The sequence below is a fragment of the Eucalyptus grandis genome, chromosome 11 (genome assembly GCF_016545825.1).
Source record: "Eucalyptus grandis isolate ANBG69807.140 chromosome 11, ASM1654582v1, whole genome shotgun sequence".
NCBI classification, from domain to species: Eukaryota; Viridiplantae; Streptophyta; class Magnoliopsida; order Myrtales; family Myrtaceae; genus Eucalyptus; species Eucalyptus grandis.
Genome location: NC_052622.1, coordinates 3,700,082 through 3,766,299, shown reverse-complemented (window position 1 = coordinate 3,766,299; position 66,218 = coordinate 3,700,082). Strand labels below are relative to the sequence as shown.

The 66,218-nt window shown below is 39.2% G+C and overlaps 6 protein-coding genes and 1 pseudogene across 23 annotated transcripts in view; 5 read left to right on the top strand and 2 right to left on the bottom strand.

Moving 5' to 3' along the window:
- Positions 1 to 21,712: 21,712 nt before the first annotated feature.
- On the bottom strand, positions 21,713 to 32,846 carry LOC104424493 (O-fucosyltransferase 35). Of its 15 annotated transcripts, none has more exons than XR_005547353.1 (8): positions 24,715 to 25,045; positions 24,443 to 24,530; positions 24,315 to 24,386; positions 24,037 to 24,184; positions 23,601 to 23,680; positions 23,135 to 23,235; positions 22,489 to 22,965; positions 21,713 to 22,346 (listed from the first exon to the last, which is right to left on the bottom strand). XR_005547353.1 is itself a non-coding variant. In XM_039304233.1 (5 exons), exons 4-5 carry the CDS (start codon positions 22,950 to 22,952, stop codon positions 22,142 to 22,144), a joined length of 669 nt encoding a protein of 222 aa, XP_039160167.1. In that variant the 5' UTR covers positions 22,953 to 22,965; positions 23,135 to 23,235; positions 23,601 to 23,680; positions 32,566 to 32,846; the 3' UTR covers positions 21,713 to 22,141. The 15 variants fall into 15 exon arrangements, 3 of the variants coding, with proteins under 3 accessions (XP_039160167.1, XP_018720621.2, XP_039160168.1); XR_005547360.1 differs by having other exon boundaries at positions 24,322 to 24,386; XR_005547356.1 differs by having other exon boundaries at positions 24,443 to 24,527.
- LOC104424494 (rust resistance kinase Lr10) lies at positions 25,389 to 29,943 on the top strand. The gene is made up of 5 exons (XM_010036936.2): positions 25,389 to 25,743; positions 25,834 to 26,107; positions 26,786 to 27,705; positions 28,495 to 28,545; positions 28,617 to 29,943. Exons 3-5 carry the CDS (start codon positions 27,624 to 27,626, stop codon positions 29,768 to 29,770), a joined length of 1,287 nt encoding a protein of 428 aa, XP_010035238.2. The 5' UTR covers positions 25,389 to 25,743; positions 25,834 to 26,107; positions 26,786 to 27,623; the 3' UTR covers positions 29,771 to 29,943.
- A 10,279-nt stretch (positions 32,847 to 43,125) lies between the features above and the next one.
- LOC120289487 lies at positions 43,126 to 43,977 on the top strand. Its single transcript, XM_039304435.1, has one exon. It carries the CDS (start codon positions 43,159 to 43,161, stop codon positions 43,945 to 43,947), a length of 789 nt encoding a protein of 262 aa, XP_039160369.1. The 5' UTR covers positions 43,126 to 43,158; the 3' UTR covers positions 43,948 to 43,977.
- A 756-nt stretch (positions 43,978 to 44,733) lies between these two features.
- LOC104428571 (rust resistance kinase Lr10) lies at positions 44,734 to 45,990 on the top strand. The gene has a single exon (XM_039304434.1). The coding sequence runs from the start codon at positions 44,764 to 44,766 to the stop codon at positions 45,829 to 45,831; it is 1,068 nt and encodes a 355-aa protein (XP_039160368.1). The 5' UTR covers positions 44,734 to 44,763; the 3' UTR covers positions 45,832 to 45,990.
- A 6,042-nt stretch (positions 45,991 to 52,032) lies between these two features.
- On the top strand, positions 52,033 to 55,212 carry LOC104429829 (N-terminal acetyltransferase A complex auxiliary subunit NAA15-like). Of its 2 annotated transcripts, XM_039304557.1 has the most exons (10): positions 52,033 to 52,114; positions 52,270 to 52,369; positions 52,463 to 52,589; positions 53,038 to 53,175; positions 53,396 to 53,452; positions 53,708 to 53,805; positions 53,901 to 53,959; positions 54,042 to 54,153; positions 54,265 to 54,365; positions 54,674 to 55,212. In XM_039304557.1, exons 4-10 carry the CDS (start codon positions 53,143 to 53,145, stop codon positions 54,871 to 54,873), a joined length of 660 nt encoding a protein of 219 aa, XP_039160491.1. In that variant the 5' UTR covers positions 52,033 to 52,114; positions 52,270 to 52,369; positions 52,463 to 52,589; positions 53,038 to 53,142; the 3' UTR covers positions 54,874 to 55,212. The 2 variants fall into 2 exon arrangements, with proteins under 2 accessions (XP_039160491.1, XP_039160492.1); XM_039304558.1 differs by lacking the exon at positions 54,265 to 54,365 and having other exon boundaries at positions 54,674 to 54,866.
- A 1,212-nt stretch (positions 55,213 to 56,424) lies between these two features.
- Positions 56,425 to 60,090, bottom strand: LOC104429832 (annotated as a pseudogene).
- A 1,011-nt stretch (positions 60,091 to 61,101) lies between these two features.
- Positions 61,102 to 66,218, top strand: part of LOC104429827 (probable disease resistance protein At4g27220) — a 7,856-nt gene continuing 2,739 nt past the window's right edge. For 2 of the 3 annotated variants that reach the window (XM_039304399.1, XM_039304401.1), the window contains exons 1-4: positions 61,102 to 62,161; positions 64,547 to 64,701; positions 64,798 to 65,144; positions 65,929 to 66,150. In XM_039304399.1, coding sequence (XP_039160333.1) covers positions 65,123 to 65,144; positions 65,929 to 66,150 — 244 coding nt within the window. In that variant the 5' untranslated portion in view covers positions 61,102 to 62,161; positions 64,547 to 64,701; positions 64,798 to 65,122. The remainder of the gene's footprint in view (positions 62,162 to 64,546; positions 64,702 to 64,797; positions 65,145 to 65,928; positions 66,151 to 66,218) is intronic. The other variant, XM_039304400.1, reaches the window with a different exon arrangement.

The following is a 66,218-nucleotide window of genomic DNA, read 5'->3' as shown; positions in this document are numbered from 1 at the left end:
ACCGGCCTATGATTTTCTTCCCAATTTCGACTATGGAAATTAGTTTTAGAGAAGACATTTATGTATACATTTTACAAAGTAGACAAATTTTATTAAAAACGGAAATGGAGATCTTGAATTAAACAAGTCTATGTAGTTTATATTTGAAAGACCTCAAATTCTGTTTAAAATTAACATGAAATTACCGACAAGTGACAAGATTTTAAACTACAATTTCCTCTTAAAAATTATCACTTGATTACGGAGATTCAATTGGCGGGTTTGTAGAACTTCGGAGTACCTTAATGAAACTTCATCAACCTCGTTCATATACTCGACATCAGCCCCGGAGAGAAAGGGGAGGCGCCCGCCTCCCCAATTTCTTTTCTCATATGTAGTATATAGATATAAAAAAATAAATGTCTATCAAAATTAATCCCATCTTGAGTTTCATGCTCAAACCCTTTTCTGAAAAAACTTTGTCAGAGTGCATATCAGTTTGCTTTTGGTAAATTACAATATGTTGTATTCAATGGAAAATATTTAAAATTTCAAAGATGTAATTTAATGACGTAGTCTCATCTTAACTTATATGTATTAACAATTCTATTTTATTATCTTTTTCCTGGTTTATTTTAATATAAGAAACTGTGATTTTTCGACTAACACTATTTATCGGTTTCGTATTCAAAATATGTACATTAGGTATATCTTTTCATTTTAGAAACATATTAAATAGGAAAGAAGCCGACCTCAATTAATTGAATGTTTTTGTAGGAAAGTTCCAGCTTAACAACATACGTTAAAATTTTACATATTTAAAACCAAGAAGAAGTATTCACTTTTCCCGATTCTTGTTTGGGTTCCTATAAAGAATCAATAACAAAATCTACAAAATTTCGAATTGAACTTGTTTTTATCTTAAATCTCTATATAGGAAAAAAATATAAATTGAAGCCCAAACTTATTATACTTTCCAAATTTGCTAACATATAATGTAATCTTTTTTATTAATTGCAACTAGAAATACTGATGCGGCGGTTCAATTATTGCCCATCATCTTATATGGCACAATTGTGTATGGCATGAAAGAACTACCACAAAATGACATCGTTTTGATTTTACTGAATTCTGTGATCTATTTATTTCTTTCATTTACATTTTCTTCTCTTTATTTTCTCTGCGCTACTGATCTTCTTCTTCCGTATGTGTTCTTCTCCATTGCGTCTGCTTTTGAGGTAAAGAGACCTTACATTTTGCCGTATCGAAATGTCTGGTCTGCCAGAGAACCCTTATCAGTTATCACTAAGAAGGCCCCTCGACAACATCTCTACTTCAAATTGGTGGCCCGAACCGCAAGGAACACCAAACCTAAATCAGGTCAAACTCCGAACAGCAACAAAATCAATGCAAACGACGAAACAGATGATTATTCTCGAATTTGATATCTTCAAGCTAAGAGCTTAATGAAGTAATTGCCCTCCGAACCGCCCAATCAATTGCAATACTGAGTTTTAGTGAATGATGACGCGATATGGTCTGGTTCTAGAACACACAAAGCACGGCATCGCAGGCACGAATAGGCATAAAAACACAAAAATTGGTGGACAGTTACGAAATTAACATAACAAGAGTTTGAGAAGCTACCTCGCTTGACTGAAAGCCAAAAGTGGTAGAGCATAGAATTAATGGAAAAATCAGATGAATACCTAAAGAAGAAGATGAACAGAAGTGGGGAATTGAAAAAGAAAAGAAATAGAAAAAGAAAATCAGAAAATTTACTCAAAACAATGCCATCTCCTTAACTTCTTCCATTTTGTAGCCGGATCACATCACGTATGATGATTGGAGATGATTGTACTGTGTATTACATTAAAATTTAAGATTATATTGACAATTTTAAAGGGTTTTTAACTTGAGTAGTATTTATAAAATAGTTTAGAATTGGTTTGTAATTTTTCATTAATATAATATAAATTCAATCAAAATTTTAAAGTACAAAAAAAAATAGACTACATACCCCGCCCAAAAGTCACTCGCCCCCGATCTAAACCTTGGCTATGTTGACCGCCATTGCTCCCATCAATAAAGCAGCGAAAATGTCGCATCCATTGCATCCACCAATCACACACCCCCCAAAAAAAAGAAAAAGAAAAAAGAAAAGAATATGATCCTTTCCCGGTGAGCCCCGTCCAACTTTTGTTTTTGTTGACTTTCAAGTCTCCTATTCTCTCCAAAGATATTAAGTCGATGATAAAGTTTTTTACTCTAACAATTCTTGAGAAATTTCTTCGATAATAATGACATAGAGCGCATAATTCTTTCGATATCTTAATATTTCTTTTTTCTTCAAATTGAATGTGTGTGATGATTATAAGATGGCTTTTGTGTCATCTTGAAGAAAAAACAAAAAACTTTTAACATCATAAATATCTCTGAAAATACAGAAATCTTACTTATCTAAGAAAGATTCTTGGAAAATATGAAATGATGTTGTGCACAGCAAATCATATGAGTTGCATGTTATTTTGCTGGAAAGAAATAATGATTATAACATTCTCGACTTGATTAATTTTGTTTTATCGGTTTTTAATACCCTTGTTGATCCTCCACCACATACGAAGCCCCGACTTTCCATTACTCACAGGCTGAGAGGGACATGATTTTTCCTCTTCATTCCACACCTTTGTACGTTGTGCCGTTGGTCTTTCTAGTTTTTATTTTTTTCGATCTTCTTCCTCAAAACTATAAATCCATTTTACTATGATCGTGGGGGAGGTAAAGAAGATGGGGAAGAAGAAGAGAGGAGGAAAGAAGGAAACTACAAAGAAAGATGGTGCATCAGAAGGAAGTGGTGGGGTGAGAGAGAGAGAGAGAGAGAAAGAGAAAGAGAGAGAGAGAGATTCCATTTCTTTGTTGATGGGATGTGGACAAAACGATCAAGTGGAGAGAGTGGAAGAAACGTGGAGATAAAAGAGGAAGAAAGATCAACGTGAAAGGATATCTTTTGAATTAAATGGGTAAAAAAGGGATAGCCACCAGCAGTGCACAAGAAAACGCCAACACCAAATAATGGATGGATCGTCCTCAACAATTTCTTGACTTTCCATCCATTTGTTCCATTGATTGACTTGGGCATCTCTATTAGACCAGGCAACTCCCAAGCCTCCAATCAAACAAGGGATCGTCCCATCTTTTCTCAATTTTTCTCAATCTTTTCATATAGTGCCTCCCCCACACACACCAAACAATTCTTTACCTATTTCTCTTCGCCCAAAGACCAAAGGAGACATGATCAATACTTTCAGCTCCATGAATATCTATCAAGTGTTGCTACTCCCCCTTGCTCTATTGCAAGTGATGACATGCAGTGTCGAGAGTAGTTAGTCGGCGGTGCATTGCATCATCCCATAGTGATATTCGTAATATAAGTTAACCATTTCGGTTAAAGAGTGATCCGAAAGGATGTGGTAACTTTTATTATGAGTTGATTTGTGAAGATAATTGCATTGTTCTATACATCCTTAATGGCCGATTTTATGTGCAGTCTATCAATTATGTCGCTCACCAAATTAGTTTGGTCGACGATAGGTTACAAAAGGATAACTACTCGTCTCTCCCTCATGCTTCATGGTCAATATATGGCTTCAGCAAACATTCCTATTTTAACAACCCATACACCATGTACAACAACAATATATTGGTCATTGTGAATTGCTCAAATTTGATTAGCTCTCCATTCTATATTGCTAGCAGTCCACGCATTAAGGGGATTGTAGTGCACATCATCACATTGGAACTTGTATGCTTTGGTCAATCCAAAAGCAATGTATATCAGGGATTTTTGCACCATCCACAGTTGAACATGGTACCACATTATTTTGAGGGTGAAGATTAATAGTAGCTCCTACAACTACAAGCGTATTCATAACATCATGGCCGATGGATTTATTCTTTGTGTTTATCAAACTATATGGAAGTCGGGTTTCTTTTGCTCGTTTGATTTCTACAGCATCTACGAAGGTCAGGTTTGCCAATCCCACTTCTTCGACTACAACGGTGGTAAGCATTAGTTGGCAATGAAGTTTTACGGCGATAGTGCATGATTTTGTACGTTCTTTCAATTGCTACTTTCTCTTGCAATCTAGAAAATGAATGGAATTTTTAAAAGCCAACAAAATTAAGCAAAATACACAAGTTAGTGCGCGTCAACATTTTTGTATTTGAAAGGTTTCTTGATCTTCGGGTTACATGTTAAAATCAAATTATAGGAGTTACAAATTCCAAAAAGTAAATAAATAAATACACAAAGTGACTATAAAAGTTACCCCCCACAAAAAAAGATCCAATTTCAGTTGCACAAATATATGAGCCAAGGTTATAATTTCTTTCTATGGAAGGCTTAGAACTCCCAATGTAAGGGGAAAAGAAAAGGAGCAGCCACATAACTAGCTTTTTTTTTTTGGTATAGAGTTCAGATTTTTCTTATAATCTTAATTAGTTACTAAACTAATAATTCAAGAGACACTCATTAGCAAATTCCTTAATGTATTGATGTATAGATAGGAGGAACTTTTTAATTAACTATGGAAATCACCGTTTCTCTATAGTTTGTTGACTGCTAACAAAGCAAAAGGAGTTTCTTGTATAATCTGTTACTTCCATTTATTTACAAATGCACGTATCCCCCTTCTCATATTTTTTTTTGGAAACGACTCAATTTATACGACTCTGTTTCCTTTCCTCCGATTCCTTTTCACATTAGTCGTTCCTCCTGCAGGTGTCCTGGATGATTTTTCCTTTATGACGACTATAGAGTTTGTAGTATTGCTAGGTGAGCCGCAATGATTTGTTCTTATAGTAATTAGAAAAAAAGTTAGTTATTCTAACTTATCAAAATTTTCCTCAGTTCAATTTTGTGTAGTGAAATTCATAATCGGGATGCCATTTGTCGTGATATTTCTAATCTACAAGTATAGAGCAAGGCACTTAGCAATGGACAAGAATATCGAAGAATTCTTGCAAGCTTATAACAACTTTTTGCCTATAAGAACTTTTTGCCTGTAAGGTACTCTTACTCAAACATTAAGAAGATCGCCAGTAATTTTAAGCACAAACTGGGTGAAGGGAGATATGGTTCCATGTACAAAGGAACAGTTAGAAGCGGCAAATGGCCATCAAGATTTTAATGCAATCCAAGGCCGATGGCCAAGATTTTGTCAGTGAAGTGACAACTATTGGAAGAATTCACTGTGTTAATGTAGTGCAACTCATTGGTTTTTGCTTTGAAGGCTCAAAACAAGCTCTAGTGTATGATCTCATGTCAAGTGGATCTTTGGATAAGCACATTTTCACTGAAAAAGGTGACAAGTTTCTCAATTATAAGAAAACATATGAGATCACTCTTTGGGTGGCGAGGGAGAGTGAATACTTACATCGTGGGTGCGACATGCAAATACTACATTTTGATATCAAGCCTCATAATATTCTTTTAGGCTAGAATTTCACTCCTAAAGTTTCTGACTTTGGACTTGTGAGACTTTATCCGACTAATTGTAGCATGGTCTTGGTGATTGCTACAAGAGGAACCTTAGGATATATGACACATCAGTTGTTCTATAAAAACAATGGCAGTGTATCTTATAAATCAGATGTCTATAACTTTGGAAGGTTGCTCATGGAAATAGTAGGTAGAAGGAAGAATATAAATACAAATGTAGAATGCTCAAGCCAAATTTATTTTCCCTTGTGGATGTATGGCCAAGTCAATGAAGGAGCAAGTGTTGAAATGGAAGAAGTTGTAGAAGAGGAAAGGAAAGTGATGGAAAAATATGATAGTAGTTGCACTTTGGTGTATACAACTAAACCCCGACCGTCGGCCTCCAATGAGCAAAGTCCTAGAAATGCTTGAAGGAGATATTGATAAACTTCAGATGCCTCCAAAACTGCTTATTTAGCAATCGGATGAGCCAGTCAACAATGACAAAGCAGAGATGGAACTAGAAACATTCTTAACTTCATCAAGTGCCTAGATAATTTCAGCTAGTTTTCCTTTCGGAGAGGGCGATAATGGTTAGAGGATCATGCATGGTTTGACTAGAAAAGCTTTGTGTATTTGCTATAGGGAAAATTGTCCAGAAATTCATAAATCTATTGCAGTTTTGCCAATTCAATCATAAATTTTTCAATCTTGCTGATTGAGTTCTAAACTTTTGTCGGTTGCCAATTAAGTCCATCCGGCCAATTTTGGCCGGAAAATGCTGACGTGGACATCGGCGGTGCCACGTAAGATTGCAGCGGCGACGCGGACAATTTTTAATAATATTTTAATATATTTTAAATTTTCTGATTTTTCCTTTTTTATTTTTCTTCTTTTTGGCTTTTTCCTTGGCCATTTCCGGTGGCCGGCCACCGGCCACAGCCCGCCGGCTAGCCTCGCCCGCCACAAGCAAGGCTTGGCTGGGCGACACTCGCTTGGGCGGGCGAGCCACAGCGACGTCGCCCGGCTAGACCTCGTCTCGTGGTGGGCGAGGCCAGCCCTAGCCTCGGCGAGGGCCGGCCTCACCAGATCTGGAGAGGGAGCCCTTGCCTAGGTTAGCGTTGGCCTCACCCGGACCTGATCTAGCGAGGCTGGCCCTCGCCCCTGGTCGGCCGGGCGTCGGCCTGTGGCCAACCGTCGCCCGCTCGGCCAGGGGCGAGGCCGATGTTCACTTGGGCAAGGAGACCCCCGGCGAGGGCTCTCCCTCGCTAGATCTAGTGAGGCCGGCCCTCGCCGGAGCTAGGGCGGCCTCGCCCGGCCGAGCCTCGCCTATGGCGGGCGAGGCCAGCGGAGGGCGTGGCTGGTGGCCGGTGGCCGGCCACCAAAAAGGCAAGGAAAAAGCCAAAAAGGAAAAAAAAAAAAAAAAAAAAGAAGAAGGAAAAAATAGAAAAAAAAAATTACAAATTTTTAAAAATATTAAAATATTATTAAAACTTATCCACGTCAACGCCGGTAGTCCTACGTGGCACCGCCGACGTCCACATTAGCATTTTTATCTCAAAATTGGCCGATGGACTCAATTGGCAAACTGACAAAAGGTTTAGGACTCAATCGGCAAGATTGAAAGGTTTATAACTCAATTGGCAAAACTGCAATAGGTTTAGGACTTTTGGGCAATTTTCCCATTTGCTATATGTCCCAATAATCTAGTATAATGTTGGGAGAGACTTGGGCTAGTTTAGCTCGACTATGATTGCTTTCGAGATTGTGCTCCTCTACCCCTAGTGTCGTTGTGTTATTGTATTTCATATAGTTTTGCTCTCTTGCCTCCTCCTTTAATAGGATAAACAAATTGGTAAGAGCACAAGGATAAAAACGGTGGGGGAAGGGATGGAGATCAAGAACTTTCCTCCCTCATCCCGTGATTTAATAGCAATGCCAATTAAAAAGCTATAATAACCTGCGATCTTGAGTAATCACTCAACATCAATAACTCCCAATTTCGACTTATATATATTCATTTTTCAAAGAAAATATCTATGCATTCGTTTTACAAATTAGAGACCCTACTTGTATATGTGAGAGAACTTTTATTAAAATGGAAAAGAAGAATGTATTAAACGGCATAATTCAATGAAGTTTATATTTGAAGAAACTCATATTCCATTTTAGCATCAACATGAAATTACTGACAAGTAACAAGGTCTGAAAATTGCAATTTTCCCTTTGATTATTGCGGTGATTTTAATTGACGGGTTGTAGAATTTCAGAACACTTTAATGAAACTTCACAACTTGCTAGAAATCAGCCCCGGGTAACTTTATTCAAGAACAATACTTATATAGATTCCTATAAATAATCAAGAACAAAATCTACAAAATTTCAAGTTGAACTTCTATTTTCTGAAACTTATGAATTACTAATATACACTCTATGTAGGGCAACTTCATTCAAAATCCTCCAGTAAAAAACAAATGCTTGCCTCCATATTTCGTGAAAAGTATCATGCTCCCTCAACCTAAATCTTGGCTCCATCGTCAAGAAGAGTCAGAGGTCAAATCGAGAAGACTACGATCCGTTCCTAGTGAACCCTATCCTTTTTTGTCTTTGGTGATTTCTTTTTGGTCAAATTTCTTGGTGATTTGAAAACTCTTCTAATTATGCCAAACTTTTGAACATGTTATAAGATTCTTCCCCAAAGTTAATGACAAAACTATAAAGTCCACATCTTTTATGCCACCGAGCTGTGGAGAATTTTCTTCTACACTAACTGAATAGAGTTGATAATTCTTTCAATTTCTAGACATCTCTTTTCTTTCTTTTCCTTCAAATTGAATTTTTGCAATCCTTAATTATCAGAATCCATCACTCGTAATTTACATGGATTCAAAATGAATCAAGGTCTACACTAATTCTTACGGCAGCTTTCGTGTCATCATAGAAAAAAAAATCCATTAACATCATATATATGCAATGAAATGAAGTTGTAAGACGGCTAAATATATGAATTGTCAATTGTGATGTTTTCTTGCCATAAAGAAATGGTGATGATGATGGGTTTTACTCGCTACTCCTGTAATGTTCTTCTTTTTTTTTTTTTTTTTTTTTTTTTTGAACTAAACTCCTATAATGTTCTTCACTTGATTGATTTTGTTTTATTGGTCGACATGGACTTTTCAATAGATAACCTCAAGTCTTCATATTCAATATCTCTCATTTGCCAATATTGCATGTGCATCCTATCATTGTTGATTCTTCCCCACATATCAAGCCCCAAATTTCAATTGCCCATTGGTTGAGAGGGACATGATTTTCCCCGAAATTCCACCCCTCTACTTTGTGTCATTGGTCTTTCTTGTTGAGCTACTAGAGGATGGGTGCACAAAAAATCCAGCTTCATTGTGCAGTGAGGTTCACAAGATAAGGTAGGGTGTGAAAATAGTTATATGAATTACAGTATTAAATTCCTCTATAGAAATAATGACCATGCCGATTCTGGCGACTTCCTCTATTTGACGTTGATTGTAAAAGTGTAGTTGCTCCCCCCCTTCTCTCTCTCTCTCTCTCCCCTCAAACATATCTTCTAAAATATCTCAAATGAGTGGGTATTAATAAGCTGTGATAGCTACAAATGCGTCGGTTGTCGATGGATCTTGCGCCATATTGTAAAGCTCTAAAAGCTTGCGCAAGCAGCAAACCTAACACTTATTTCTAAGAACATTCAAATCCTATAGTAAAGCCCTAAAATCATATTTAATTTTGAGCCCGATTTTATCTAAGATTTCCACACATTTTAAGAGAAAACTACTTTAAAAAATACCAAATTTTAAGCTTTTTCCTAGTTTTTACAAAAAATAAAAAATTCAATTTATTTAATTTTTTATTAATTTTTAGAAAAACTTAAAGTACTTCTAAAAAAAGATAATTTGTTAAAAAAATTCTTTTAATCTGAAAAAGCGGATCCGGGCAGGGCCTTTGGGCCCCACCAATGTGGGCAGCGACTGGTCTCAGGAAACTGGGCTCATGGGCTCAATGGAATTTCAAATGAAGCACTCCCTAGCCCCCACCAAATCAAACCAAGCCAAGCCAAGCCCAAGCTTACCTAAGGCCGCCACGACCCCAAATTCGAAATCATTCTAAGCACAAATTTCTAAAGAAAAACAAATCAAGTCCTAAGCCCAACTTCTTGTACGACCGAATCAAGCCCAAGGCCCCCTAAACTATCTAAGCCCACTCCAATTAGAATACCATATTCGCAAAGTCCAAACTCAACCCAGCTTTCATTCTTTCTTCCCAAAGAACCACCCACCCCGCCACCCCCTCCGGTCTTTTCTTTCGCCCGGAGGCTAAAAACACTCACGGACTCGCACGCGGACCATGGACAATTTATGCATCGCCACTAAATCCCATTACCCTTACCGACAGACACCGTCGCCGACCACCTATATGTCATTATCGCCGGCCATTAATCATCTTCGCCGATTGCTGGCTTGCCTGCTCGGGGATGGCCAAAGACAAGCGGCCTTGAGCCGGCTGGCGACTAACCCCGAAAGTAGTTGATCGCCAGAGAACTTGTCGCTGGCCATCACCGGATAAACACTACCGAGGTAACAAGCATGGGAGTATACGAGAGAAACAACCACAGCAGCCATGATCAACCAGATAAGGCTTCACACGAGACAAACTCAGTGACTACCGATCAAAACAACGATACATGAGCTCCGGATATGGCAAAAACAGTGGCTGTTTTTACGGGATCGTCTGAAGGGCATTTTATCAAAACATATGAGGTGCATCGGCTGAGGGGAGGACACCAGTTCATTCGGGGCTCGAGGTTGCGTCCAGAATCAAAAGCAAGCAGCAACTGACATTCCCAGAAAATTAGAGACGACTCGCTCGAGACCTTACTATACACACGCACAATCGGAGAAGACAAGTCTAGGTCTTCAGGTCGACCGAGACAGAGCAGAACAAAAGGGGGTCCGAGTTTGGCCAACCTCGTTTGCGGAAGAGGGCGTTTCACGGTCGCCAGTCGAGTGGCTGAAAAACAGAGATGAATGAGAGGGGGAAACCAGGTCCCGGGGTAGCGAGGAATGACGGACACGAATCGGTCGTTGGGCGAGGATCTCGTGAGAATATTTCACCGGAAGTAAGAATCGTCGTTCGCCTCCTTTCTCATGGCTCAATGCCCGCCGTTTCTTGTCTCTCTCCGTGTGTATTCTCCTCAGTCCATCTAAAAATCCGAACACTGGAGGCTCGGGGATTGAAGGCCGGACTAGGCTCTTCCCTTCTCTCTCCCTCACTCTCTCTCTCTCTCTCAAAAATTTCTTATGATGTATTTATTACAATCGCTACGATATTTTTTTTTTTTGTTTATAATTACTATTTTTGCTATTTTTATATTTTTATATTTCTCCATAAAAATTGCACATTTTGATAGTCAAAAAGTAAAGTTGTCAACACCATTGTGAGTTTGATGAATAGCCTATCGAACATGTATTAGAAGACCTTTGAAAGTCATTTGATATGACACATGTTTTACTTAAAGATGGGGAAAAATGTGTTCGTTACTAATCATAGTAAGATGGGGAAAAATGTGTTCGTTACTAATCATAGTAATGAACTCAATGTGATTGTCAATCAATTGAATTTTGTTGAGATTGACTTTGATGATGATGTGGATATTTTGATTCTATGATCCTAGTTTTACTTCATAAATGGAATACTATTGTTACTGCCTAGGTCAACAAGCTTGATATTTGATAAGGTTTGCAGTTTGAATCAAAGTGAGGACATTTGTATGACAGAATCCGATGTACTTGCATTTGTGCTTTAGTAAGTATAGGTAGAGGAAGAACTAGTATTAGTGTTTTGACACCTAATTTTTGATAACCTACTTATTACATAGAAAATTAGGGATCGCTCTTGACTCCTAAACAAAAATAGTTTAAATTTGTATTAGCACTTCAGAAGCATTTACATTAACAGTACTATGCCCATATAATTGCATCCGACTTTTTGGATTTAAGCAAAAAGGTTTATGAGTTTAATTGAATTGATTGGACTAAGTTCTTATAAATTGAAAATTTGGCCGAACTTGCTTATCTCTAAATGGCCGAAATTTATAATATGGGTGCCAAGTTGGGAAAATGATTTGTTATATGCAAACTTGGTTAGTAATTAAATCAATGTGGGATTAAAGGAAAGGTTTCCAATACTTAAATATTGTGTATATCCTTTGATTCAAAATAGGAAACAGATACCTGCAAGAAACCCTAGACTTTCTCTTCTGAGTTGGTGCTTTCAGAGTTCAGAATAGGAGGTTCACAATTTGAAGAACAAACATACGGGGACATCCACAAAGGAGAAAACGGTTCATAATTGAAGAGCGGAGCTCTTACACGTGCATGCCAAGGGAAAGGAGCAGTTGAGGTTTAATTCAAGAAAAAGACGAACACAAATAAGAAGGGAGTCAGAGGTTCGAGCAGTGGTCTTAAAAGAATGTGGAAGAGTGGTAGAAGGGAAAAGAAGATAAGTGAAGCAAGCAAACACCACCGAGGTAGCCCTCAAGGTGTCTCCTTCAACAGCACCCCCGGTGAACTGCACTGCCTCTTATCCACATCGAGTGTGGCATTTCCTTTTTTCTCACGAACATCGCGTTGCTACATAATTGGTTCCCGTGTATTCTTGACGAAAAACTAAGGACATTGCTCGGTACACTGCTAGTGCAAATGATAATTTTCACCCTTGACGTTGAATAGCTGACACTCATACTATGTAATTTCCTTGACTTAGGCAAAGTCCTATATGTCGTTGCTCCATCACTGCCTTACTAATGATCCCTCATGCAGAGAACCTTAAGTGCATTCCGTAGAATCACATGAGAAGTTCTTCAGAAGTTCAGTAAGTGAATGCCCACAAAAGAGAGAGTCAACTCCCTAACATTATGCATAGATGTTTCATACATCTTTTGTCCTCATTTCCTTCAAGCGTGTGCCCTGGCTTCCCCAGTGCGTTAATGAGATCGTGTTGTTCTCAGTACTCATGTAGGAAGGCGCTCGCGTACAGTCAACCCAGGATTCATGGAAGATTCACAAAGACCGAGGAATGCAACGCTCCCAAGAGGCAGAAAATATTGGGCATTGACTGCCAATATCTAGGCCGCAGTAGCCGTTCCAGAGGAATACCAGAGAGAGTTTAGCCTTACAAGAAGTCGATGAAGAAGGCTCGTCGAAGTTAGGACTCAGTAAACGGAATCCCCAACTCCTGCAAACTAGTTTCTCTCTAGATCTACCGTAGTAACACTCCTATATAGACCAGAAGCTGCCGGCAAGATCTGTACATAGGTTTGTTGAACAATAAAGGGTGGTCGAGAAAGAGATGTAGATGCTTGTACTCGCAATATATCTAATGTCGTTCACGTATCGGGTGCATCGATGCCGCCACTACTTAGTGAGTTCTTCCATCACTAAAGCACTGACATCTCTCTCTAAACGGCCCCGAAATATTCTTGCGGACTACCTGATGCATGGGATTCTCCCATGTTTCACCTCCATTAACAATTTGAACCAAACAACGATGGACGCGGCTCTGGTTCTGAATCCCATTCACACAAAGACGACGCTAAAGCGCAAAAGAACAAGCGGCTGAACTCTCAAAATCATACATATTCGGGCACTAAAAATTTCCAGTGCAAAGAATCAAAAGTGTTTCTCAGATCCTTGGTGGGGTCGATTACGTTTGTAGATACAAAACAGCCTTACAATCACTTTGCTTGTGCGGCACCATCTTTCCATTCCATAGCTCATATTGTCACAATAGCAGCAGCAGCAGCCGCAGAGGTTCATCGTTTCCCATTATGCATATTTCCCCAAATGCTCAAGCAAACCTAAACAAAATATCAAAGGTAGCGTATGTCATTGATGTTGTAATAAAACTAATGTACAGATTACTTGAATTTCGAGAGTTATTAATGATGAATAAATATTTAAAATAACAACTTCGCAATTAAGTTTCTTGAATGCAATCAGATATAAATTGGGAAAAACAAGAAAAAGTTATAAACTTATCTCACGGATGCAAACTTAGTATGAAACTTTTCAATTTGACCAATTTCGTCCTAAACCATTTGATGAATTGCCAATATAGTTATTTTGCCCAAAATTGACTGCAAATCACTTATATGGACACTGTTCATCGCTGATGGGAACAAATTTTGTATTATAATTTTTTTTAAAAATAAAAAAGGGGAAAAAAAGAAAAATAATTGCATAAATTATCTATATTAGCACCGGTCATGTTACATAGGATTGCTGTCGTCTACGTTAGTGATTTCTAGTTAAGATAACTAAATTGACAAATCTTCAAATGGTTCAAAATAAAGCTAAATTAAAAAATTTAGAACTGAGTTAGCATATGTATAATAAGTTTATGACTCTTTTGGTAATTATCTTAAACGATATCCATAGAGAGTAATGCTTTTGTCTAACATATGATCTTTTATCAAGGATGTTGCAGTTGATAATAGAAACTATATTTTGACTCGACCTAGGAAAGTTCCCTGCATGATACTTAATGGGCTGCGCCCAAAAATAAAATAAAATCTGATCATATGAAAATAAATAATGTTCTTTTTACGCCAGAAAACCAAGAACTTACATTTGCGCAATTTCAGGACAAAGGGAGTTCTCACAGGCCCGGGAGAAGGTAGCAGATCCAATTTCGTGACCAGCTATTTGTTCTTTGAACCTACAACTCTATTGGGCTCTTCTTGATATGGGCCAGTTTAAAATGAGGAAAAGCCCAAAGAAGAGATTGGGCTAACGGCAGTAATCTCCCAAGTGATCTACGCTGAGTTCAAGAGGCAGCAACGCATCAGTTCTTGATTTTCTGAAGCTATAGGATTGTGTTCACAAACTTCTTCTTTGTGAATTTTTTTTTTGGTCGAATTATTCTTTATGAATGAAAGTACTGTTTTTCTGACCCAACAAAAAAGAGGAAAAATTGTGCAATTTATGCTGAAATTATTTGCGGTACAAGAAATTAGATTTTAAAAATTCTCATTCGACTAGAACAAAGCCGTTGAAAACAACACAAAAAAGTGATGAGTATCACATGAAACTTTGTTCCATAGTCAATCATCACATTACTATCATGACCAGACGAGCTATCCAACTTCTGCAAACTCAATGAGCATCCTCATCTCCAACATGCTAGGAATCTTAATGTATGGCTGAGCAACCTCTAGTTGACCGAGCTTGGCAACATGATGCCTCAAACTAGGAGCCAAAAACTTTGCAATGTGTGGCTTGCGATGCCTCCTGCATCTAATGGTACTCTTAGCTGCTTAAAGTTCACAAACTCTAATGTCGAAGAGCTTTAGGGACTTAGTTCAGGTTGAGCAAGCATCCAGATTCAATTTTGAATAACAATAGTTTCTCCATTTTCACACTCTCGTGATTAATAAGCATAATTGCAACTTAAATACACAATGCATCATAATTCAGACAATGGCAGGGAAGCCTCGTTTTTACTCCTCAAAATGGTTGAGTTTCAGAGGCGCAGCTCTAATACCACTTTTGGAGTACAAATGGATACTCAATCACAATAGACACTCTCTCTTATTATTATAGGAAAGAGACACTCAACACCACTCACCACTAAAGCGAGAGAGAAGCAAACACTCGGTGTGAGTATTTTGAGAAAGTCTCCAAGTGTTGAGAAGAAAGTCTCCTACGTGTGGAGCCCAAAAATAAAGGAGTGTGCTTGTGTGTGAGTGGTCTTGGGCGTTTTTATGATAAAAATAAGAGAGTTATTGTTTAAGTTGGGGTATCCACTCAAAACCCAACAAGCATTAGAAATGGCAAATAGAGGACAAGTCATGGAGAATAGCAAAAGCAACCAGAAGGGATGAGGAGGAGCCCAACAAGATCGTGACAAAGATGACAATGAAGATAAGAGAAACAAAAGGTGTAACGAAAAATTTTACATCTATGACAGAGTAGGTTGCTTTGTCAAGGATTGTTGACACAAAAGAATTGAAGGAAACGCTGAAGCATCTAAGGAGAATGATAGCAAAAAGGAGTGAGATTTCCAAGTGTATCTTGCCATGGAGGAACAAGAAGAGCTTGCAGCCTCTTCCATCACAGAGTTAGAGGATGAGACAGCCTTAATCACTATAAGTGAAAAATTAATCAGTTACATTGATGATTGGATTATTGATTCAAGGCAAGCCATCAAATATGTTTGAGTACATTGTGGCCGAGTAATTGTCACAACAAACAACTCTAGGTTGCTAATTGCCCATGTTCGCCAAATAGTGACAACACCCTAGTTCAGTCACACCAAGTTGAACTGAAAACCGTGCACCACCCGTCGGGAATGAAGAAAAACCTAGTGTCCATGTCACAATTCATAGACTCAAGCAATTATGTGGCATTCAATCTAAGAGATGTTAAGGTGTACCGTAATATGAAACATACCAATACAACAATCATGGAGGGACATCGACTAAAATCTATTGACAAAACTTGAAAGAGTGATACACTTGATTTGTGGCATGTATGGCTCAGGCACATAAACTACCATAAGTTGAAGGATGAAGAAAGGCATGCTAAAGAGTCTCCCCACTTGGAGGTTTGAAAAATGTAGTCTATGCAGGATGCTAGCATGAAAAGGCACATTAACTTCCATATGAGGAGTCCGCATTTAGAGCTAAGATGCCTTTCGAGCTTATCCATTCATATGTATATGGACCAATAAAGCAAGAGTGAAGCAAACACCTAATGGGAGTATTATGAGAGAGTTAAGTCTCCAATTGTTGAAAAGAAAGTCTCCCACGCATGGAGTCCAAAAATGAACTAATGTGTTTGTGCGACTAGTGTGTGTGAGTGTTTTTATAACAAAATAAGAGAGTTTTGATTGAAGTTGGGGTATCCACTCGAAACACTACAGAAACTGCGTTATCAATTCGAATAGAAGGTGGGGCATATACATTGACCGAGAATAAGGGCCACGACAGACGAAGGTTCATTGCAACTTCAGCTCTCTATTTTCCCATTTCCTTGAACTTCCGTAACTTGTGAAAAAAGAAGAAGAAAAAATCGAGGACCGTTTGGCATAATCAACACTCCTTGATCAATCAGCTGTTGACAAAGTCATTTGAATTAGCGTGGTTGATAGATTAATCACTCATATCCTAATTGTGCCGTTGAATGCAATATGCGTAATCAAGTAGAGAGCAAGTCAATCCTAGAAAACAGATGCACCGTCAAATGGCTGCCTGCAATTCCAAAACATTAAAGGACATAGACAAGGGCCAAGTCTGAAGATAGCAAAAGTATGTGTCCATGTTCTTTTTCTAGCTAATAAATCAATATACTAGTGACCACTAAAGAAAAACTCCTCATTTTCTCAAAAAAAATCAATTGGAGATTATCATTGTGCCATATCTCCGCACAAAAAGTCGACTAAATTAGAGTCTTTCAAATCAGAAACAAACATACAATTCAAGTAAATAGATAGAAAAAAAAGGGGGAATTTAATACGCGGAACTCTCTTTGTCATTTCAAAGCTCGCACCAACCCTCATTGACTAAATTTGCTTGAATTGAATGATCTTCTCATTTTTTTTCCACGGTACAAAGTGAATCGAAACCCAATTCCAAATTTTGGAATCGAATCGTTCATCACAAGGTCCTCAACCGAGAGAAAATATTAGGTGCCTAAGTGATGTCACATCAGTTCTACACAAATCTAGTCAACGGGTGACGTGTCACATTTGAGAAAATATTGGTTGGGTTTTACCCTCCACGTAAGCGAAGGGTAAGACCATTCAGAAATCGACACATGGCTCCACGTAGGCGACGGGGTTAGAGGTTCAAAATTTGCATGCGCTCCTTGGGCCCACCACTCTGACGCTCTCTCTCCTCTGCTCTCCTCTGCGACCTGTCGACTTGTCCTCTCTCTCGTCTCTCTCTCTCTCCCCATTCTCTGTTCCATTTTGGGGGAGAACAAAAATCGCAGGAGCTTCTCTCCATATGCTCTTCCCCGCCAATGCCCTTTCTAGTGAACCGTGACGCCGACGCCCCTCCACCAGTTGCCTCCGTTGCCCCCACTCCGACGCAGACGTCCCTCTGCCTCCGCCTCTGCACTTCGCCCCTGACGCCGTCGCGATGCCCTTTTCGCCTCCCTCTTGCGACCTCTGCTCCGCTCTCTCCCTCTTTCCTCTACAAAGTGTCCTTGTTGGCCAACACCAACACCGACAAACTCCTACTCGCGTTTTGGCCTCCCTCTCCACGAACGAAGGTCGCTCTCTCTCTTTCCTTGGCAAAGCGCCCCTCGCACCTGAACGCGGACGTCGCCGACACCATCGCCTCCCGCCGTCGCCTTCCCAAGCCCCACTGATAGGCACCCCATTGGCGACTCCTGTACGTCCGAAGGTTCTTTTTTTTGATTCCACTTAGTAGAATTCGTGTTAAGGTTTATAGTCGGATAAGGATGGAGTACATTTGCGTTAGGATTTTCTACACCTCTATGGTAAACATGCTCTTGTAGATAGATGGCTCTTTGAAAGCAAGTTTCCACTATAATGTAGATTGTGAAGGAAGATTTTCTTTGCTTTGTATCATTTTGATAAATCTCTTTGCTTTATATTGTTATAACCTAAGATTCACCTTGCCTCGTGATTTGTTGCAATTCATTTGCTTATCATACATTTCTCTGATTCCTCTTTGCCTGATGTAGCATGAGTAATAGGTAGAGATGGTTGGTGACAAAGCTGGAGGCATTTGTTCGTCTAGTTTTATTCAGTGACTGTTTGTTTTTCACGTGGAATTTAGTCCCAATGTCTCTCATTATTAGCCCATGCATATTAGTAGTAAGACTATGTCATTTTACTCATAAACGATAATGATTGGGATTTTTTATTCCCTTAGAATATATAGTTAATTAGTGTAGGTGTCAAACAAGATGGGCTAAATATTGTTAAGTTTAGTTTTCTTAGAACTTTTTAATAAATTGGATATTCCATCTTGACAATCACATTTGACAATTTCATAGGAGAAAAAAATCTCATATACTTATGTTTGCTAAAGTGCTATTATAATAAAGCTGTCTTCATGTATAATGATGTCTTAAGTCAAATTAAATGCATCAGAAATGTAGAGCTACAAAGATATTAAGTGCTTCACACTCTCTGTCTCTCTCGGTCCAAATGTGCACACATGCACGAAAAATTTGTTTGAAGCTGGAGATGCTTAACATTTTAGTCAGTTTGGTGCTTGAATGGATATTTGTCAATATTGCATGAATATATTAATACTCACAATTGGTTACTTCACTTGAGAGGTTCACATATTGCATTTTTCTTACCTTTTTGTGATCATGTTATTTTTTTCTATTCGGGCGATAATCCAACAGTAGACCATCATTGTAAGTTTGCAATGATGGTCTACTGTCGTATTTGATCAACAACTTGAGTTTTGCAAGGTTTGTCGCTTGTTCTGCCGAAATTACATTTTGCGTTATTGTTGGTGGTGGTGGTGGTTGGTGTTCTTATTATTTTGGGGGGGTCTGGGGGGTCTGTGGTTTAATAGAGATTTGTACTAATTATTTCATTGTTCTCCCGAAGCTATTTGATATGTGCACTGAGAAAATATTCGTAATGTTCTAGTGAAGATTTATGTATCTGAATGGATGCTTTGGGAAGTTATTATTAATGAAAGAGATAAAAATGGTACAAGAAAAGATTTTTCTAGTGTTGTGCCCACTATCTTTTAATTGATGTGTTTTTGCCGATCAAGCGCCACCTGGTGTTCAGCTTGTGGTTCAAACAACGGCACATTCTCTTGTTCCTTTCTAGCTTTAGCGCAAACTCTGGCGTTCCAGATGTACTTGATAGATTTGTATTCGCATCTTAGTTTACACTGCATTTATGTTGTTAACGATGTAAGTATAGGTATTGCTCGCACAACAATGATTAACTTGAGATATGTCGATGCTACAAGGCAATAGGTGAGATTCCATCAGTGAAAGGAAACCGGAGTAGTGTACACTGGTGAAGCTTTTTCATTGTTAAGTCTTCATTACGTGTTTCAAGGAACAGCTGTTCATTCTGTGATTTAATTTTATGCTTATTCCAAGGAAAATCTGCTGGTGCTTGGTTGTAGCACCTCATGATACTATGCAATCAAGCCTTCTTAATGAGTCTTTAGAGGATAAAAATCTCTCAGAAAATTCAGGTACCATCTATGAATTGTTGTGGGTAATTGGCTGTGCATCTTGAAATATCACAATAATGTGCTATAGAATTGGTTGACCATGCCTTCGATATTTGAACGTAGGCTGCTTTTGAAACAATTGGTTAGACTGGAGGTTATTCAGTGGCCTGCTTTTTGAAGTACTTTCAAATATGAATTCGAGAATGAGAAAAACATGTTGGAAGGTGCACCTGTTGAGAAGGCAACAGAGGTTCTTAGATAGAGAATCGTTGAACTTGTACTTGCAGAACTTTGTCATTTTTTTTCTTTTCAGATCATCATTCAGATGTGACTCAATCTATTTTTTGCAGAATATTATCTTCATTCCAAAGTATTACTCGAGGATTACCTCGAAAGGACTTGTAGAGTTGTCATGCCTCAACATTCAAGCCTGATTGTGTTGATTTTTTTTTTTTTTTTTTTTATCTTCTATATCAATGTTAATCTTTATGAATTGTTGCCTAAACCCCTCATTTAACCTGAGCAGCCTCCCTGCATTCAATTCCTGATTGGGGTATGGTTGCTGGACTAGGATACAAGTTCCAAATTAGTGGAAAAGAGTTTTTGGTGCATTGAAAGCCAAAGGTTTGTCATGAATTCGTGGAGATCCATGCTTACTTTATACTCAAAACATAGAGAAATTTAATGAATTTGTTAGTTGCTTTTTACTACATAAGCACTAAGTTATCCCTGCTAACATGTTTACGAGGGCTCCATTTCCGAGCAATTTCAACGATGTTGTCAAAACCATTTTCAAGCGCTTGTTCCGTGTCTACGCCCATATCTACCATTCACATTTTCAGAAAATCATGAACTTGAAGGAAGAAGCTCATCTAAATACTTGCTTCAAGCATTTCGTTCTCTTCACATGGGTAAGTAAGCATAGCTGGTAAGCTTTGCAGATATGACTTACCCATATGATTCTATCATACTTTTCAGATTGGCTTTGATATGTTCTTAGTCTTATTAAGTTTGGGTCAAGGAAACACTTTCAATTACTATATTAATGAGTCACAAGCAGTAGTTTAGTTAGGTTATCAGCTTTACAACGAGAGTCTAGTACAAAAAAGGCTTGTGATGGCAAATCTTGATTGGCTTTAATTTGATGCAGGAATTTCGGTTGATCAACAAAGAGGAGCTTGCGCTGCTCAATGAATTTGTCGAATCTATTCTTCAATTATAGGGGGGGGGTGCGCTTGTTTGTTCTGTTTTCTTGTTTCCCTTTTCCCCCTTCTTTTGGATATCTAGATTGAGATCTTTTGGCGAACTTCTTTTCGTTGTTTGTGAATGAGATATCTTGATTCAGTTCATCGCCTTGTCTTCAGTGTGTTTATATATGTTGATTTGGTTTAAATTCTGTACATCAAACAAGAAAACTCTTGGTCTCCCAATGTCATTTAGTGCAGTTTTAGAGCATGCAGTGAATTTTGTGATCCTTCTGTAGAAAGAAGTTCGTCCAAGAGAAGCCCTTGCTTGTCTGTCGATAGAAAATGCTTGAAACAACACGTCAGTTCACAATTCTCTGCAACATAATAAGAATTGATTTCTACAGAGGTTCAAGTTCCTCCTTTTTTTGGGTACTCCCGTACTTTGAAAATCTTCCATCTAAATCATCTCTCAAAACTTGTAATGTTTGGTAACATAATCACGAGTCATTGAATATGAAAAGTATTTGCTGATCGCAATCTTGTTTTGAGACCAGAATTCCCCAGGATTTGATGCTAGTGGTCATTGACATTGTAGCAGAGACATAAAACTGTTAGTCTAGTAAGAAACTACTCTAGCTATTCAAGTCATTTCTCGCGCCCTATATATCTATGCTTGAAAGTATGCATGGCATTTGCCTGTTCTGTGCCAACTTCATATATATATATAATCTGAAACCTAATATTGTTGATGAGCATGGTACCGGAACTATGAGTGAAATAACAGCCTTGCATTTGAATATGGGATGTAACTAAACCAGATTTTGACAACCAAAAGTGAAAAATTACAGATAAAGATAAAGAAGGGACATCTTTCATTCTGTGTAATTTGAAGTATTACAAGGTCTTCTGTGCCACACAATCGAATTTACTATAATTTAACTTCATGGGATTTCTCCAATCCCCTAAACAGAAAAGTCTCCTATCATTTTGTTTCTTTTTTTTTTAGCACCATGGGCTCATAATCTTTCTTTCAATGGTATTCTATAAATTTTCTTCTGAATAAATTATTCACCAGAATCCCTTGAGCGGCCTTAAATTCAGCAGCTCAGTGACGCTAATGTAATACCGGCCAGCCTGAGCACTAGGCCAAGGAACTTTCTGATTTAGTTGTGGCATTCTTCGGCTGACAAGATTTATTGGACCTTGACAACATGCGTTCATCTCTCTTATGCACCCAAAATTGCATCACGGAGAAAGGAGACACTTCTCCTTTTAGCCTTACTTCCTTCTCTTTGTTGATTCGCAAATGCACCCAGGGAGCGGATTTGCATAAAAACTTTCCTCTAGTTTTGGGAATTCCCCAAACTCCCTCAAATACGGAGCTCCTATTCGATCTCTGTGAAGTTTCTTCACTTTGGAACGGAATTTCTTCCAAGAAATCTTCCCCGCATCTAGTTCATCAACCAGTTTAACAAAATTCATTCTGCATGCACAAAGAGGACATGAAGATGAGATGCCTGTTGATGATCCATATCAGGACAGAAACAAAACCAAATATCAAAATGGGGGAGAAAAATAGAACAAATCAGACAAACTGAAAAGAGTAGGAATAGGATAATAGTTACTTTTCTGGATTAATTGTCTTCTTGAAATTCTCGAACCACCTATGGCCTTGAACTGCTTTCACCATATTCCTATCATAAGTATAAAGAAACACATTGCTCTGAAAAGCGACAATGCAATCTATAACGGCAAGCATGTTTTGATGATTCTTGAAAGGAGCAAGCTCTTCTTCTGTTGCTAGAGTAGAATGTGAATATATGTTGGGGTACTCGTCCCTCAGATATTGCATACTTCCTTTTCCATAAGCATCACCAGTCACCAAATAAATGCGGGTAGTAGATGAGAATCCAAGAGCCTTTAGCAGAAGTGAAGTCTCCCTAGGAGTCAATGGACAGCCGCCAAGTAACCTCCTCTCTGTTCCATTAATCTCTTTCTCCTTCCGATGACTTACTTCATATCTCATCAACCGTAGTTCATCATCCTCCTCAGCTGTCAAATTGTGACTGCAGCCAGTAAATGCCAGCATATCTATCTCATACCTGTGAGGAATCAATAAAAGATGAGTTGTGATGCCTCACGGACAATGGTACGTCTCCACAATAAAGATGCAACATTTTCAGATAGTAATCTTATCATGGAAGTGCAAGCTATTATAAAAAAATAAGCTATTATGAAATTATGTATATCTCTTTCAACAGTCAAACATACCATGAGAAGATTCCCAATGTTCTCCTCTGAATTGGTCCATGATTGAACTGCAAATGGTCTCTTTAATCGCACAGACTGAGGAGGAAAGGCACTCAACGAATCTAAAGCATAAAACTTACATTAAAGTTGCATGGACAATAGAAAACAAACAGTAGCATCTAGAGTTGGAATGCCCAAAGAAAGGCAGGCGAATAGGAACACACATGTCTAGGGTGCAAACCCTTTCTTTGAATTTATTTTTAACTAGAATGACATAATATCCAAGGCCAAAGCGATGTTGGAAATGAAATGAAAGTGTGCACGCATACACATGGAGGCATGCGCCTGCTTATGTACATACGCATGTATACTCAATTACCAGAATAGCACCATACAACAAACCAGAAACTCTTTTTTTTCCCGTGTAACTACAGAAACAAGAACAACAACAACAAAGACATCTCAACAGGAAAAAGAAGCCACTGACTTTATTTGACATGGCATCCCATCGAACATACACTTTGCCATCATAAGGATTCACGGGTCCTTTCTGCTCCTCATCTGCAACTACACAGATAACATGTTAAAGTCAGATAAGTGATGGAGTAAACATGAAATGAGAACTAACAAGAGGAAAAACTCAGATAGATAGATGTGGCTGTCCAAATAAGTTAACCCAAAGTTTGCACTCATATCCCGTTCTATCCATGGAAGTGCCAGTACTTACTATAATGATCTTGATCCATTTAGCACTGGCTATATTACCCAAGCAAAAAAAGCATATGACTTCTCAAAAAAACCAGAAAGAGTGGTGTTTTTACATGAAAAGACAAGATTCTCAAGATCAAACAGCTGATCTTTACTAACCCATTAAAAATAACCTAGGGCACCTTCACACTATATATGGGATCTTACTAGTATACCATAGTAAAACAGGAGCTCCTCCCTCCACATCAGTAAGCAATAATACTGTCAGAACAGACACGGATGAAGGTGGAGGTTGCGAGAGGGAGGCGAAGGGGCGTCGGCGTCGGCATTGGCGTCAGGGGCGAAGGCAGAGGCAGAAGCGTCCTGAGTTGAAATTGCACCAGATTAGAAGGAGAAATATTCTCTTCATTAGAAGGAAGGGATGTGATAAAGCTCAAAAGGTATAGGGTGGCCTCTGTAATCTAGAAAAACTGCATGGTTAACACTGAATTACCATTTACCAAATTTGCAATTGCTGCAGCACTCGTGTTCAGTGTTGGCTGTAAAAGAGGACCAATCACCAAGCCTGGGTTGATTGTAACCATATCAATACCCTCAGCTAAAGTCTTTGAGAGTGCATACCACAACCGTTGGAAGAAAAAGAGAGGGAGATAAAGCACTCTTGACGAAACAGAAAGCCACTTCCAAATTGACGACATTATGATAACTTCTGAGTGGTGCCGAAATGGAATGGCAGGCTTTAGTTAATTACCAGAAAGATTCAACAGGAAAGATCACATCAAGGAATGGTTAACCATGCAATGTCGACAACTTACACTCACGTTGATCATCTCAGCTCCAGTCCAATATAACACATGAGACAAGAAGAGTACTGAATTGGACAAGATGCTTACGTTTCTTTTCCTGCAGAACTCTGGATCAGAAAACCAATTTTCATCAACTGCAACATCAACTGTCAATGGTTGTCCAGTGAACGCAACTGCAAGCATAGATGATATTAAGACCACACGCTTGACAGAAGGTGCTTTGGAACACGACTTCAAAACATTAAGAGTCCCCTTCAAGGCGGGAGGCCAAAACGCGAGAAGGGGTTCGTCGGCGTCGGGGTTGGCCAGCAAGGGCGCTCCGCAGAGGAAAGAGGGAGAGAGCGGAGCAGAGGTCGCGAGAGGGAGGTCAAAAGGGCGTCGGCGACGGCGTCGGGGGCAGAGGCGGAGGCGGAGGGCGTCGGCGTCGGAGTCGAGGGCGACGGAGGCAACCGGCGGAGGGGCGTCGGCGTCGCGGTTCGCTGGAAAGGGCGTTGGCGTCGCGGGCAACCAGCGGAGGAAAGAGAGCAGAGGAGGGGGAAGAGCATATGGAGAGAAGCACCTTCACTGGAAAGGGCGTTCCGCAACGGAACGGAGAACGGGGAGAGAGAGAGAGAGGAGAGAGAGGACGAGTCGACAGGTCGCAGAGGAGAGCAGAGGAGAGAGAGGACGAGTCGACAGGTCGCAGAGAAGAGCAGAGGAGAAAGAGAGCGTCAGAGTGGTGGGCCCCAGGAGCGCGCGCAAATTTTGAACCTCGACCCGTGGCGATTTCTGAATGATCTTATCCTTCGCCTACGTGGAGGATAAAACCCAGCTAATATTTTCTCAAGCGTAAACTCTTGCATCCTCGCACGTTGACTCGGCGCCGCCAACCCACTAATAATTCTCATGCATCCTCTCTCTTCAAGTACACCACGCCCTCTCTCTCTCGTCTTCTGATAAAAAGAACGAAGCCCCCTCCTCGGTGTATGATCCCTCTCCCGATTTCTTACTCCCTCGGATTTTCGCTCTCGCGGCTCGATCTCGACATTGTAATGATCTTGGCGGCCACGAGGCTCGTAGTTGTCTCTGTTTGATCTCCTCTCCCACTTGTTCTCCTTGCCTTACCTTCGTCACCCGGTGAGATTTTCCGTCACCAACTCCCATCTTTGACCCGATCTTCTTCAGCTTTTGACTGGACCTTGCGCCTTTATTGATTTTTATCCGCAGAATTGGCGACCAAGAAGAGCGTCGGGTCTCTGTAGGAGGCTGATTTGAGAGGGTGTTCATGTGGGTCGATCTCGACGTCCCCCTCGACGACGCTTCAACATCACGGACGACACCGGAGTTCGCGCCGTTGATCCCACCGACAGTCTGCTTTTTTGGGGTAGTGTGTTGATCTGTCTTCCACGTTTGGTTGCTCATTCCATGCCATCGGCTCCCTGGGATGGGCTGTTCATTGGATTCCCACGAAGAAATGCTCATGGATGGTTTTCTTTAGCAGGTTGGTCTTGTTTCTGATTACGATTCGTTAGCTTGGACTCTATATCCGTTAGCACTGATTTTATTATTATTTTATTTTAGTTTTTTGGGCCTTTTTTAGACATTTTAGGAGACTTCTGGAGCGGCTCTGTGTGTCGTCTCCGTCTTTACGTTTAATGTTTTAAATCTGGCAACTTCTCCTATGAAGTTTGATGTTACTTTGGTGATTCTTAGTATGTTAACGTGTTTGGCGATAATATGGATCTTAATCTCTGTTACTTACTTGGAATATAAATACCTTCATGAAACTGCTTACAACATGTTTGACGAAATGCACAAATCAAGTTGTATGTGAGTTTATCTCTAGTACTGCAACTATTCCCAATAGGTGGTTTCTAGGTTCTCGGTATACAAAGTAGCTTAAGGTTCCAAAAGCTGGAAATCGGTCCAACATGGTAGGGTCTATATTACCTTGAACCTGGATCGATTCTCGAGCCACTCGCTCTTAATGTGCACCCAACAATTACGCAGGGAGTCGAAGAAACGTGGAGATAAGAGGACAGAGAGATCCTATGTGAAGAAAGATCTTTTGAATTTTCTATGGTTGTAAATGTCCTAGGTATGCTGTATCTGTAGGTGATCTTTCAATTTTCTCGATTTCATGCATTTAGTATGTAGACTGACTTGGCCTTTTCTACAGTACAAGGTGGCTCCAAGTCTCCAATCAAACGAGATCATCCATCTCTTTTCAATCCTTTTATATCGTGCCTTCTCCACACACACAGACCAAGCAATCCTCTACAAATTTCTCTTTGCCCAAAGACGAATAGAGACATGATTAAGGCTCTCAGCTCCACGAATGTCTATCCAGTGTTGCTACTTGTTCTTGTTCTATTGCGAGCGATGACTAGCAACGCCGGGCAGAGTAATTCACAATGCATCGTTTCATCTTGCGGTGACATTCGTAATATAAGAGAGCCGTTTCGACTGAAGAATGACTCGAGGGGATGTGGTGACTTGAAGAATGAGTTGGTCTGTGAAGATAATCGCACTGTTTTGTACCTCCATGATGGCCGATTTTATGTGCAGTCCATCAATTATTCCATCAACCAAATTAAATTAGTCGATGATGGGCTGCAAAAGGATAACTGCTCATCTCTCCCCCATCATTCGTGGAATCTGGATAACCTCATGAACAGCGTTGATCTACGCAACTCATACTACTACTCCTACATAGGCACATTGGCCATTATGAACTGCTCAAAACCAGTTAGTTCTCCACTCTACATCTCTACTGGTCCATGCATTAAGGGGTCATATTCTTCCAACAAATTATCAAATGGGAACTTGTATGCTTTGCTCAATCCAAAAGCATCGGATGTTAGGGATTTCTGCACCATTAGCAGGTGGACGTGGGTATCAGCTGATTTTGAGCCTTTTGAGCAGATTAATAGTAGCTCCTACAACTATGAGCTAATTCATAACATCATGGCCGATGGATTTGTTCTCGAATTTTATGGTGTGGGGACAAGGGGAAGATGAAGACAACTTTCTTTTGCTATTTTGATTTCTTTAGTATCTACAGTGGTCAGTTGTGCATATCCCAGGATTACTTATTCGGTAAGCATCGGTTGGCAACCAAATTTTACAGCAACTTTGCACGATCTTGAACACTGTCACTTGTTGCTTTCTCTTCAAAACTGGAAATGAACGAAATATTTAAAATCCTAGAAAGTTTTATGAAAAAATATAAATTTTTGTATATGTCAATATGTGTGTATCTGAAAGGTTTGGGGAGCTTGGCGTTACAAATTAAAATCAAATTGTTGGATTAGTAAGATTGGCAAAAAAAAAAAAAAAAAAAAAAGTGACAGTAGAAGTCATCCCAAACAGACCGATTTGCGCATATACATGTGCCTAGATTACAATTCCTTTCCACATAAAAGCTATAACTCCCTCTGTGAATAAAAGAAAGGGATATTGTGCCAGCAGCTACGTGACTAGTTTTTTTGTTGGCATAGAGTTCAGATTAGTCTCTTAATTAGTTCCTTAATTAGTTACTTAGCTAATGATTTGAAAGACACTTGTTGACAAATTCCATAAAACGTTATTTATATATCGATAAGAGGAAATAAATTATTGATAAAAAAAAATGAAATCACCGTTTCTATCTATTTGTTGATTGCTAACAACGCAAATGGGTTTTATTGCATTGTCCATCATCTGTGTGTGAAGCTTATTATCTCCATTGATTTGTAGATGCATGCATCCCACTTCTTGCATTCTTTTGCTTCTTTTGCACAAAATTCAACTTATACATAGAAGATTGCTTCTACTTTGTTTTCTTGTGAGTTTTGTCTTCCAAATTTCTTTTCCTTCAATTCCTTACATCATTCATTCCTTCCACAGGTGTCGGGGATTTTGCAATTTTCACAACTTTGGATGTTATGTTTCTGCTAGGTAAGCCGCAATGATTCATTCTTGTAATAATTAATAAAAATATATATTCTAACCTATTAGAATTTTTTCAGTGTATTTCTGTTTAGTGAAATTTGCCATCGGAATGCCACTTGTTGCGATATTTCTAATCTACAACTACAGAAGAAGGCACTTAGCAATGGACAATAACATCGAAGAATTCTTGCAAGCTCATAACAACTTCTTCCCCATAAGGTACTCTTACTCGAATATTAAGAAGATCACTAGGAATTTTAAGCATAAACTAGGTGAAGGAGGGTATGGTTCTGTGTACAAAGGAATGCTAAGAAGTGGCAACGAAGTGGCCATCAAGATTTTAAAGCAATCCAAGGCTCATGGCCAAGATTTTATCAATGAAGTGGCTACTATTGGAAGAATTCATCATGTTAATGTGGTGCAACTCATTGGCTTTTGCTTTGAAGGCTCGAAACAAGCTCTCGTGTATGAACTCATGTCAAATGGATCTCTGGATAAGCACATTTTCACTAATGAAGGTAATAAGTCTCTCAATTATTGGAAAATATATGAGATTGCTCTTGGAGTGGCAAGGGGGATTGAATACTTGCATCGTGGGTGTGACATGCAAATATTACACTTTGATATGAAGCCTCACAATATTCTTTTAGACAAGAATTTCACTCCGAAAGTTTCTGACTTTGGACTTGCTAGACTTTATCCTACTGATCACAACGTAGTCTCATTGACTGTTGCAAGAGGAACCTTAGGATATATGGCACCTGAATTGTTCTATAAAAACATTGGTGGTGTATCTTGTAAAGCAGATGTCTATAGCTTTGGAAAGTTGCTCATGGAAATGGCAGGTAGAAGGAAGAATATAAATGCAAATGCAGAACACTCAAGCCAAATTTATTTTCCCTTGTGGGTGTATGACCAAGTCAATGAAGGAGGAAGTATTGAAATGGAAGAAGTTGTAGAAGAGGAAAGGAAGGTGATAAAAAAGATGATAATAGTTGCACTTTGGTGTATACAATTAATCCCTGACCATCGGCCTCCAATGAGCAAAGTTCTAGAAATGCTTGAAGGAGATATTGGTAAACTTCAAATGCCTCCAAAACCGCTTATTTATCCACCAGATGAGCTAGTCAATGATGACAAATTTGAGATGGAACTAGAAACATTTTCAACTTCATCAAGTGTCCAAATAATTTCCGCTAGTTGTTCTTTTGGAGATGGCAATAATGTTTAGAGATTTATGCATGGTTTGATTGGAAAAGCTTTGTGTATTTTTGTATGTCCCGACAGTCTAGTATTATGTTAAGAGGGACTTGGGCTAGTTTAGCTCATCAGTAATTGCTTTTGAGATTGTGTTCTTCTAACTCTTAGTTATATTGTGTAATTATATTTCATATAGTTTTGCTCTCTTGCATCCTCCTTTGAAAGGATAAACAATCGGTAAGAGAGCAATGACATAAAGGGTGGGGGAGGGGATGGAGATTGAGAATTTTCCTCCCTCATTACGTGATTTAAGAGTAATAACTAATTCAAAAGCTAATAATGTGGTTCTACCAGTGCGTGATTACTCGATGTTGAGAACCCCTGATTTCAACTTATATATTCATTTTTCAAAAAAAAAATATACATGCATAGGTTTTACAAAGTAGACAGCCCACTTGCATATGTGAGAGACAATTTTTATCAAAATGGAACAAAAAATGCATTAAATGAAATGATTCTATGAATTTTAATGCATTTTATATTTATGTTACCCAACCGACCCGCATCATATGGGGTGTGTGTTCCGACTCAGACCCAACCCGAAAAGCATATGACCTAAAGCAAAAAACCAGGTCAATTCGAGTTGGATCAGGTCGGGTTGGGTTTCAGGTCTTTTTTTAATCATTTTTATCTCATAAATAATTGTGGTGGGATCATAAGCCTATCTGTAAGGACTGCTAGAGTGGTGTCCTGGGGAACAAGTATTACTTAGCAACATAGAAAAAGCAAAATTAAATCTGCATGTTAAAGACAAGAAAAAAAACAGTACTGCAAAAGGTGGAAAACGGACAGAAAAGCCATTTAATCTTGAAAGCCACTTGCACATATTTAGCCTTTATTCACATTGCACATAACAAAAAAATATATACGAGAAATCTTTCATGAGCTGACCATTTGAGGAATATTCAAGCTTGATTCACAGATCGTTCAAACGTTTTCATCAGTAGATTACAAAGATCAGATAGGATGCTCAAAGTTAAGCTAAACAACCAACAAAGCAAAACAGACTTTTGGGGTAGTGAGAGAAAGATAATTGACAGAATCGCCAGCATCACAAACTTCAGCTATCATGAGATTACCTATAAGCAAATCAAACAACCTGCACTTGACAAAAACCCACGTTTAAGACTCTTCTCTTGATCTTCGTTTCTTGGACTTTTTAATTTGGTTGCTGCCTAAGGAAATTTCTTTCCCTCCCACCACAGAATGCTCCTGCATCTTTATTTCATTCTCGCTCTCTCTTTTTGTATCACTCCTGGGGTATCGTCGAATGATGTCAGCTTAGATTCTCTAATAACAACAATTGGTTCAAGGAAGATCCAGTTGTGATAGATACCTATCTAGGAGGGATATTTCTTCAAAATCCTTATCCAACCAATGAATGCTTCCTGTATTGGTTGGTCTTAGGGAACCACAAATGTGCAGTATTTCCTCATTCAAACCGCAAAGAAATGATCCTCAGGCTCTCAAAATACATTTACAGTCACGTCATATGATAAGCAATGATCATCATACTCTCAAAATATATATCACATCATTGTGCCAGTTCTTTAAGATTCTTCCCTAATGCTCTCAAAACTGTTCTTTTACAAAAAAAAATTTATAAGGCACAACAGCAAACATTGTGCCAGTTCTTTAAGATTCTCAACCACCTAAAAAGCTGATCTAAGTAAAAGTTTTTAAAAGTAATGTACAGAGTCCAAATGTCTCTTCCTTTAACCTCGTAATAGCTTCGTATATGGGTGGACACCCCATTGGTGCTCTTCAATAAAATTCATTTATTTATTGAAATGCAATAAAATTAACATTTATCAATAGGAAAACAACCTGTACAGAAGCAGAGAACAACTAAATAGGGAACTAAATCACAAAAATAGTGGAGTAAACATTGGCAACAAACTTCAGCTAATTTAGCATCTCCTCACATATAACAGCATAGAACCAATTAGAAAACTCTAAAAGGGACCTCAGTCAGCATGGGAACATAATAAAACACTAAGTAGCACATTTATTCCATTCCTTAAGTCTTTGTAAGAAAATCGAATCATAAGACTCAAAATGTCTTCGCATTTCGAAATGATTCCTCAGCAACTGGTGAGCAAAAGGTAGAAATAGAAAATCGATTCAAAATGTCTTTGCATCAATCAAACGTGTGTTAAGTTTCTGCTGAAAAGTGGAACAAGAGGCTCTAAATTCTCAGAAGTATCTCAAGTGGGAATCAGTCGCATCAAATTTCAGTCTGGCAAGAGCATCAAAAAGGCATTAACTTTAGTTCTGTCCAACTTCTATCGACCTCTCTGCAGCCATCACTGTCGTATGCGCCAGATGGACAAAATCCTCAAAGGGGAATTTGAGCCGTAATTCGTATCTCCCCACAAGTAGAACCGTTCGTGAAGATTATACGAGACCGAGGATTTTACATATCGACCGAAGAACCCATAAGGTCGAAAGGAGGACACATCAGACATAGAGCACGAAACACTTATCTTGACCCTCCCTTCATTCGTTTCAAGCAAGTGAATGATCAGAACTCAACGCCAACCAACACGGTCCAAGAAACAACCACGTCTCTCTCCGTCAGGCACTTAATCAAACACTTGATGCGCGCTCATCAACAAGCACATCCCCACAAACCCAAGTAAGATTGCTCCCAAAAAACCCCACCGCAACAATACCACAAGCAAAAACCGAAACACTCCCAACTCCTCTCCGTCTTCGATATATCTCGACCCGGCACAAGAAGCTAGATCGGCGAAAGCGCCTTACCTTTTCTGTCGGTTGTGTGAGAATGAGGCTTGGACGTGAGAAGTGGTCCTCGATTAGCCGTCCAATGAATCTTTGCAAAAGCGGTCCGTGGCGTTCGCGTGGACCCAAGGGACAAGAAGAGGCCACGGAGGAGGAAAGGCCGTCGACGGCGGCGGAGTCGACGGAAGGGTTCCAGCTCCGAAGTTTCAGTCTCTCTTTCGTGAAGGTATGGGCAATGTGTTTTGCTTGTTTGGGTTTCACTTTAATGTAAGTAACGTGTTTAGTTTGGGTCGAGCAATGTTTCGGCCCTAACCAAACACTAAACATGTACTCCATTCATTTTATAATTGTTTCCCGATCAATATTAAGAGCCAAAAACTATATTATACTTGTTTTGTGTTCGGGTTGAGTCGGGTCAGTTCTTGGACACCCCTAGTTAGAGGTGGCAAAATGGGTCATGGCCCATTTTGCACCATATTTTTCATATATGGGTCGAATATGGGTTAATAGCCCATTACAAGTATTAACCCACGTTGGACCCGTTTTTAGTTTAATTTTATATGGGTCGAAAATGGGTCACACTTTTTGACCCATTTTCGACCCATTTTAAAACTCAAAAAACGTCGAGTCTTCGTCTTCGACCTTCACCTTCGAGTCTTCAAGTCTTCGACCTTCATCTTCGTCAGTGACTCAGTGACCCATTTTCGACCCACCTCCGCCGCTTGCCTCCGAGCGCCTCCGAGCCGCCTCTGCCACTCACCGCCGCAGCTCGCCTCCGAGTCGCCTCCGCCGCCCCCTCTGGGCTCGCCTCCGCCGCTCCCTCGAAGGTCGACGAGCTTCGTCACCCACCTCCGCCGCTCGCCTCCGCGGCTCGCCCACGAAATCGGAGGTGTCCGGGCCGACGCCCTGCGGTTCGGCCTCCATGGCGTCAAGAGCGAGATCGTCGGATCTCACCCTCTCAAATCCACCTACCAATCGGTAACCCTTTTTTTTTCTCCCTTTCCGTTGGTGCGGGTGGGGGACTTTCTATTCGCTCTTTGTACTGCCCTCTCGTCTCGGGGATGTTGGAATTAAGCGGCATTGGGTTCGCGTCGATGTTGGTATCCTGAATCGTTGCTCATCAAGAAGATGTAGCGACCGATCATCGAGACGAAACGAGGCGTTTTCAGCTGTGTGCGTAGCTGGTTTTTTTTTTTATCATCATGACTCGGCATGATTTTATCATCATGACTCAGCAAGCGTGCATTAATTTTTTTTTTTTTTTTGCTATTCTAATGCAGGCAGTAATTGCGGATGGTAATCCAGTAGTTCCCATAGGCAGATGTTATTTGGTTTCTGAAATTCTGTTTCCAGTTGCGGTGCCCCTTGAGGCGTCTCCTGTGGTTGCCCTCTGGGTCTTTTTGTATTGATGTTGCCATTGTTGATATTGATATCACTGATTGGCAAGCTATTTCAAAATTCAAAGGTTAGTCATCGGTACCATAAAGCCACAATCTATGTTAGTTTTGTTACCGAGTCAATTCCTGCAGATGTACTTGTCCATGAACAAATAGAGCTTTGACTAATATCGACTGTCATTTAAAGGTGGAATTTCCTAAATTAGCAGTGATACTTTCAGAGTAGTTCTGGTTATTTTTTAAGATCAACATTCTAAATATCATTGCTATAGTCAGGAGACTTGTGATTAGACAGTGGCGAAGTTCGTTGTTTATCTCTTGAAATAATAAATCGTAGTGGTTGTTGCTTGTGGAAGAATTTCTCCGAGTAGTTATCCATAATCTTCTTTGGCTTATCTGAAAATGGAGCCATTATTAGACATGCTACTAATTTGTGAAGAAGAAACATCATCTCATATGTACTCTACCAAATCAGTAAATGTTTTTGATAGTCAACAGATTTTTTGGCATATTTGCCACCTGAGAAAGAGGTTGTGTTACGAGTCTGTTCCTTTGTTCTCAACCTTGCAGTCGTGGGAAGTAATAACATGTTAACCTTTCTGGGAGAAGTTATCTTTTGCTTTTTTATTTTGTGGGTTCTGGGTTTGGTTGTTCCTAAAAGATCTGAAAGGCACTATCTTCTTGTGATATTGTAATACCCTGTCTCCCATTTTGGAATATGCATTTCACAAGACTAGGGCTTCTGCAAACCTGATGTCATATGATTGAGATAGCTTCTGTTTTTCTAAAACAAAGTTGAATTGTGCATCTTGAGTCCACAAGTACAAGAACAGTTCTCTGCATTGTTGCAATGCTTGTCGTGATTCTGCATTGAAGACTTGAAATCATATGCTATTGGTTTATTTCTTTTGTTGATTGATTAATGTGGAGGCTAACCTTTTTCTTCTGCATGTTTTCTCTTTTGTACTCTACTCTTAAAGGAGAATGAAAGTTGGAGATGTTTTCTTTTAGTGTTAAATAGAAATATAACATGTCATTCTCTTTGAGTAAATGACTTGTTCTAATTCACGTTTTCTTTAACAAATTAGTTGACATGTCAAGATCTAACGAGGATCAAGAAGAATATTCAACAACAGAAGGGTCTAAGAGGCGTAGAGTTGTATCCTTACTTCATGAGGATGTGGAAGATAACTCTACTTGCTCTAAACAATCGAAAAAATGCACTTCTACTGTATGGTCTGAATTCGAAAAATTCACAGATGAGGATGGCAAGAAAAAAGCCAAGTGTAAATGGTGCAAATCAGCTTACATGGCTAGCCACGGGACAAAAAATTTGTTGCGTCATTTACATACTTGTCCCAATCGAGAGGCCAACGTTGATGATTCCACAGAACAGTTTGATCAAATTGTGTTTAGAAGCAAGCTAGCAAAAGCAATAGTCAAACACAATTACACATACTCTTTTGTAGAGCATGAGGCTACCAGAGAGTTGCTTAGTTATCTTAATCCCAATGTGAAGCACATATCGAGGAATACAGCAAAAAGTGATGTGGTGAAAGTTTATGAGAAGGAGAAGAGAAATTTGAAATCAAATATAATGTCACTTTCTAGCAGAATATGTTTAACTTCTGACTTGTGGACTTCTGTGACAACTGATCATTATATGACCGTTACTGCCCATTACATTGATGAGAATTGGGAATTGCATGGAAAGGTTTTGTGCTTCTCCTATGTGCCACCTCCATACAATAGCGCCATTTTATTGGAAAAATTGCTGACTTTGTTGAGAGAGTGGGGCATTGAGAGGAAAATTTTCAGTATCACTTTGGATAATGCATCATACAATGACAGTATGGTTGATATTTGGAAAAGTACACCTTCTATGAGATCCTCTTTGTTGTGTGATGGGAAGTTTTTTCACGTACGTTGTGGTGCACACATTCTGAATCTTATTGTCCAAGAAGGTCTAAAGATGATTGATGGATTGTTGCAAAATATTAGAGAATCTGTCAAATATGTGAGAGCTACACAAGGGAGGAGAGCAAAATTTGTTGAGTGTATAACACAATCTTGCTTGAAGACGGGTAAAAAGATACGTCAAGATGTGGCAACTAGATGGAACTCCACGTACTTAATGCTTGAAGGTGCTTTGGTCTTTGAACATGCATTTTCTCATTTGAAGCTTATTGATTCTAACTTTCTTACATGTCCATCACCTGAGGATTGGGTTAGAGCCAAGAAAATTGCATTCTTGTTGCAACCTTTCTATGATATTACTACTCTCTTCTCCGGAGTTAGATATCCCACAGCGAATTTATATTTCTATGGAGTATGGCGGATTCGGCTTCGTTTGATAAATGCAAGGAGTTAGGATGTAGCCTACAAATGCTAAAGAAGTTTGAAAAATATTGGAAGTGTTACAGTGTTGTCTTATCTTTTGCTGCTGTATTAGATCCTCGCTATAAGTTACACTTGTTAGAATTTTGCTATTCAAAGTTGGAGATGGATGATCATGTGGAATTTGTACGGAGCATTCGAGAAAAGCTTTATATGCTTTTTGATGAATATGTGACCTCTACATCGAGAAATGATCGCTTTGGATCTTCAATTAGTCAAGGTAACATTTCAGTTGAGGACATTGTCGAAAACATTGGGGACAATCTTGATGAGTATGATGCATTTGAGAGTGAACACTTTGGCTCGCAATCTACTAAATCACAATTGGATTTGTATTTAGAGGAGCCCAGGGTTGATAGAAAAAAATTCCCTGATCTCAATGTCCTTGATTATTGGAAAGCTAATTCACATCGATATCCCGAGTTATCTCTCATGGCACGTGATATATTAAGTATTCCTATCACTACGGTTGCCTCAGAGTCAGCCTTTAGCATTGGAGGACGCATCCTAAATAAATATCGTAGTTCTCTTTCGCCTGAAAATGTGGAGGCTGAGCTATGCACCAGAGATTGGTTATTTGGAGTTCCGCCTGAGGAAGATCTTGAGGACGAGTCTCTCATTGTCGACTTCCAAGACTATCTGCATTAGGTACTTTCTTTTATTTGTAAAGTTCACTATTAAATTATCTCTTTTGTCTCCAGATTCAGACTAGCATGTTAAAATGGTTTTTGTCTTGTTCTTGCAATATTGTAGGTTCTTAACAATGTGCTGATATGTGTGTGTATGTGTGTGTGTGCGCACGGATATATATATCCTAACATTAAATGCTGATGCATCAGTTGCAACTTTTGCTCTATATATTCCCATTTCCTCAAACTTCCATACCTTTAAAAAAAACAAGGACCGTTTGCAGGATAACCAACACCCCCATGGTGGATGTTGATAAGAATACATGCATTAGAGATGGCAGCACACAATCTAGGGTAGCCATTCTTAGAGACAGAGAAAAGATAATTTCCATTGGTAGTCTGCTGCTAACAAAATCATCTAAGATAGGGCAACTGATAGGTTAATTACTCAGATCCTCAGTGTGCTGCTGAATGTAATATATGGGATAGAGCGGACTGTCGATCAATCCTAGAAAACAAATGCACCAGCAAATGGTTGCGTGCAATTCCAAAACATCAAAGCACATATTCTAGGGCCAAACCTGAAGATGGCGAGAGTATGTGTTCGGGTTCTTTTCCTAGCTAATAAATTAATTTACTAGTAACCAGTCAAAGAATCCCCTCGAACTCATCTTCTCAATCTATCAATAAGACATTATCATGTGCAATGTTTTGACAAAAAGTCGATAAGAATCGAGCCTTTCAAATTAGAAACAAATATACAATACAAGCATATAGACAGAAAAAAAGGGGGTGGGGAATTAAATGTGTGGAGTTCTCTTCGACATCTCAACACTTGCACCACCCTTAGTCGACTAAATTTGCTTGAATCCAATGATCTTCACAATAGCAATGCGAAAAAGGGAAATTAAACAGAACAGATAATCATTCAGATTGAGTGCTCATCGGCCCAAAAAGAAGTTTTTGCAAGACTGGCCCATGACGATCCAAGATTAACAGTAACCTTTGCCCAAGTCAAATTCAACCCTTTGAAGTCAAGTCTCATAGTGTCACCATCCATCTAGATGGAGAATCATACACCCGGAGTATCCGACTTTGGACTGGCAAAAAATTCCAACTCTCAAATTAGGACACTTTCCTTGACTGCAGGGAAGAGAGACTTTTCGATGTACAACGTCGAAGTTGCTCTACAAGAGCATTGGTGGCTTCTCTTGCAAAGTCAACGTCTACAGTTTTGCCGCGTTGCTAATGACACTTGCGGGAACTATGATAACCTTGATGCAATTTTAGAAAGTTCAAGGCAAATTCGTTTCCAGCTGTGGCATACGACCGAGTCGATGATGGGAGAAACTTTGAAATGGGTGAGGAAACAGTAACCCCGAGGAAGATGATGGGAGTTGCAATCTGGAGCATACACGATCGGATCTTGATCATCAATGTTCAATGGACAAAGCCTTAGAAATGCTTGAACGAGATACATCGATAAACTACAAATCTCTTCGAAACTGCTCATCTATCCCCCTGATCTGGCGTTTAAACCTTGGAATGGAAAGGGAAACGAAAATTGATTTTTTCTTTTGTAATGCATTTGAAATGTCGGTGTCTAATATAATTGTCCGAGGCTAATCCTGAGGACTTTTATCCATACTGATCCGATTATACGCAAATGGTCCCGGGATAGAGACATCATTGAAACATGAGTTTTCGTGGAAAAGGGGACTTGTTGGGTAAAAATCTTAAGAGCAAATAATGGAAAACAAAATTGTTTGGTGATACGCCTCAAAACTAACTACTGGATATGGTTATCAGTTTGGTGGTTGGTCGAGTGGTTTAAAATTTGTTTTGCAAGCTGAAAGTCACAAGTTTGATTTCTCTCATCAGCATCAAGAAGCCTAGATTAGTTTGTGATGGGTATATCTAGGTTGACGTGTATTATCTAGGGGTGAGCATCGGCAACCTAGGACAGCCCAACCCTGCCGGTCCTGGTTCGGTTCCTAGGAAGACCAAGTTGGTCCTTGGTCCCGGGATTCCTAGACCAGCATTGTATGGGTTGGTCCTCGGTCCTGTGAATTTAGAGTTGGTTCAACCCGGACCAACCCGATTCTATATATATTATATATCTAATATATTATTTATAATTTTTTTATATAGAGAAAATCCTAAAATAAACGGCGTTAACAATATTAAATAGCTCATTAGTGAGGAGTTCAAGTAATTTTGCACTATTTTTTAATAACTTAGATCTTTTAATGTCTTTTATAGCATCAACAGCCATAATTTACAAAGGAGAAAAATACTTTTGCGAGGAGTTCTCATGGCCTTAAAAAGGGCATAAATAACTCTTCACGGCATCCTCGTTTAGTACTCGTTCTTTTCTATCTTATTTGTCCTCTTAGTCTTTAATTTGCCAAAATCGAAAGAAACAACTTCTCCGCTCGCCACTTGACACTCGTTCACTCGCTTGTCGCATGATGCTCGCCTAGCTTGTTGCTCCCTGCTCGATGTTTGACACTCACCCCCACTCGACACTCGTCACTCACCTCTCTTAGCTGACCTTGCTCGTCATTGAATTCATAGGGTCGGTTTGATCCTCGCTCGCCTTTTCAGGGAATACAAAAAATGAAATAAAAAATTATTGGTTGGTCCCGAGTTGTCCCTGAAATTGGACCAAATCCATTGGATTGGTTTGGTTCTCGATTGTTTTTTCAGAGAGTACACAAAATGAAATAAATAAATTATCGGTTGCTCTCGGATGGACCCTGGAACCGGACTGAATCCATTAGGTCGGTCCGGTTCTCTATCCCAAGCTCAATAGGGTCGGTCCTTGGTCCCAAAAATTGAGGACCGGCATTGTGCGGATTGGTCTTAGGGTTAAAGGATGGGCAGGTCCAACCCGGACCATGCTCACCCCTAGTATTGTCGATCTTGAGCTCTCCCAGTAGCACTCAAATAGATAGTTGGTGCTCTATTGACTTCTTAAATTGAACATTATAGCTAATAGTGAGGTAGATTCGAACACTGTCTAAACCTTCTTCAAAAAATCTATCGGGTGTTATTGGTTTAGTTTCACACATGGAATTATCGATATTAATAGATAGGTTATGGTCACATTAGACACTAACTTTCACAAATTATTATTTAAATGCCAATGGATTTTCTTTTTATGAGTTAATCTTTGCATCTATAAAAGATTTCTTGATGTCAGTTCTTCCCTTGTAATAGATATTGACACTCAAATCACGTAATTTATTTCTTTTGGTGTTAAATTTAAATTACAAGACTCTCATTTTTCAAGTTATTTCGCAACAGGGGTGAGCTAGGTCGGCGATGTCGTGGTGGTGGTGCGGCTTGGTTTGATAGATGAGCGGTTGGTGCGGGTGGTTTGCCTATGATCATGACTCGCGGTAAAAGAAAGGAGATGTTGAAGAACGGAGAGGAGAAGCCAAAAATGAAGAAGAAAGACGGTGTTTCAGAATGAAGCGATGGGGAGAGAGGGATTCGATGGTTTGATGGGATGTGTACCAAACAATCATATGTGGAGAGAGTGGAAGAAACGTGGAGATACGAGGACAAAGAGAGATCCTAGATGTGAATTAATGTCTTTTGAATTTTCTATGGCTTGCGATGGGGAGAGAGGGAGAGACGGATTCGTTGGTTTGATGGGATGTGTACCAAACAATCATATGTGGAGAGAATGGAAGAAACGTGGAGATAAGAGGACAGAGAGAGATCCTAGATGTGAATTAATGTCTTTTGAATTTTCTATGGCGTGCGATGGGGAGAGAGGGAGAGACGGATTCGTTGGTTTGATGGGATGTGTACCAAACAATCATATGTGGAGAGAATGGAAGAAACGTGGAGATAAGAGGACAGAGAGAGATCCTAGATGTGAATTAATGTCTTTTGAATTTTCTATGGCGTGCGATGGGGAGAGAGGAGAGACGGATTCGTTGGTTTCATGGGATGTGTACCAAACAATCGTGTGGAGAGAGTGGAAGATCGTGGAGATAAGAGGACAAAGAGAGATCCTAGAAGTGAATTAATGTCTTTTGAATTTGCCATGGCGTGTAAAAATGTCCTAGATCCGCTGTATCCGTAGATGATCTTTCAATTTTCTCAACTTCATGTATTTTTTAGGTTGACTGACTTGGGTTTTTCTATGGTACAAGGCGACTCCAAGTCTCCAATCAAACTAGGATAATCCATTCCATCTATTTTCAATCCTTTTACATTGGCCCTCCTCCACGGACACCAAGCAACTCTTCACCCTTTTCTCTTTGTCCAAGAGTATACAGAGACATGATTGAAGCTCTCAGCTCCTTGAATATCCATCCAGTGTTACTGCTTATTCTTCTTCTATTGCAAGCCATGACTAGCAATACTAAGCCAACTAATTTGCATTGCGTCCCTTCATCCTGTGGTGATATTTGCATTATAAATCATCCGTTTTGATTGAAGAGTGACTCGATGAAATAAATAATTAATCTCGTATTCAATATCTTCAAGCTAAGACCTTGACGAAGTAATTGCCCTTCGAACTGCCCAATCAATTCAGCAAATGATGGTGTGATATGGTGTGATTAGAGAACACACAAAGCATGGCATCGCAGGCACGAATTGATACGTAAATACAAAAATTGGTGGACCGTTATGAAATCAACAGAGCAAGGTTTGAGAAGCGACCATGCTTGACCGAAAGCCAAAAGTGTAAGAACATAGAATTAATAGCAAAATCAGATGAATACCCAAAGAAGAAGATGATCGGAAGCGGGGAAATGATAAAAAAAGAAAATGGAATAAAAATCACAAAATTTACTCAAAACAATGACATTTCCTTAACTTTTTCCAACTCATATGCCAATTATGTCATATAAGATGATAGAAGTTTGAAAATGACTGTATTGCATATTAAATTGAAATTTCACATAATAGTTTAAAATTATATTAACAGTTTTAAAAAGTTTATAATTTTGAATAGTATCTGTATAACAGGTAGAGAATTGATTTATGATTTTTTTTTTATATAATATAAATTCACTCAAAATTCTCAAGAAAAAAAAAAAGGCTACATATTTGGCCAAAACGATCTAAGCCTTCGCTCTATTGACTGTCATTGCTCACGTCAATAAAGCAGCAAAATGTCGCATCGATCAAACTATGATCCTTACCCGGTGAGCCCCCACCAACTTTTAGTGTTGTTGACTTTGAATTCTCTCCAAAGATTTTAAGTCAATGATGAAGTTCAAATCTTTTACTCTAACGGCCTCTTGAGAAATTTCTTTAATAATAATAGTATAGAGCATTTTGATTTCTTAACGTTTCTTTTACTTCAAATTGAATGTGTGCGATCATTAATCATCCGAATTCATTTGATTCTTAATTCACATGAATTTACTTCGATTTAAGATTTGCACTAATTCTTTAGATGACTTCCGTGTCATTTTGAAAATAAAAACCCACTAGCATCACAAATGTCTGCAAAAATATGAAAACTTTACTTATCTAAGAAAGATTCTCCAAAAATATGAAACCGATATCATTCATGGCTAATTATATGAGTTGGCAATCATGATGTTATCTCGCCAGCAAGAAATGATGATTATAACATTTTCGACTTGATTGAATTTGTTTTATCTTGTTCATATCCTTGTTGATTCTCCACCACACATGAAGCCCCAATTTTCCATTGCTCACAGGCTGAGAGGGACGTGATTTTTCCTATCAATTCCACACCTATGTACCTGGCGTCATTTCGTTATTCTAGTCTCCAATTTTTGATCTTCTTCTTAAAAACTAACTATGATCGCGGGCCAGTGAAGAAAGAAGATGGCGAAGAAGGGAGGAGGAAAGAACGAAGAAGAAACTAAGAAGAAAGATGGTTTTAGAAAGAAGTGATGGATTTTTTTGTCGAGGAGATGTGGACACAACGATCCCGTGGAGAGAGAGGAGAAAGAAAGATCAACATTTCTCAACTTGCCTCCATTTCTTCCGCTGACTGACTTGGGCTTCTCTTTATAGGACGAGGCGACTCCCAAGTCTCCCATCAAACAAGGATCGTCCAATCTCTTCTTATCTTTTTATATTGCGCCTCCTCCGCAACCCAACGCCCTCCCCACCCCCCCAACTCCCCAATCCCCCACCCGGGCACAATTCTTTACCAATTTCTCTTTTTGCCCAAAGAAAACTGAGGCATGATTAATGCTCTCGGCTCCATGAATATCTATCAAGTCTTGCTACTCACTCTTGTTCTATTTCTAGCGATGACTAGAAATGTCGAACCAAGTAATCGGTCAAGTGCTTCATCCTGCGGCAACATTCACAACATAAACGATCCGTTTCGATTGAAAAGTAACCCAAAAAAATGGGGTGTCTCAATATACAACTTGGCTTGTGAAAATAATCGCACTGTTGTGTACTTGTTTGGTGGCCGATACTATGTACAGTCTATCAATTATGATAGTGGCCATATTAGGGTTGTTGAAGACGGGCTGCAAAAGGATAATTGCTCATCTCTCCCTCGTTATTCATTGTTGTCGTCCAGGAGGTATAGAGACTACCTTCAAAGCCATTCAGACGTTGCATACAATGAAAACACATTGGTTATTGTGAATTGCTCAAAGCCGGTAAGTTCTCCATCCTACATCACTACAAGTCCATGCATTGAGGCGCCTTACTCTCCCAACACATCATCGTATTGGAACTTGTATGCTTTGGTCGATCAACAAGTATCGGATGTTTGGGATTTTTGCACCATTCACAGTTGGACGTGGGTATCATCTGATTTTTGGGCTGAAGGACTTATTAATAGTGGCTCCTCCAACTATGGGCGTATCCACGACATCATGGCCAATGGATTCCGTCTCAACTTCTATCAATCTTCAGGGATAAAAGCTTTCTTGTGCTTCTTTGATTTCTTTAGCGTCTATGGAGGTTTCACGGGTTGTGGATCCGATTACTACAGTAAGCATCGACCGCATTGAAATTTTACAGCAATTTTGCATGATTTTGGACGCTCTTTCACTTGCTACTTTCTCTTCAAAACTCGAAACTGAAACAATTTTTTGAAATCCAAGAAAATTATAACAAAATATTCATGTTCATATACGTCAATGTTTGTGTTATGGAAAGGTTTCGCAAGCTTTGAGTTACATTTTAAAATCAAATTATTAGGGTTGCAAGATTTGCGAAAAGAAGAAGAAGGGGTTGTTGTGCAAGCAGCCACATGATTAGTTTTTTGTTGGCATAAAGAGTAAATTTTCTTGATTCGTTCCTTAATTAGTCACTTCACTAATAATTCAAGATAGCTTGTTTAACAAATTCATTAAAAAAATTGTATTTATGTGTTGTTTCTCTATATTTGTAGACTGCTAACAAAGCAAAAGTTGTTTCTTATGTCGTCTACCATTTATGTGAATTGAAGCTTATTATTTCCATTTATTTGTAGATGCATGCAGCCCGCTTCTTATATTCTTTTGGACAAAATTTTAACTTGTACAACGAAGCTTGCCATAACGCTCTTTTCTCGTGACTTTTGTTTTCCTTACTTCTTTTCCTTCAATTCCTTTTCACGTCCTTCGTTCCTTCCACAGGTCTTGAGTTTTTATCAATTTGGGCGGCTCTAGAATTTACATCATTACTAGGTAAGCCGCAGTGATTTGTCCTTAAAATAATTTTAAAGAAAATTAATCTAACCTACAAAATTTTTGTCAGCATATTTCTGTGCAGCGAAATTCGTAATTGGGGTGCCATTTGTTGCAATATTTCTAATATACAAGTACAGAGGAAGGCACTTAGCAATGGACAAGAACATCGAAGAATTCTTGCAAGCTCATAACAACTTTTTGCCCGTAAGATACTCTTACTCAAACATTAAGAAGATCACCAAGAATTTGAAGCATAAACTTGGTGAAGGGGGATATGGTTCTGTGTATAAGGGAACACTTAGAAGTGGCAACAAAGTGGCCATCAAGATTTTAAAGCAATCCAAGGCCGATGGCCAAGATTTTATCAGTGAAGTGGCTACTATTGGAAGAATTCACCATGTTAATGTAGTGCAACTTATTGGGTTTTGCTTTGAAGGCTCGAAACAAGCTCTCGTGTATGATTTCATGTCAAATGGATCTTTGGATAAGCACATTTTCACTAACGAAGGTGATAAGTTTCTCGATTATAGGAAAATATATGAGATCGCACTTGGGGTGGTGAGGGGGATTGAGTACTTACATCGTGGGTGTGACATGCAAATACTACACTTTGATATCAAGCCTCACAACATTCTTTTAGACCAACATTTTACTCCAAAAGTTTCTGACTTTGGACTAGCAAGACTTTATCCTACTAATCATAGCATAGTCTCATTGACTGCAGCAAGAGGAACCTTAGGATATATGGCACCTGAGTTGTTCTATAAAGACATTGGCGGTGTATCTCATAAAGCGGATGTCTATAGCTTTGGGATGTTGCTCATGGAAATGGCAGGTAGAAGGAAGAATATAAAGGCAAATGCGGAATGCTCAAGCCAAATTTATTTTCCCTTGTGGGTGTATGACCAAATCAGTGAACAAGAAATTATTGAAATGGAAGAAGTTGTAGAAGAGGAGAGGAATGTGATGAAAAAGATGATAATAGTTGCACTTTGGTGTATACAATTGAACCCAAACCATCGGCCTCCAATGAGCAAAGTCCTAGAAATGCTCGAAGGACATATTTGTAAACTTCAAATGCCTCCAAAACCACTTATTTACCCACAGGATGAGTCAATCAACAATGACAAAGCTAAGATGGAACTAGAAACATCCTCAACTTCATCAAGCACTCAGATAGTTTCCGCTAGTTTTCCTTTCGGAGATAGTGATGATGTTTAAAGGCTCATGCATAGTTTGATTGGAAAAGTTTGTGTATTTGTTATATGTCTGCACAATCTAGTATTATGTTGGGAGGGACTTGGCTAGTTTAGCTTGACAGTGATTACTTTCAAGATTTTCTTTTTCTAGCTCTGAGGTTAATGTTGTGTTATTGTTTTTCATATAGTTTTAATCTCATAAATTACTCTCATCTATCCTCCTTCACAAGGATAAACAAATTGGTAAGAGGGCAAGGACACAAATGGTAGGGGAAGGCGATGAACATTGAAAATTTTACTCCCTCGATATATGATTTAGGGTAATGCCAATTGAAAAGCTGATGTTAACCAGCGATCTTGCTACTTAACGTGCTATTGCCAGCACATGATTTCTTGATATCAAAAACTGCTAACTTTGGCTTATGAATACTTTTTTAGAGAAAATATCCATGTATACATTATACAAAGTATACATCATATGTCTATGTGAGAAACAACTCTCATCAACATGGAAAAGAAGGTCTTACATGAAACAATTTTATGAAGTTTACGCTTGAAAGAACTCGTATTCCGTTTTTTTTTTTAAACTTGAAATTTACTGACAAGTAATTCTATTAAGTGTTCTCCAAATTCTATGAAGTTTTGTTTTTTTTTTCTTTTGATATTAGGTGTGACATCCTGAAATTTCAATTCCGTTTTCAATTAGATAAATCGAGCATTTTATCGACGCATCTATAGTGCTATTCTCTGAGCTGATCACTCATGAGATAACTAGATTATCGGGGGAAGCCATTAAGGGATTTTAACGCAATAGACTTGAGAATTCGACTAGGAATCGACTACTCTATCGCGCTCATCTACAGAGATCATTACGGCACAGTAAAGATCAATTAGAGATAAGAGATAGGTTGGTTCGACTGAGATGTGTGGCTAAATGTGGGTGATTCCACCAAATTGCAAAATTCCTCGTCGATCGACACTGGGCGATTTTACGTCGTTTTGGTACCTTATGTCCGTATTTGAAACCTCAAAATTTTCACGACCACCGAGAGTCGCCAATGTATCGAAGAGGTTCATTGTGGCTCGAAGAAAATTGACCACAGGTCATTTGCACCAAAAATTTCTAAAAGTTACCCAGTAGGCTAGGTCAAGCTAAAATCGCGCCAGATTAAAATTAACCGTGAATTTGAATCCAATTTCAGAAATTAAAAGTTCTGTCATGTCATGAGTCATTTTAGGAACGTTGACTCATCCTCCGAAAATTTTTCTCGCAAACCGAGATTTATGGCGAAAAGTCAAAATAGAGCCGTTTTTTATTGGAAAATTCGGGGATCGTTTTTATCACATTTTTGGGATGCAAATTGGTTCTATGGGCGAGGAAAAATACCAATTTGATCATGGACACAATGGTGGAATTTATGGGGATCGGGTGGATTAATTCAGGAGGAATTGAATGGAATTGAGGTGTAAATGTGTAAATTCGTAGGTCCCTTGGTCCATCAACTTTTGGACCACTTGGGGAGTGTTCTAGGGAGTTATGTGTGCACAAAATGGCTGAGGATAGAGCTGAGTCATGTGGGGCCACTTCAAGGGAACAAAGGGATAGGCTTGAAGCAAATAAGGTCCCTCTAAGGCTACTGTCTCCATCTTCTTCTCCAGTCGGCTACTCTCCCCTTTCTTGCTATGTAGAAGACCGAGAAAACTAGAGGAAGCAGCCAGCCAAGCCAACCAGCTCCGTCCGACCACCCCTGGCCACTGTTCGATTAGCCGAAGCCGCGCCCGCTCGCCCGCACGCTGTTGCTCGTCCCGCTCACGTCCAGCCGTCCGCTGCTAGTCTCGCACTTGTCTCACCGTCAGTGTGTCCGTGAGCCATCGTCTAGAGCCGTTTGTCACCATCTGAGTTGCCGCAGCCGCCGTTCGCCCCCACCGAGCACCGTTACAGCCATCCGCTCCTCATCCCTGCCCGTTTCAGCCTCAACCAGCCACCGGTTCCTCCTTTCTCTGCCACGCACAGAAGCTGAAGACCAACAAGTCCCATGGGCTTCAAGGCCCGTTTCCAAGCCCTTGCGAACCTCGTAGTGCAACGTGTGACATCCCGATTTTCCAATTCTGATTTCAATTAAATAAGTCAGGCATTTCATCTTCGAGTCTATAGCTTTCTTCTTTGAGTTGGCCACTCATGAGATAACTAGTCTATCAGGTAAAGTCGTTAAGGAATCTAAACGCAATAGACTTGAGAATTCGACCAGAACGACTGGCTTGGACCGTCTTAATTTGCAAGGGTCATTACGGCACAGACCGATTAGAGACCGGAGATAGGTTGATTCAACAGAATCATGTAATTCAGTGTGGGTGATTCCACCTAATTGCACAATTCTTGTTGATCGGCACTAGACCGATTTCTCTATCGTTTTGGTACCATGTGTCCGTATTTGAAACCTCAAGATTTCTACAATAATCGAGAGTCGCCAATGTGTCGAAGATGCACTTTGTGGCTTGAAAATAATCAACCACAGGTCAATTGCACAGAAAATTCCTAAAAGCTACATGGTGGATTAGGACGCGCTAAAGTCGCGCCCGCATTGAATTTAACCGTGAAATTGAACCCGATTACGAAATTGGAAGTTACGTCAAGTCACACCATTCATTTAGGAATGTCGACTCATCTCCAGGAAGATTTTTCTACAAACTAATATTTTTGGCGGAAAAACAAAGTAATGTCGTTTTTGTTCGGGATTGTCAGAGGGCCGTTTTTAATCGAATCTTCAGGATGCAAGTTGGATCATTTGATGGGGAAATGCCATGAGAAGGCCGAGGACACATGGGTTGATTTAATTTAGCTTCAATTGGATGGAATTGAGTGAGAATTGATTGAATTTGATGCCTGAAAATGTCTAAAATTCGTATGCCATGGGGCTAGGGACATTTTGCACCTATTAACAAGCTTGTGGAGGAAGCTTGAGGAGAGAGAGTGGCTGAGGTCATGTGATGTCATGGTGGGGGTAAAGCCAATGAGAGAATGAAGTGTTGAGCTCTAAAAAGCCCAAGGAGACCCCTCTTGCTCAGCAGCCTTCTTCTCCCTTAAATTGTGGCTTTCTCCATTGTTGTTGAAGGAGAGAGGCTTAGCAAAACCATAGAAACCGAGCAGCAATAGCCCTCCACTGTTGCATGCCCATCGGACTCCATTTCCTCCCCTGTTTTCTCCTCGTTCCAGTTTCTGCTCCAGCCGACCTTTCGCCAAAGATCCGAGTAAAAAGTTAACTTCCCGGTTGAATCAGCGAACGCTCCACCCACCGTTGTCACGAGAACATCCAGCCCGTTCCGGAGCATCCACCTCTCGCCGGAACGATTCTCCAGTCGTCCCGAAATACTGAGAGAAGCTGCCGCTCGCCGGACCGTCTGGTTCCGCCCTGCTCCGCCTGTTCCACGTTTTCTTGCTGTTTCGCCCCTTTCCGACCCTCCCTTTGCCCATCCCAACCTCCTATAAGATCCCCAAGACCCCGGGAGCCATTGGTTGCCAACCACCCACTTGCTGGAGCTCCGATCGGCTTGTTTTCGCCGTTGAAGTTGTTGGTTTCTTCTCTGCAGTTCAACCCAGATCAGAAGCATAAAACCAGAAAGCTGTGAGGTCTTCGAGGCCCGTTTTAGGTGTCTTCTCGGCCTTGGTTGGTGTCGCCGCCTTGAGGTTTATCGCCCGCCTTGGTGTCGCCTTCGCCGTGGACTCGCTGGAATGTTAATCCGGTGAGTTTATCCTCTAATTCTTGCTTAGTGAGTTAATGACGCTTAAAGGGTGTTTAGATTAGTCTAATTAGGTTTATGTGATTAAATTAGATTATTTAATGTAATTTAGATTAGTTGTATGATTAGTTTAATGGATGTTTAATTAGGGCTAATGGTATGTTTAATTTAGCATAATCTTGTTTAAGCCCTAATTAATTATTTTAAATTAATTAATTATTTCGAATTTTTAAATATTATTTTATTAAATTATATTATTATAATATAATATTTAATTATTTAATTTTCGGAATTAAATTTAATTATTTAATAATTTCGAAAATTATGCCTTGGGATGGCCGGTCGTTAGAATTTCGGGTTGATTGCAACAAAGTGCGGTCGATTTGTGTTAATTGTATGTTTAAATTGAGAAATTGAGTTATTGATGATTATGGTTAAATATTCCAAAAGTGTGGAATTGAGTGATATTGTTGAAGTTGTGGTATTTAACTTGAAAATACCCGGTGTTGGCTTTTAGCACCGTAATTGATTTATATGACTAGTTTGAATCGTTGAGTGTTATTGGATTGTATATCCACTTCTATGGTTTATTATTGAATGATCAGCCTTGGCGAGCATTGGTTTATATATATGTATCCGTTTAGGCGAGCAATTATGATATATATATATATATATATATATATATATATATATATATATATATATATATGGCAGCTTTTGGTGAGCTATAATATACTATATTGAATATTGCGGCAACTTCTGGTGAGCTATAGTATACTATATGAATATTGCGGCAACTTCTGGCGAGCTATCGAGCTATTATATTATCTATCAGCTACAGCTTTGGAAAGCATATGTCGTATTAACAACTGATTTGGTAGACGGTATGGAAAGATAGATAATATGATTGAATTGAATCATTGTGAATGATCAGCATTGTTTGAATATGAATTGTACTGATGTGCAGGAAGGAACTGAAGCGAGGTAAGTCTTCTATTTTATTTGTGTGGCTAAAGCGCCCTGAGGCGTATTTTCTTCCTAATTGAGTTTTAGAGGGTAGGACTCGCCGAGACGTAGTCTCATCCCGGTTGTGGGATAATATTTCAGGTCTCTAGATGACGGTCGTGGAGGATCGGAAGTCCTGAGTTCGAAAGGTGGAGATCGAAGAATTGGCGAACGTGTTCGATAAGTTGGTCATAGGACGCCTCCCTTTTGTTTAGCGGTCTATTTTGTAGGCAATTCGGTGTTGTATATAAATCTATGTGTTTATAAGAAAGCTTGTTTGGTTGTGATTGATTGCCTGCTTTTCTATCTCAAGTTTAATGTTGTCAGGGGATTTGTTTCGCTTCCGCATGCATAATAAAATTGAATGGGTCGGTGACGTGTCATGGGAAGTTGCATTTCTATCGACCGAGTGGGATGTTCACGCGCTCGGAGGATCGGGGGCGTGACATCCCGTTTAAGTGGTATCAGAGCGGGTCTGTGAATGGAGTGATAAGGTGCGATTGTTTATGGGATAGTTAGTAAGAATGACTTTTAATTCATGCTGGTGCATGTGGCTGATAGTTGTTTGGTAAATTGTTTGGCGTGGATCACTCGAATTCTAATCTGGGATTATAATTGGGAAACAGGTTTCTGTAAAGATCCTGTAGATGAGTGATCAGGAGCAGAGGACTCCTAGAGAGAACCTTTTTTTTTTTTTTTTTTATCTTGGGAATTGGTTTGCTGTCGTAGATGCCTATGTCAGTTTTTTAGTAAATGCCAGCATTGTCTTAGTCTCGAGGAAGCGCGAGTCGAGGATAAATTGAATTGGTTTTTGGTCGAAGAGATAGAGAGATCGTTTACGTATTATTCACTTGAAATGACCATGTATGGAAATTTCTGACTCTGAGATGAGTAATTTCAAAACTTTCTTCAGGTTTTCCGATTAATGTCAGCATGAATTTTGGTTTTTGATCGTTGGTTTTCTTTTAGTGTGCTTAGTTGATTGCATTGGACACAGACGAATTGATTGACTTGATTATGTTTGACACTTAATTTGTAGATTAAGCCCCCTCCTACTTCTCCCGTGGATCGCTTTACTCAAGTACTTTCAGTTGGAATCAGAGGTTCAGCTCTTGGGCCACGGTTTGTTGCAGAGGCATTGGCCAAGTGTAAGGAGTGCTACAAGACCAGAAGATCTTTGTTTCGTATGTGTTTGCCTCTCTCGTACTTGGGCTAACATTTTAGTCACCGTCATGGATATTGAGTACACTAAGGATTGCGGTTGTGTCTAAAGAATCTATATTGGGTTGTTGATGCTAAGTGGCAACTGGGCAAGTTGAGTTGCGATAAACTACTTATGATGTTAAATTAACAGATTGATCTTTGTTTTCTTGTGATAGGAAGCGAGATGCATTTCTTTTCTATTCATCTGGTTTAATTATGTTGTGCTACGGATGCTTCCTGACCCTTCGCTATTGATTAAATAAGGTTTTGTCTTTTCTTCTTGCCAGTTTGATAAGCTTAGTGACACACAATGCCAGCCGGAGTCATAGTTGAAGTTCATCAAAAAGGCCTGGCAACAGGTTTTATTACTTAATTCAACTTAAATATGATTTATGTGATTTTCAGTTTGGAATGTAAATACGGCTGTTATGTAGGTTAAAATCTGATGGAGTGTTTTGATTTATTATCCCGACCTGCTTCGTGAAACTAAATTAGGCTCCTTTGATGTTTGCAGATAGTTGAGTGTAGGCGAGTGCTCAAGTGGACATATGCATATGGTTATTATCTACCAGAATATGATCATGCTAAGAAACAATTTTTTGAGTATTTGCAAGGTTTGTATTGGAGAGTAGGATTGTGGATAGACAATGGCCATGCATATCCTTCTTGTTTTCCTATTTACTTACATGAAATGGTTTCTTTACCAGGTGAGGCAGAGTCCAGATTGGAAAGGCTTCATCAGTGTGAAGAGAAGGAACTTCACCAGATCCTTAGTGATGAGAATCCTTCTAGTAACTTTAATGACTTCCGCACCAAGTTAGCTGGACTTACCAGGTATTTTCTTGTTAGATTCAATTTTCATAATTACTCGAGTAAAATATGTCTGGTACAAATTTCAATTGTGTCAGTCAATTTTATTTAGACTTGAGTCCCTAGATATCCATCTATGAAATGGGAAATAGTTAGGCTACAATTAAAAAAAAAAGTGTCTTGTAAAGGAGGGGGGATAGGCACTCTGTCATATACGCGAATGCCTGCCCATTTTGATTCTGAAAAGCACATGAAAATACTAATATTGGAATTGGTGATTACATTCCTTTCGCCAAAAAATGTGCTTTATCATTTCTAGAGAGAGCATGATATGTACCAATGAGCAGCTTCTTCCTGATAAATTAGTGTATATAATATTCCTACGCAATCTTCTTTTTGGCTTCATATATTATCTTACTTCCTTTTTATTAATAGTTGCTGCTGTGACCTGGATTCCATTATGTATATGTAGTGGTAGGTCGAGGATCCACTATCAGAGGCAACAAAGTACTTGAAGCGGCTTGAAAGGAGCTCACCTGATTCTTTGGAAACACACATTCTTTCGTTTGAAGTAAATATGAGAAAGCGGAAAACTTTGCTTGCTTTTCAGGTAATTTTGCCTGGGGTTACTTTGCTTCTTCTTTTTTCTTTTGTCCAGTGACTTTCTTACTCTTGAAACTTCTTGAAACATATTGTACGGAGTAACTTAATGACGAGCTGATAAATGTTCTGTTTCTTTTTCCTATATATGTGCCGCTTGCAATTTAATTTTCTACTTAACTCCATTTTAATATATGCATCTTTATATGCTGCTCTTTTCATAAACCCAGGCGGTGAAGCAGCTGCTCCGGTTGGACGCGGAAAGCCCTGACACACATAGGTGCCTGGTTAGTGTCTCTCTAGTTTGCACTCGAGATATTTTATCATTTTCATATGTCCTCTTAACTCCTTGGGTTGAGCTGTTGATATATTTGTCGCATCTTTTGGGTGTCTGTAAATTTTGATGCAAGTCATAGTATGTTGATCTGTGTTGCTGCTGCTTTTTCCTCAACTCTTTTCAGTGGTGGTCTATATTGTTTCCCCGGTTGCTAGAGACTTTGACAGCTTGGTGTTGTCCCTGATGGGTGCTTCTTATGCTGCAGTTAAAGTTTTTCCACGTAGTTAGTTCCATGGCTGCCCCAGCTACTGACTCCGAGAAACTTATTTGCACTGTATTAGAAGCTGAACGACCAGAAATCAGGTTCTTTACAACCTGTCTTTTGGACTTGCTATATCTTTCTTGTTTGTTTTTTCAATATGACAGTCTTTTAACACATACAATTGTTCATCTTGCAGTCATTTGCATGGGAAGTCTCTTTTAGAGGCAAATGAGTCATTCCTCGATAAGCATAAAGGTATCCTCAACATCAGACAATTTTCTTACGTGTGTTATAACATGTTCTAAGTGTGCTTGGTCTTTTTTTATTGTGTGTGCAGATTCCTTGATGCACAGGGCAGCTGCTGCAGAAATGCTGTATCTTTTGGAACCCAGCAATAAGAGCAAGGCTGTGAAATTAATTGAGGATTCAAGCAACAACTTGGTGCAAAGGTACTGTTTGGTGCAACGAAGGTCTACCATCTTCATTTCATTTGTTTTGGACTGTTTTACGCTGCCATCCCCTTGATAATCTGTTGAGCATGTCCACGTCATGTCGCATAGAAATGGAGCGCTTGGATCAGTTAAGGAATGGAAACTCAAGGATTGTAATGCGGTTCACAAGCTACTCTCCTCAGTTGTAGTTGATATGGATGCTGCATCAAGTAAGTTTTGATCTCGTCAACTGTTTTTGGTTAAAGTTATGCTTAAAATGTGGAGTATCTGTTGGAATAATTGGAGTAGCAGCAGTATAGGGTAGCAAGTGGGTGGCTGGGTGGGTGTGTGTTGGGGTGTGAGAGTCAGGGAGGGATCTCGTCGGTGAATTTCGTTACTGATGACCATTCTTCTATCCCTACTTCCTTATTGGCCTACTCATTTTACTGAATACAAAGATAGGATATTATGATTGGATAAAGCTAGATTTGACTTTTGAGATGGTGTCTCTGACACTTGTAAAATACATCTTAAACAGGATGGAAATTACGTTGTGCCGAATACTCCCCACACTCGACGTATTTTGAAGGAAGTCGCAGTTCTGCAGTTCTAAAGTCCTCGTACAACCAGATTTCTAGTAATCCTGAAAATGGAGTCAACCATCCTGCGGGTGGCATAAGCATGGATTCTCTTGCGCCAAATGGAAAACTGGAAGCTTTTAAGGACCTCTCTATCTAACAAGTGGAGTTGAAAGCTCATTTTGGGCAATGTAATTCTACATTCATCGGTATGCATGAGAGTTAGTTCACAGCAATAGCTGCGGCTTGGGAAATAGTTCGTTCAACCACTGGGGAAGTATCATTCATGGGGCCTTTTCCAGTTCATGGCCATTCTGTCGCTTTATTGGATTAGCATTTGCTTCTGTTCTTTTTGGCCTCCCTCTCCCTCTCATCTTGGAATTTGTTTTGCTAATTGTGTATAATCTTCCTCCACTTTCGTTTCCAGTCGGATTCATAGCCTTGTGTCTGTGGGCATGAATGAGAAAAGGTGGCGGGCTCCATGGGAATATGCATTAAACTAAGGTTTCCCTTTTTGCATTGTTAGTTTTACAATCTATAGGAGATCCCTGAGGTGGAGCCACAGGAGAAATTTTCGAGAACAGATGCTTCGTCAGCCTTAAGAACAAGTGGCCTCTGCAAACTCACTTCTGGAGACATGTTGTACTTCCCTTATTTATGTCCACCATTGTTTTTCCTTTGTTTAAACATTGCGTTATGTGAAAAATTTTGGAATGAGATGTTACAAATGATAGATTTTGCATCAATAAGACATGCTCTCCTGGGTTGGTTTTTGTTCTTCGTTTTCTAGTTTCAGGTCATGAAAGTTTTCTATTTTTGGTTAAAGTATGCAAGTGAGTGATTCGGGCCTTGGCTCTATGTTATCCTTGCTAATATGAACCTCCTAATTTATCTTCTTCTTTGGTTTTTTCATATCACTAATGAAATGGATGAAGACAAGTGGTCTCCTAATGGGTTGTTGTTGGAGAGGAGCCATATGTTTTGCTGGACTTGATCTTTTTTCTGGTACGGAAATTTCCCTAGATTGTAGGGAAAATGTTTTATTTTCTTTTTCTTTCTTCTAGTTTTCCCTCTTACAACCTTCAAAGAAATTATCTCTTGAGGCCTTTGGCAATTTCTCCTGCTTTTAAGTCGTCTGAAACTCTGAAAATAAATTTAGAAAATGCAAAAATAACGGTATGCCACTTTTGCTGTTTTCGCACCAAAATGAGAAGGTTGAAATTATGTAGCCTCATCTTGCTTCTTAGACCACAACCAGAATAGTAACATGAATGGCACGAAATATGTAAGTTCAAGGAAAAGCCATTTTTCTTCTTTTCTATGAGTCCCAAACCGACCACCTGCGCAATGTTCTCTCATATCTTGTGAGGGATGGTGCGGTTTGATCTTTGTGTACGCACCGTGTACGCACCTTAAAAGTTATGCATTTGTATCACTTTTAAAAATGAATATTACTTGTATTGCCTATAAAAAATTATGAATAAGAGATTTTTAACATTCATAAAAATATTTAGACATGCATAATTGCAAGGGATGGAGAGAACTTTTCATGAACTAATTATTTGAATTGATATAATTGATTAATATTAAAAAATATTTTCCAAATCTATGAAACAAACAGAATATAAAACAAAACCAAAGACTAAATTGCTATTGCTCTATCCATTATCAGTTTTTGTCCATCACGTTCTTCCAAATTCTATTGCTCATCTGTCTTCAATCTTTTTATTTAAAAGAGGAAAGATAAAAACTAAGTTGTTCTCTGCAAATATCAGCAATTTTTTAGCATATTGCTACAACTTTGATTACGCACTATGCTAGCTATTTCTTGATCAGCCTTGGGTAACTGTCTGTAAAAGCAATAGTACTGAGGTCCTCCGTTTATCTTAAGCATGCCCACTCTAGGGCTCCAAAATAGAACATGACACGATGAATAGTTACAGTTTATCGCAATTTACGTGATTAAATACACCATGTGCTGTATTTTCGAACAAGCTATATACATGATTACCATTATCCCGATATAGGATCTGTGCGCAAAGATTCCTTTGCCATTGCAGCACCCCCAGATCGTTTCACGGGACCCGGCGTATGAGCCGAGCATTCAACTTCGACCTCACATTTACATGTCCTGAGAAGGTGGGACCACTCCCAAGCAAGAAATTCACTTCTCCATAGTGTAGTGTAGCAATGGTAAATCCTCCGACGCGTCGCAAGAGAACCTCTTTGCAGATATAACCTCTTGCTACCTGTGCCAAGTCAATACACGTCTCTGCGAAGAGGCCCTGTTTCATCGTAAGCCCGATGAGCAAACATTGTAGTTGGCACATTGATGGGCAGCTCCCTTATGCAAATTCTTGAGCTACTTGAAACTCGTCCTCAGTTCTAGCTGTCTCTGTTAGATTGCGAAAGCCCACTGCTCTCGCTAATCTCACTTTTACAGGGGGCATGAAGCATTGATCTTTAACCATTTATCAATGCACTCAACGTGGAAGACATTGATCTTTTAGTTCATCGTTATCTGCATATCTTGACAAGCAAATACAGCAAACCTGCACAAATACAATGGCAACATCACTTTGTCTGCTTGAAGATAAATATCATGCCTAGCTGCCGATAGTAAGCATTTGCCACTTGCTGCTATCATGATAGTTTCACCATGTTAACGAACATATAAGCAGATGTGAGGCGAGGCCTTTCTTTTTAGGACGCGAAATCAAATGCTGGCCCCACATTATAGGTCAAAATTCAGCAGGAGGGTGCTTGAACTCCAGAATTGGAATGGGAGGACATAAGTGGGTTTTATGCTTACCGCGTCTTCTCCCAACAAGAAACGCTCCTTTTCTGTCCCTGGAGCCAAGACCCAGCCTTCACTTCCTCCTGTGTTAAATTCCTCGCCATCAGCATTTAAGTCTTGCTTCACCTTGAATTTGTAGATAGGAAGAGCATTGATAGATTCTGAGGTGGCTCCTCTTGTCTGCGAAAAGTCTTCTCGGATGCCCAGAACAGACATTATGCAAGGTAGGCAGCAACAAATTGTCGCACATAGTATAAAAGGCATGGCATATCCAATACAGCTAAAAGTTAGAAATACTATCATAACCTGCAAAAGGGCCACAACACATATATTTCATCAAGCACAGCAATTACATGTATAGACAGAACAGAACAGCATCCCTATAAATTGGTACCTATACAGTTTTGGAGCATCAGAAGGTGAAGAGTGACCTCCAAAAATCCACACATTGCCGACAACAAACCATACAGCAAAATAACAGTCTAAGGCCATCTTGAAATGGTCCACCAGCCCACTAATTCTGCAAAAACGAAATTAGCTGTTGATTCCATCTATCATAGATTGTACAGACTAGGTTATTCTGAATATGCCAATAATCCCACAACGTGCAAATTGAAATTCAATTTGAATAGATGAGAAGCAATCATCATCCATGAGCAGCATAAGAAACGATTGAACTTTGCCGTGAACTCAGAGTGTCTGCAATTTGGCCATTCCATGATGCCGATTCTTCAGAATGTTGATTTGCCTCATCTGAGGACTGTGCAACAGAGATAGCTGTATAAGATCTAGGCTCTGATTGACTGCTATGAGAAGTCCCTCGATGGGATCGACTGGACTGCTGATCACTACCACGGTTGCCAGAATGATAACGCCAGTAAAGAATAGGCAGCGTTGCCACACAACCAGATGCATAACCTACAACCCATGCAAATAGTGGAGCCTCAGGATTTTCATGTCTTGACTATGACAAAACCACTATGGATGCTATAATTTGACCCACGGTGACAACTAACTCCACTGAAATCTATAGTCCAGAATTCAATGGACTTGTTCGATGCTGGTGGTAATCATCACTCCTTCTCGTGCTAGAGGAATTCACGGAGTTCGATCTGTTTGATGAATTTACAGTTGTTTGATCGGCAGGGGCTGGCATGCTAGGCGAAAGTCCATCCTGCGTTGCTGATCACCATGAGATGCTGTCAATGAGGCATCCCCATTTCTCTCTACATCAATTATGTGCTGATGACCACTACTACTCTCCACTTGTTCCATTAGCAAAGGATACCAATCTATCTGACTATCTCTATGTCGTTCGGGAACTCCAACATCCATCTAAGTCGACCAAAAGACAAACCTATATGGCAGGAGTGTCCAACATTGTAAGTTAAAAGTCACGAGCTTCCTGTCTTATTGAACTTGCTCCAATGAATAATAGCTCCAAAAACATACGAAAATTTTATCATCTGCAACAAAACTCCTGACACTTGGCATTCGGCAAATGTCAACAAATAAACCGATCGTCAAGCTTCTCTTCTAAGAATCCTCTAGAATAGGAGCAATAGATATCATTATTATCATTACCACGAGCTCATTAAACTCAGGAAACAGCAATTAAAGAAGAACAGCGAAATTGCAGAGGCGAATGCGTTTTCCTGAGTAACACTGTCCACTCCTTTTGATGACAACGACATCAGAGACGATTATCCGACGCTATTGAAAAAAAAAAGAGGGAGAGGGAGAAGACGTCTTAATCTTATTGTGGCTTCCAAAAGCGGCCACTTGAAATCTCTTAAAAAAAGTGAAAGTTATGCGAGGTGGAGTGACATCCATATAAATAGACAAATTGCTCATTATTTTGGTAATAGATTATTGTCTAGAAATGAAAAAGAAAAAAAGATGTAAATAGTGAAGCAATGAGGCAGCAATAAAATAGGTCACTTGTCAACCCCCATGCATTATATTAAATTAAAATATTATTACATCCATTGTTGGTCTAGAAAATAGTTTGCACATTCCCGATTAAGAGTTGACACGCGGAATAATTCACTCACAAAAATAACTCCAAACACACACGCCACTTATTCACGGTAAATATGTATTGAGGTTTTAACATCGACTATGCTTCCAGCAATAATCCATTAAATTACTAGGTTATTTGGCTAACAATTTTTCTATATTTAGTTTAATATATTGAAATAATAAGACCAAACAGATAATATATTCGGATGTTCAAAATTTTTACCCATGGGGGTTAATTAGGAATGCCAACTATTTAATAAAATATTGAAAATATTATTATTCCGTAGTATCAAGAGAATGTAAATAAATAAATAAAGTCAAAGTCATGCGACGGTGGAGTAAAAGCAATCAAATCATTAAAGAGAGAAAAAAACATTTTTATTTATTATAATAATAGGTAATAGTGTAGAATGAAAACGAAAAAAATATAAATAAAAAAAAAAGGGTAAAAGCATGCGACAACACCTATCTAATGTGCCATTGCTCCAGGAGGCCTCCACGTAGCACCCGAGTTGTCTATTCCACCGTCCATCTCGCTAACAAGACGGACGGAAAAAAAACCCCGGACCCCACCTGAGAAAATATTAGGTACGTGAGATGCTCCAACCTGGCAAATAAGAAGGCGGTGTGAGCGCAAAACGTATGTGTTAAATGGATGGATAAGGGATTTCCTATATTAGGTTAAATATATATGTGTTTCGATAATACAAGTTGAGTCAAGTATGTATCATTAAATTTACGTAATATGAAAATGGGTTATGATTAATATAATCGACCCATTTTTTACTCGATCCACTCATTTAACAGCCCTATTAAAAAGTGAAAGTTAAGTGAGGTTGAGTGGCAAAATAGCTCTTTATTTTATTAATAGGTTATAGTTTAAAATTGAAAAGGAAAACGATATAAAAATATGAAAGCATGTGATGGCAATCTCCATGCATTATACAGAATTAAGATTTTATTAGGTCCATTATTGATGTATAAAATAATTTGCAAATTCACATTAGGTGTTAATATGCGGAAAAATTCGATTATAAAGATAACTCCAAACACATACGTTCCTCACTTACGGTAAATGTGTAATGAGGTTTTAACATCGACTATGTACCTAGCAATAATCCATTAAATTATTAGGTTATTTGATTAACAATTTTTCTTTATTTGGTTTAATACATCAAATAAGACCAAACAGAAAATATATTTGGATGTTTATAATATCTACGCATGGGGATTAATTTAAACAATGCTAATATTATTTCATGGAATCAAAGGAGGAAAAATAAATAGAAAAGTCAAAGTTATGTGAGGTGATTTGTCAAAAAAGAAAAAAAAAAAACAGGTTATGTAAGGGGGAGTAAAAACAAATCTTTAAAGAGGGAAATATCATTTTTGTTTATTTTATATGGAATCTCTCTTGCAAGAACAATGCATAAGGTCAATCTATGCCCTCACATTTGGAAACTAATCAAGTTCATCCCCACGAGATATCTATAAGCAAACACCTGCAACAGTGTTGCACGCGCAGATCACTCACAAACAACATTTCTATTCTGATCAAGACCTCGACGCAATAGTATGTACTTGCAAAAAGTTAGGAGATTTCACCAATAACCTGAGCTGATATCTAACCAAACCATCTGGGTTTGCCACCGAGAGAGAAAGAGAGAGAGACCTTTTCTGCGGCAACGGTGACAATCGATCCTTCCGCTCCCACGGCAGACGACGCAAGGGGGTTCCGGCTTCTTTCGAGCCTCCCTGTGCACGTTCGACTGCGACCATCACAACCATGAAACGCCAGAATCAGTGCGAATTTAGGGCAGGAAGGTGGAACGCGTCATACAAAGAGGGTCACCTCGAGAGACAAAAAGAGGAACTTGCCTCCGTCCTGACGACCCAAGAAGGCTTAGAGAGAGAAAGCGCGGGCCTCCGAAGGTTGCCCGAACCTCACTACCCACAAGCAGGGGAAAAACGTGCGAGGATGCAGGGAATCGAGCGGAGGCGATGGTCTGAGTGGTCGCGTCGGAGGGAGGGAGGAGTCGAATTGCGAGCTTCTGCGTCCTCCGTTTCAGAAGATCGAAATAGGAACAAACCCAGATGAGGAGAAGAATCGAGCGGAGGAAACAAACCCAGATTTTTCGTTGGCGGATCTGAAGTCGGCGTCGTCGTGGGGCTCTCGGGAGAGTGAGCGTGAGGACTGGAGCGTGAGCGTTTCTGGAGGAGCTGCAAGGAAAACCTTGATTTTGTTCTTTTAGAAAGGGGTAAATTTGGGTTTCTGATGATTTTTTTAGGGTAAAAAAGGAACTCCACAAAATTTTATTAATGGGCCACGTGCCGATCCTCCATGGACTACATATAGCACGGAGTCTCGTCTCTCTTTCCCTCTTCCTCGAACCGAGCCCTAGACATCTCCAGTTCGCTCATCAGCATATCGTTCGAAAATTCGAGTTCTTCGCTTCACCGTCTTGGCAATTTCGGTGTGCTTGGAGCAGACCGGGACGAGGGACGCCGTCTCGGACGACCTCGTGCTCGAGGAGCTCGGTCTTGACGGGCTTCGGCGGCGGCGGAGGAGTCCCAGCCTTAGGCGATTTCTGGAGGCCCATCGCCGTCTTCACTTTGCCGGCTACCATAGGTACCAAACCTACTCCTCTCTCTGTCTCTCTCTCGTGGGTATTTCGAAACAGAATTATTTGCTAATAGCCACAGAGCATGATTTAATTGATTCTAAATGGAGCACTACTAGCTAATGACCTCGCAACTGGTCAAGTACATTGCAAGTTTGCCACCTGCTGTGCAAGGTTGTATTCTCAATTGAGGAAGAACTTAATGCTAAAACCAAGTTTTTCAGCCTAGTGGAATTTGCTCTAAGACCGTAAACTTTGATGCTTTCTGCATAGCTCACTGGGCTTATTCATGCCATTCTTCTAATCGCAATTGTGGGAACTGTTTCCTTGGAAATGTGTTGTTAGTATTGCTGTGTATGAGTAATGTGAATTGATATATCCTTAACTTGTTTGTAAAAGAAAGAAAGAACTTTGAGTTTGGTGAGTTTTGGTCAAGACTTTGCTATAGAGATTTGCTAACTTTGTAGAAATACCAAGGCCAGGTGGGTTCAATGCTGTGCTTTCTTGACTTTGCTCGTGGAACTGTTTCTTGATTTATGGATGGCTCAAAATCGGTCTATATTTAACCAAAAACTAAATTTAGAACCCATTTTGTTAGGAACGCAAATATATGAAGAGAAAATTAAAGAAGAAAAACAAGCGAAAATTTGTACATGGAAAACCCTTTCAAAATCAGAAAGGGAAAACCACAGTGCTGCACTAAGCAATCGCTCCACTAGAAGTATTAGTGTTACAAGCTTTAATGTTACTACTATAAAAGATATTGCCCCAATACATAATTGAAATTATATGTATGCCATTAGTGGCAATAGAAGCTCTATTATCTGCTTTAACATATCAGATGGCTGACCTACTGGGAATTACCTGCCCACAACAAATTGTTTCTACCCTCGAATATTGTTTTTTTTCTATCGGACTCCACAACTCCATCATATTTCATGATTTATGGTTAGCGGATCGAACTTTCTATTATCAAGATTTCTTTATAAGTATTTCAATCTATAGATTTTTATATTTTTTGCTTTATTTGCTGATTTTTTTTTTTTTTGTTAATTTTCTTTTTTAATTTGATGTGAAGTTTTTATCCAAGCAATACATACACGTGAAGAGCTTAACATGGGTTAAATGAGTGGGTAAGGGTTTTCCTAGAATGTGTTAAATTTTAATGGGTTTTGGTAATATGGATTGGGTCGGGTATGGATCATTAAATTTGCATTGCATGGAAATGGGTCAATATGGGTTGGATGATTTTCAACTCGACCCATACTTGATCTGACCCACCCATTTGACGACCCCACTAAAAGGTGAAAGTTATGTGTGCTGGGTGGCATCCATATAAATTGACAAATTGTTCTTTATTTTGGTAATAGGTTATTGTTTTGAAATGAAAGGGAAACAATATAAAAATGTGGAAGCTTGAGATGGCAATCTCCTTGCATTGTATAAAATTAAGATTTTATTAGGTCCATTGCCGATGAAAAAAATAGTTTACACATTCATGATTAGGCATTGACATGTGGAAGAACTCGGTTACAATGATAACTCTAAACATACATGCACTCATTCACGGTAAATGTGCAATGGGTTTTAACACTGACTATGTATATAATAATAATCCATTAATTCCAGGTTATTTGGTTAGCTATTTTTCTTTTTTTTCTTTTTTTGGTTTAATATATTAAATTATAAAACGAAACAGATAATATATCCAGATGTTTGAAATTTTCACGCATGGGATTTAATTTGGATAATGCTGATTATTTATTAAAATATTGAAGATATATTATTTCGTAGAATCTAAGGAGGAAAAATAAATGGAAAAGTCAAAGTTATGTGAGGTGGAGTAAAAACAATCAAATCTTTAAAGAGGGAAAAATCATTTTTATTTATTTCAGTAATAGGTTATGGTGTAGAATGTAAAAAGAAGATATGAAAAAGTGAAAGCATTTAATAACAATTCTTCATGAGGCCTCCATGTAGCACCCGAGTTTCCTATTCATGTGGCTAAAGATGCTACAAAACGTTAGTTGAAATAGGTTTTGGGACAACAAGGAGTCCACTGGACTTTCACAAGTTAGTAATCTATGGCAATTCTAGTTGGAGATGCTAATGTGGCAAGGGTTCATGAATGGAGTACAGTGCAATAAAATAAAGCATACCTGTATCTTCCAACACTGATGTTGATAATAATTCAAGACATTGACCAATTCCAAGTCTCTCTTTGTCTCTCTCTTATAGGAAAACATAATGAAATGATTAAGAAAAGACAGATGTTTACTGCATGCATTCTCAGCAACTGTTCTGTTGTCTCTGTGGTAGAGTTGCTCTTGGTTCTTCATCAAATGTTGTTCATTCCCATTTACAACACCTGACCTATGTCTTTGTTTCTTTAGGAATTAGATCTCCGCCTTCGGCAAAAGAAACTCTGTGCTCGATTCCTGGATGCTGACCAGTGCTTCAGAATCTCAAGAACATCTTCTTAGTTCTACTTTTGATGTGCTTCTTTGCCACTTACATGCATCTGAATCTTCTTTCTCTGTCCTAACTGGTACATTGCCACGTCTTCATCTTTGCAATCTTCCATATGTAAGAATCAAAGACTCACCCACTGAACATCCTTATTTAACTGGACTACTTTTTGTAGGATATTGATAGCAGCAATGCCTAGAGAAAGGGATCCATTGTGGAGGTACGTGATGTGACTGGGTGCAAACACATGGAAGTGCAATTTCTGCGAATGTCAGTATAGTGGAGGAGCTTCAAGGATCAAGGCTCACCTCGCTGGAATTGCACGACATGGTATTAGACCATGTGAGAAAGTTAGTTTGTTAGTAAGAACAGAAGCCACGGACCATCTGATGACTAAATAACTGGACTTGAGTGACCAAGGTGTATTTGATGAAAGGATACAAGGAAATGTTATAACAGTTCCAACCATCACAGCCAATCTGCCAAATGTGGAGGGAAGAATGAGCTTACAATTTCAACAAGGTTTGCATTTCCAAATTACCGCAGAAAATTAGCATTTTAGCAAAGTAAAATTTTTTTTTATCGATCTGATCTTAATTATGGATTTAGGTTTACATTAATTTTTTGATGTCTAAACATCCATTTCACGGCACGCCAAAGCAACCAGCTTCCCTGCGCCCTAAACTTCAAAATGTTCCTAAAGCCAGCTATATGAATCTGATTAATGCCATCGTATATCTCAATCAATCATCAGGCATGCCTTCTTTCCCATTGGAAGGCGCAACTAGTTACTCTAGTGCATCTACCCCGCCAAATTCATTCTTTACTTGTTCGCCAAGTGACCAGGTGTCTTTTTTTACCATGTTGACCTTGAGACATTAGATGCACAATAGAATCCAAGTGCGCCATTGCCATCACAGAACTGCCAGCTCCTTGATAACACTCTCCAGATTCCAGAGCTTATCATAGATACAATAGGCCCATCAACATCAGAAGGTCTAAAATTATCGATCTATATTAAACGGGTCTTGTAATGAGCGTCTTGTCTTACTTGTTAAGTATACTTAATGAAGGAGATATTCTTATTCTCAATGCATGGATTACACATATTAGAAGAGAGACAGTTTATTGAAAATTACAAACTTTCCTTTATTGAGTGTATAACAAGTGTTGCGAGGGAACTTATTAACAAAGTCCATATTAAATTTATCATTCACTTGGTCTCTTTGTAAACCCCATGTTGCTTTGTCATGGTGAGTAAGAATGTTTTGATTAGAGTCTAATGCATGAATGGCTTATAAATTAGGGATGCAGAAACACGCACTAGCAGGGGCATCATTATCCCAGTATGATCAAACCACTGTCCTGCATTCTCATGAACCACTTCCAAGCTGCAATGAAGAATGTGAAACTGAAACCAGTTCACCTCTTATGCAAGAAGCAATGGAAATTTATCCTGTGTCTCCAACACAATTTTGGCAATTGCCAAAGGATGCAGCAAATTTTGTCAACACATCATCATCAAAAGGTATGCCTTGATGGACCTAAATAGATACTGCCGTTCTGAATGAATCATAGATATTCCTATATTATCTT

What these genes read in the sequence shown, in the direction of transcription:
- LOC104429829 (XM_039304557.1), top strand. Translation starts at nt 53,143, where the DNA reads ATGAGAAAGCGGAAAACTTTGCTTGCTTTTCAG. An exon ending in AAACTTTGCTTGCTTTTCAG is followed by an intron (nt 53,176 to 53,395) that starts GTAATTTTGCCT and finishes TCATAAACCCAG; the next exon opens with GCGGTGAAGCAGCTGCTCCG. An exon ending in TGATATGGATGCTGCATCAA is followed by an intron (nt 54,366 to 54,673) that starts GTAAGTTTTGAT and finishes CATCTTAAACAG; the next exon opens with GATGGAAATTACGTTGTGCC.
- LOC104428571 (XM_039304434.1), top strand. Translation starts at nt 44,764, where the DNA reads ATGGACAAGAACATCGAAGAATTCTTGCAAGCTCATAACAACTTTTTG.
- LOC104424494 (XM_010036936.2), top strand. Translation starts at nt 27,624, where the DNA reads ATGAAGACAACTTTCTTTTGCTATTTTGATTTCTTTAGTATCTACAGT. An exon ending in ATCCCAGGATTACTTATTCG is followed by an intron (nt 27,706 to 28,494) that starts GTAAGCATCGGT and finishes TTCCTTCCACAG; the next exon opens with GTGTCGGGGATTTTGCAATT. An exon ending in GGATGTTATGTTTCTGCTAG is followed by an intron (nt 28,546 to 28,616) that starts GTAAGCCGCAAT and finishes GAATTTTTTCAG; the next exon opens with TGTATTTCTGTTTAGTGAAA.
- LOC120289487 (XM_039304435.1), top strand. Translation starts at nt 43,159, where the DNA reads ATGATTAATGCTCTCGGCTCCATGAATATCTATCAAGTCTTGCTACTC.
- LOC104424493 (XM_039304233.1), bottom strand. Translation starts at nt 22,952, where the DNA reads ATGCTGGCATTTACTGGCTGCAGTCACAATTTGACAGCTGAGGAGGAT. An exon ending in AAGACAATTAATCCAGAAAA is followed by an intron (nt 22,347 to 22,488) that starts GTAACTATTATC and finishes TTGTGCATGCAG; the next exon opens with AATGAATTTTGTTAAACTGG.